Source organism: Schistocerca americana, unplaced genomic scaffold, assembly GCF_021461395.2.
Source record: "Schistocerca americana isolate TAMUIC-IGC-003095 unplaced genomic scaffold, iqSchAmer2.1 HiC_scaffold_912, whole genome shotgun sequence".
NCBI classification, from domain to species: Eukaryota; Metazoa; Arthropoda; class Insecta; order Orthoptera; family Acrididae; genus Schistocerca; species Schistocerca americana.
In genome coordinates, this window is record NW_025726689.1 from 1 (window position 1) to 51100 (window position 51100).

Genomic DNA, 51100 nt, shown 5'->3' on the forward strand with positions numbered 1-51100 from the left:
CTGCAAACCAACCAACCATCGCGTCCGTGCACATGAGAGTAGCAAAGAACGGAGAACAGCGCAGCTTGGTTGTGCTTGGGGGCGTAGCTCAGTTGGTAGAGCGTTCGCTTTGCATGTGAAAGGTCCCGGGTTCAAGCCCCGGCGCCTCCATGTTTTGTGGTCAGTGCGTGGTAAGTGTTGGTCGCGGCGAGCCTAAAGGCACGCAAGATGTTGCAAAGCCAGCGTCACAGACTCGTATACTGACGTAAGGAGAGCAAGACGTAAATGTGAGGACCGGCTGTTGTCGAGGTGTCATCGAGTGCAAATCTGCCTTAGGTATAACGGCCTAACCTCAATGAAGTCTAGAGAGTGGACAACACGTTCGTCTACCTCAGAGCGTTGGCCGAACGCTATTTTCGACGTCGTGCGTGCCACTTTGATTTTGGCCAACTACGATTCGATACAGAATGCAGGAAACCTGAAAGACACCCTCACGGACACATTGAGAGTAGTGTTTGTCAGCGGAATAATGGGAGTGCAAGGGTCTGTGTCATTGATATGGCTGTATGTAGCGCAGTTCGTCAGCAGGGGGCGTAGCTCAGATGGTAGAGCGCTCGCTTAGCATGCGAGAGGTACTGGGATCGATACCCAGCGCCTCCAGAATTTTTAACACACCAACATGCGCACACTGCCATGCAAGTGGAATATATCACAGCCAGAAAATGTGTCAAGGCAGATACGAGCCAACGATTAGCAGCCACAATTGGCAAGCGTGCTGTAATGCGCACGGAGCACCCTCCTCCCACCACTACACTTAATTTAGAAACAGTACAAGTGTTCCCATAAGATTCTCAAACCTATGTCGCAAAGATCAGCCTTGCGCCGAATTCACAAAAATCCCACTGCACATTCCAATTCTTGACGTGCAGTCGGCTGCTACTGGTGTTGCTAGTTGTGACTGCTGATGACAGATGCCGTAGCAATCAATTCATGGAGTGAGTTGTATGTTTTGCGATACTCTGTCTCTGACAAGCAAGCAGAGGTGACATAGGCGCGAACACAGGAAGCTTGCAGCCCCTCGCTGCCTGCAGACACCGAACAGCCACACTAGGAGGGCGGCCTAAGTCGTCGGCGAAATGTGCTCATTCGCTTGTGTGCGACGTCAAGCTCTAAATAAGGCTGTCACTAGCGTGAGCGTTGCGTGAGCGTCGTGTAAAGTCGGAAAAGTCGTCTGCGTGGGTGAGTGCCATGTTTGGGGAGCGTTTCGTAGTTTGCGCAGTGCAATGGAGACGCGGAAAGTTGTTGTGGCCCAGTCTTTTGCAGTTGGACGACAAGAGTGGTACACAGTAGTAAAGTGCGAGGCAGTGAGTTGGCATGAACAGTCGAGTGCACAATGGGTCTTCAGATGTGCTTGTTACCTCAGGTGCTGTGTGATTGTCGACATGGAGTGAAAACGGAGCAACTTGTGACTGTCCCTTCAATTTAAGACGTTAAAAACGGACGGAATTTGCAGTCGTAATACCAGAGCATCGAAACTACTTGGAACTCTTGCGTATGTGAACGTGTCCGCGCCTTTGTACTCTGGTCCCTTCACCCCTGCAAACCAACCAACCATCGCGTCCGTGCACATAAGAGTAGCAAAGAACGGAGAACAGCGCAGCTTGGTTGTGCTTGGGGGCGTAGCTCAGTTGGTAGAGCGTTCGCTTTGCATGTGAAAGGTCCCGGGTTCAAGCCCCGGCGCCTCCATGTTTTGTGGTCAGTGCGTGGTAAGTGTTGGTCGCGGCGAGCCTAAAGGCACGCAAGATGTTGCAAAGCCAGCGTCACAGACTCGTATACTGACGTAAGGAGAGCAAGACGTAAATGTGAGGACCGGCTGTTGTCGAGGTGTCATCGAGTGCAAATCTGCCTTAGGTATAACGGCCTAACCTCAATGAAGTCTAGAGAGTGGACAACACGTTCGTCTACCTCAGAGCGTTGGCCGAACGCTATTTTCGACGTCGTGCGTGCCACTTTGATTTTGGCCAACTACGATTCGATACAGAATGCAGGAAACCTGAAAGACACCCTCACGGACACATTGAGAGTAGTGTTTGTCAGCGGAATAATGGGAGTGCAAGGGTCTGTGTCATTGATATGGCTGTATGTAGCGCAGTTCGTCAGCAGGGGGCGTAGCTCAGATGGTAGAGCGCTCGCTTAGCATGCGAGAGGTACTGGGGTCGATACCCAGCGCCTCCAGAATTTTTAACACACCAACATGCGCACACTGCCATGCAAGTGGAATATATCACAGCCAGAAAATGTGTCAAGGCAGATACGAGCCAACGATTAGCAGCCACAATTGGCAAGCGTGCTGTAATGCGCACGAAGCACCCTCCTCCCACCACTACACTTAATTTAGAAACAGTACAAGTGTTCCCATAAGATTCTCAAACCTATGTCGCAAAGATCAGCCTTGCGCCGAATTCACAAAAATCCCACTGCACATTCCAATTCTTGACGTGCAGTCGGCTGCTACTGGTGTTGCTAGTTGTGACTGCTGATGACAGATGCCGTAGCAATCAATTCATGGAGTGAGTTGTATGTTTTGCGATACTCTGTCTCTGACAAGCAAGCAGAGGTGACATAGGCGCGAACACAGGAAGCTTGCAGCCCCTCGCTGCCTGCAGACACCGAACAGCCACACTAGGAGGGCGGCCTAAGTCGTCGGCGAAATGTGCTCATTCGCTTGTGTGCGACGTCAAGCTCTAAATAAGGCTGTCACTAGCGTGAGCGTTGCGTGAGCGTCGTGTAAAGTCGGAAAAGTCGTCTGCGTGGGTGAGTGCCATGTTTGGGGAGCGTTTCGTAGTTTGCGCAGTGCAATGGAGACGCGGAAAGTTGTTGTGGCCCAGTCTTTTGCAGTTGGACGACAAGAGTGGTACACAGTAGTAAAGTGCGAGGCAGTGAGTTGGCATGAACAGTCGAGTGCACAATGGGTCTTCAGATGTGCTTGTTACCTCAGGTGCTGTGTGATTGTCGACATGGAGTGAAAACGGAGCAACTTGTGACTGTCCCTTCAATTTAAGACGTTAAAAACGGACGGAATTTGCAGTCGTAATACCAGAGCATCGAAACTACTTGGAACTCTTGCGTATGTGAACGTGTCCGCGCCTTTGTACTCTGGTCCCTTCACCCCTGCAAACCAACCAACCATCGCGTCCGTGCACATGAGAGTAGCAAAGAACGGAGAACAGCGCAGCTTGGTTGTGCTTGGGGGCGTAGCTGAGTTGGTAGAGCGTTCGCTTTGCATGTGAAAGGTCCCGGGTTCAAGCCCCGGCGCCTCCATGTTTTGTGGTCAGTGCGTGGTAAGTGTTGGTCGCGGCGAGCCTAAAGGCACGCAAGATGTTGCAAAGCCAGCGTCACAGACTCGTATACTGACGTAAGGAGAGCAAGACGTAAATGTGAGGACCGGCTGTTGTCGAGGTGTCATCGAGTGCAAATCTGCCTTAGGTATAACGGCCTAACCTCAATGAAGTCTAGAGAGTGGACAACACGTTCGTCTACCTCAGAGCGTTGGCCGAACGCTATTTTCGACGTCGTGCGTGCCACTTTGATTTTGGCCAACTACGATTCGATACAGAATGCAGGAAACCTGAAAGACACCCTCACGGACACATTGAGAGTAGTGTTTGTCAGCGGAATAATGGGAGTGCAAGGGTCTGTGTCATTGATATGGCTGTATGTAGCGCAGTTCGTCAGCAGGGGGCGTAGCTCAGATGGTAGAGCGCTCGCTTAGCATGCGAGAGGTACTGGGATCGATACCCAGCGCCTCCAGAATTTTTAACACACCAACATGCGCACACTGCCATGCAAGTGGAATATATCACAGCCAGAAAATGTGTCAAGGCAGATACGAGCCAACGATTAGCAGCCACAATTGGCAAGCGTGCTGTAATGCGCACGGAGCACCCTCCTCCCACCACTACACTTAATTTAGAAACAGTACAAGTGTTCCCATAAGATTCTCAAACCTATGTCGCAAAGATCAGCCTTGCGCCGAATTCACAAAAATCCCACTGCACATTCCAATTCTTGACGTGCAGTCGGCTGCTACTGGTGTTGCTAGTTGTGACTGCTGATGACAGATGCCGTAGCAATCAATTCATGGAGTGAGTTGTATGTTTTGCGATACTCTGTCTCTGACAAGCAAGCAGAGGTGACATAGGCGCGAACACAGGAAGCTTGCAGCCCCTCGCTGCCTGCAGACACCGAACAGCCACACTAGGAGGGCGGCCTAAGTCGTCGGCGAAATGTGCTCATTCGCTTGTGTGCGACGTCAAGCTCTAAATAAGGCTGTCACTAGCGTGAGCGTTGCGTGAGCGTCGTGTAAAGTCGGAAAAGTCGTCTGCGTGGGTGAGTGCCATGTTTGGGGAGCGTTTCGTAGTTTGCGCAGTGCAATGGAGACGCGGAAAGTTGTTGTGGCCCAGTCTTTTGCAGTTGGACGACAAGAGTGGTACACAGTAGTAAAGTGCGAGGCAGTGAGTTGGCATGAACAGTCGAGTGCACAATGGGTCTTCAGATGTGCTTGTTACCTCAGGTGCTGTGTGATTGTCGACATGGAGTGAAAACGGAGCAACTTGTGACTGTCCCTTCAATTTAAGACGTTAAAAACGGACGGAATTTGCAGTCGTAATACCAGAGCATCGAAACTACTTGGAACTCTTGCGTATGTGAACGTGTCCGCGCCTTTGTACTCTGGTCCCTTCACCCCTGCAAACCAACCAACCATCGCGTCCGTGCACATAAGAGTCGCAAAGAACGGAGAACAGCGCAGCTTGGTTGTGCTTGGGGGCGTAGCTCAGGTGGTAGAGCGTTCGCTTTGCATGTGAAAGGTCCCGGGTTCAAGCCCCGGCGCCTCCATGTTTTGTGGTCAGTGCGTGGTAAGTGTTGGTCGCGGCGAGCCTAAAGGCACGCAAGATGTTGCAAAGCCAGCGTCACAGACTCGTATACTGACGTAAGGAGAGCAAGACGTAAATGTGAGGACCGGCTGTTGTCGAGGTGTCATCGAGTGCAAATCTGCCTTAGGTATAACGGCCTAACCTCAATGAAGTCTAGAGAGTGGACAACACGTTCGTCTACCTCAGAGCGTTGGCCGAACGCTATTTTCGACGTCGTGCGTGCCACTTTGATTTTGGCCAACTACGATTCGATACAGAATGCAGGAAACCTGAAAGACACCCTCACGGACACATTGAGAGTAGTGTTTGTCAGCGGAATAATGGGAGTGCAAGGGTCTGTGTCATTGATATGGCTGTATGTAGCGCAGTTCGTCAGCAGGGGGCGTAGCTCAGATGGTAGAGCGCTCGCTTAGCATGCGAGAGGTACTGGGATCGATACCCAGCGCCTCCAGAATTTTTAACACACCAACATGCGCACACTGCCATGCAAGTGGAATAATTCACAGCCAGAAAATGTGTCAAGGCAGATACGAGCCAACGATTAGCAGCCACAATTGGCAAGCGTGCTGTAATGCGCACGAAGCACCCTCCTCCCACCACTACACTTAATTTAGAAACAGTACAAGTGTTCCCATAAGATTCTCAAACCTATGTCGCAAAGATCAGCCTTGCGCCGAATTCACAAAAATCCCACTGCACATTCCAATTCTTGACGTGCAGTCGGCTGCTACTGGTGTTGCTAGTTGTGACTGCTGATGACAGATGCCGTAGCAATCAATTCATGGAGTGAGTTGTATGTTTTGCGATACTCTGTCTCTGACAAGCAAGCAGAGGTGACATAGGCGCGAACACAGGAAGCTTGCAGCCCCTCGCTGCCTGCAGACACCGAACAGCCACACTAGGAGGGCGGCCTAAGTCGTCGGCGAAATGTGCTCATTCGCTTGTGTGCGACGTCAAGCTCTAAATAAGGCTGTCACTAGCGTGAGCGTTGCGTGAGCGTCGTGTAAAGTCGGAAAAGTCGTCTGCGTGGGTGAGTGCCATGTTTGGGGAGCGTTTCGTAGTTTGCGCAGTGCAATGGAGACGCGGAAAGTTGTTGTGGCCCAGTCTTTTGCAGTTGGACGACAAGAGTGGTACACAGTAGTAAAGTGCGAGGCAGCGCCTCCAGAATTTTTAACACACCAACATGCGCACACTGCCATGCAAGTGGAATAATTCACAGCCAGAAAATGTGTCAAGGCAGATACGAGCCAACGATTAGCAGCCACAATTGGCAAGCGTGCTGTAATGCGCACGAAGCACCCTCCTCCCACCACTACACTTAATTTAGAAACAGTACAAGTGTTCCCATAAGATTCTCAAACCTATGTCGCAAAGATCAGCCTTGCGCCGAATTCACAAAAATCCCACTGCACATTCCAATTCTTGACGTGCAGTCGGCTGCTACTGGTGTTGCTAGTTGTGACTGCTGATGACAGATGCCGTAGCAATCAATTCATGGAGTGAGTTGTATGTTTTGCGATACTCTGTCTCTGACAAGCAAGCAGAGGTGACATAGGCGCGAACACAGGAAGCTTGCAGCCCCTCGCTGCCTGCAGACACCGAACAGCCACACTAGGAGGGCGGCCTAAGTCGTCGGCGAAATGTGCTCATTCGCTTGTGTGCGACGTCAAGCTCTAAATAAGGCTGTCACTAGCGTGAGCGTTGCGTGAGCGTCGTGTAAAGTCGGAAAAGTCGTCTGCGTGGGTGAGTGCCATGTTTGGGGAGCGTTTCGTAGTTTGCGCAGTGCAATGGAGACGCGGAAAGTTGTTGTGGCCCAGTCTTTTGCAGTTGGACGACAAGAGTGGTACACAGTAGTAAAGTGCGAGGCAGCGCCTCCAGAATTTTTAACACACCAACATGCGCACACTGCCATGCAAGTGGAATAATTCACAGCCAGAAAATGTGTCAAGGCAGATACGAGCCAACGATTAGCAGCCACAATTGGCAAGCGTGCTGTAATGCGCACGAAGCACCCTCCTCCCACCACTACACTTAATTTAGAAACAGTACAAGTGTTCCCATAAGATTCTCAAACCTATGTCGCAAAGATCAGCCTTGCGCCGAATTCACAAAAATCCCACTGCACATTCCAATTCTTGACGTGCAGTCGGCTGCTACTGGTGTTGCTAGTTGTGACTGCTGATGACAGATGCCGTAGCAATCAATTCATGGAGTGAGTTGTATGTTTTGCGATACTCTGTCTCTGACAAGCAAGCAGAGGTGACATAGGCGCGAACACAGGAAGCTTGCAGCCCCTCGCTGCCTGCAGACACCGAACAGCCACACTAGGAGGGCGGCCTAAGTCGTCGGCGAAATGTGCTCATTCGCTTGTGTGCGACGTCAAGCTCTAAATAAGGCTGTCACTAGCGTGAGCGTTGCGTGAGCGTCGTGTAAAGTCGGAAAAGTCGTCTGCGTGGGTGAGTGCCATGTTTGGGGAGCGTTTCGTAGTTTGCGCAGTGCAATGGAGACGCGGAAAGTTGTTGTGGCCCAGTCTTTTGCAGTTGGACGACAAGAGTGGTACACAGTAGTAAAGTGCGAGGCAGCGCCTCCAGAATTTTTAACACACCAACATGCGCACACTGCCATGCAAGTGGAATAATTCACAGCCAGAAAATGTGTCAAGGCAGATACGAGCCAACGATTAGCAGCCACAATTGGCAAGCGTGCTGTAATGCGCACGAAGCACCCTCCTCCCACCACTACACTTAATTTAGAAACAGTACAAGTGTTCCCATAAGATTCTCAAACCTATGTCGCAAAGATCAGCCTTGCGCCGAATTCACAAAAATCCCACTGCACATTCCAATTCTTGACGTGCAGTCGGCTGCTACTGGTGTTGCTAGTTGTGACTGCTGATGACAGATGCCGTAGCAATCAATTCATGGAGTGAGTTGTATGTTTTGCGATACTCTGTCTCTGACAAGCAAGCAGAGGTGACATAGGCGCGAACACAGGAAGCTTGCAGCCCCTCGCTGCCTGCAGACACCGAACAGCCACACTAGGAGGGCGGCCTAAGTCGTCGGCGAAATGTGCTCATTCGCTTGTGTGCGACGTCAAGCTCTAAATAAGGCTGTCACTAGCGTGAGCGTTGCGTGAGCGTCGTGTAAAGTCGGAAAAGTCGTCTGCGTGGGTGAGTGCCATGTTTGGGGAGCGTTTCGTAGTTTGCGCAGTGCAATGGAGACGCGGAAAGTTGTTGTGGCCCAGTCTTTTGCAGTTGGACGACAAGAGTGGTACACAGTAGTAAAGTGCGAGGCAGCGCCTCCAGAATTTTTAACACACCAACATGCGCACACTGCCATGCAAGTGGAATAATTCACAGCCAGAAAATGTGTCAAGGCAGATACGAGCCAACGATTAGCAGCCACAATTGGCAAGCGTGCTGTAATGCGCACGAAGCACCCTCCTCCCACCACTACACTTAATTTAGAAACAGTACAAGTGTTCCCATAAGATTCTCAAACCTATGTCGCAAAGATCAGCCTTGCGCCGAATTCACAAAAATCCCACTGCACATTCCAATTCTTGACGTGCAGTCGGCTGCTACTGGTGTTGCTAGTTGTGACTGCTGATGACAGATGCCGTAGCAATCAATTCATGGAGTGAGTTGTATGTTTTGCGATACTCTGTCTCTGACAAGCAAGCAGAGGTGACATAGGCGCGAACACAGGAAGCTTGCAGCCCCTCGCTGCCTGCAGACACCGAACAGCCACACTAGGAGGGCGGCCTAAGTCGTCGGCGAAATGTGCTCATTCGCTTGTGTGCGACGTCAAGCTCTAAATAAGGCTGTCACTAGCGTGAGCGTTGCGTGAGCGTCGTGTAAAGTCGGAAAAGTCGTCTGCGTGGGTGAGTGCCATGTTTGGGGAGCGTTTCGTAGTTTGCGCAGTGCAATGGAGACGCGGAAAGTTGTTGTGGCCCAGTCTTTTGCAGTTGGACGACAAGAGTGGTACACAGTAGTAAAGTGCGAGGCAGCGCCTCCAGAATTTTTAACACACCAACATGCGCACACTGCCATGCAAGTGGAATAATTCACAGCCAGAAAATGTGTCAAGGCAGATACGAGCCAACGATTAGCAGCCACAATTGGCAAGCGTGCTGTAATGCGCACGAAGCACCCTCCTCCCACCACTACACTTAATTTAGAAACAGTACAAGTGTTCCCATAAGATTCTCAAACCTATGTCGCAAAGATCAGCCTTGCGCCGAATTCACAAAAATCCCACTGCACATTCCAATTCTTGACGTGCAGTCGGCTGCTACTGGTGTTGCTAGTTGTGACTGCTGATGACAGATGCCGTAGCAATCAATTCATGGAGTGAGTTGTATGTTTTGCGATACTCTGTCTCTGACAAGCAAGCAGAGGTGACATAGGCGCGAACACAGGAAGCTTGCAGCCCCTCGCTGCCTGCAGACACCGAACAGCCACACTAGGAGGGCGGCCTAAGTCGTCGGCGAAATGTGCTCATTCGCTTGTGTGCGACGTCAAGCTCTAAATAAGGCTGTCACTAGCGTGAGCGTTGCGTGAGCGTCGTGTAAAGTCGGAAAAGTCGTCTGCGTGGGTGAGTGCCATGTTTGGGGAGCGTTTCGTAGTTTGCGCAGTGCAATGGAGACGCGGAAAGTTGTTGTGGCCCAGTCTTTTGCAGTTGGACGACAAGAGTGGTACACAGTAGTAAAGTGCGAGGCAGCGCCTCCAGAATTTTTAACACACCAACATGCGCACACTGCCATGCAAGTGGAATAATTCACAGCCAGAAAATGTGTCAAGGCAGATACGAGCCAACGATTAGCAGCCACAATTGGCAAGCGTGCTGTAATGCGCACGAAGCACCCTCCTCCCACCACTACACTTAATTTAGAAACAGTACAAGTGTTCCCATAAGATTCTCAAACCTATGTCGCAAAGATCAGCCTTGCGCCGAATTCACAAAAATCCCACTGCACATTCCAATTCTTGACGTGCAGTCGGCTGCTACTGGTGTTGCTAGTTGTGACTGCTGATGACAGATGCCGTAGCAATCAATTCATGGAGTGAGTTGTATGTTTTGCGATACTCTGTCTCTGACAAGCAAGCAGAGGTGACATAGGCGCGAACACAGGAAGCTTGCAGCCCCTCGCTGCCTGCAGACACCGAACAGCCACACTAGGAGGGCGGCCTAAGTCGTCGGCGAAATGTGCTCATTCGCTTGTGTGCGACGTCAAGCTCTAAATAAGGCTGTCACTAGCGTGAGCGTTGCGTGAGCGTCGTGTAAAGTCGGAAAAGTCGTCTGCGTGGGTGAGTGCCATGTTTGGGGAGCGTTTCGTAGTTTGCGCAGTGCAATGGAGACGCGGAAAGTTGTTGTGGCCCAGTCTTTTGCAGTTGGACGACAAGAGTGGTACACAGTAGTAAAGTGCGAGGCAGCGCCTCCAGAATTTTTAACACACCAACATGCGCACACTGCCATGCAAGTGGAATAATTCACAGCCAGAAAATGTGTCAAGGCAGATACGAGCCAACGATTAGCAGCCACAATTGGCAAGCGTGCTGTAATGCGCACGAAGCACCCTCCTCCCACCACTACACTTAATTTAGAAACAGTACAAGTGTTCCCATAAGATTCTCAAACCTATGTCGCAAAGATCAGCCTTGCGCCGAATTCACAAAAATCCCACTGCACATTCCAATTCTTGACGTGCAGTCGGCTGCTACTGGTGTTGCTAGTTGTGACTGCTGATGACAGATGCCGTAGCAATCAATTCATGGAGTGAGTTGTATGTTTTGCGATACTCTGTCTCTGACAAGCAAGCAGAGGTGACATAGGCGCGAACACAGGAAGCTTGCAGCCCCTCGCTGCCTGCAGACACCGAACAGCCACACTAGGAGGGCGGCCTAAGTCGTCGGCGAAATGTGCTCATTCGCTTGTGTGCGACGTCAAGCTCTAAATAAGGCTGTCACTAGCGTGAGCGTCGTGTAAAGTCGGAAAAGTCGTCTGCGTGGGTGAGTGCCATGTTTGGGGAGCGTTTCGTAGTTTGCGCAGTGCAATGGAGACGCGGAAAGTTGTTGTGGCCCAGTCTTTTGCAGTTGGACGACAAGAGTGGTACACAGTAGTAAAGTGCGAGGCAGCGCCTCCAGAATTTTTAACACACCAACATGCGCACACTGCCATGCAAGTGGAATAATTCACAGCCAGAAAATGTGTCAAGGCAGATACGAGCCAACGATTAGCAGCCACAATTGGCAAGCGTGCTGTAATGCGCACGAAGCACCCTCCTCCCACCACTACACTTAATTTAGAAACAGTACAAGTGTTCCCATAAGATTCTCAAACCTATGTCGCAAAGATCAGCCTTGCGCCGAATTCACAAAAATCCCACTGCACATTCCAATTCTTGACGTGCAGTCGGCTGCTACTGGTGTTGCTAGTTGTGACTGCTGATGACAGATGCCGTAGCAATCAATTCATGGAGTGAGTTGTATGTTTTGCGATACTCTGTCTCTGACAAGCAAGCAGAGGTGACATAGGCGCGAACACAGGAAGCTTGCAGCCCCTCGCTGCCTGCAGACACCGAACAGCCACACTAGGAGGGCGGCCTAAGTCGTCGGCGAAATGTGCTCATTCGCTTGTGTGCGACGTCAAGCTCTAAATAAGGCTGTCACTAGCGTGAGCGTTGCGTGAGCGTCGTGTAAAGTCGGAAAAGTCGTCTGCGTGGGTGAGTGCCATGTTTGGGGAGCGTTTCGTAGTTTGCGCAGTGCAATGGAGACGCGGAAAGTTGTTGTGGCCCAGTCTTTTGCAGTTGGACGACAAGAGTGGTACACAGTAGTAAAGTGCGAGGCAGTGAGTTGGCATGAACAGTCGAGTGCACAATGGGTCTTCAGATGTGCTTGTTACCTCAGGTGCTGTGTGATTGTCGACATGGAGTGAAAACGGAGCAACTTGTGACTGTCCCTTCAATTTAAGACGTTAAAAACGGACGGAATTTGCAGTCGTAATACCAGAGCATCGAAACTACTTGGAACTCTTGCGTATGTGAACGTGTCCGCGCCTTTGTACTCTGGTCCCTTCACCCCTGCAAACCAACCAACCATCGCGTCCGTGCACATGAGAGTAGCAAAGAACGGAGAACAGCGCAGCTTGGTTGTGCTTGGGGGCGTAGCTCAGTTGGTAGAGCGTTCGCTTTGCATGTGAAAGGTCCCGGGTTCAAGCCCCGGCGCCTCCATGTTTTGTGGTCAGTGCGTGGTAAGTGTTGGTCGCGGCGAGCCTAAAGGCACGCAAGATGTTGCAAAGCCAGCGTCACAGACTCGTATACTGACGTAAGGAGAGCAAGACGTAAATGTGAGGACCGGCTGTTGTCGAGGTGTCATCGAGTGCAAATCTGCCTTAGGTATAACGGCCTAACCTCAATGAAGTCTAGAGAGTGGACAACACGTTCGTCTACCTCAGAGCGTTGGCCGAACGCTATTTTCGACGTCGTGCGTGCCACTTTGATTTTGGCCAACTACGATTCGATACAGAATGCAGGAAACCTGAAAGACACCCTCACGGACACATTGAGAGTAGTGTTTGTCAGCGGAATAATGGGAGTGCAAGGGTCTGTGTCATTGATATGGCTGTATGTAGCGCAGTTCGTCAGCAGGGGGCGTAGCTCAGATGGTAGAGCGCTCGCTTAGCATGCGAGAGGTACTGGGATCGATACCCAGCGCCTCCAGAATTTTTAACACACCAACATGCGCACACTGCCATGCAAGTGGAATATATCACAGCCAGAAAATGTGTCAAGGCAGATACGAGCCAACGATTAGCAGCCACAATTGGCAAGCGTGCTGTAATGCGCACGGAGCACCCTCCTCCCACCACTACACTTAATTTAGAAACAGTACAAGTGTTCCCATAAGATTCTCAAACCTATGTCGCAAAGATCAGCCTTGCGCCGAATTCACAAAAATCCCACTGCACATTCCATTTCTTGACGTGCAGTCGGCTGCTACTGGTGTTGCTAGTTGTGACTGCTGATGACAGATGCCGTAGCAATCAATTCATGGAGTGAGTTGTATGTTTTGCGATACTCTGTCTCTGACAAGCAAGCAGAGGTGACATAGGCGCGAACACAGGAAGCTTGCAGCCCCTCGCTGCCTGCAGACACCGAACAGCCACACTAGGAGGGCGGCCTAAGTCGTCGGCGAAATGTGCTCATTCGCTTGTGTGCGACGTCAAGCTCTAAATAAGGCTGTCACTAGCGTGAGCGTCGTGTAAAGTCGGAAAAGTCGTCTGCGTGGGTGAGTGCCATGTTTGGGGAGCGTTTCGTAGTTTGCGCAGTGCAATGGAGACGCGGAAAGTTGTTGTGGCCCAGTCTTTTGCAGTTGGACGACAAGAGTGGTACACAGTAGTAAAGTGCGAGGCAGTGAGTTGGCATGAACAGTCGAGTGCACAATGGGTCTTCAGATGTGCTTGTTACCTCAGGTGCTGTGTGATTGTCGACATGGAGTGAAAACGGAGCAACTTGTGACTGTCCCTTCAATTTAAGACGTTAAAAACGGACGGAATTTGCAGTCGTAATACCAGAGCATCGAAACTACTTGGAACTCTTGCGTATGTGAACGTGTCCGCGCCTTTGTACTCTGGTCCCTTCACCCCTGCAAACCAACCAACCATCGCGTCCGTGCACATGAGAGTAGCAAAGAACGGAGAACAGCGCAGCTTGGTTGTGCTTGGGGGCGTAGCTCAGTTGGTAGAGCGTTCGCTTTGCATGTGAAAGGTCCCGGGTTCAAGCCCCGGCGCCTCCATGTTTTGTGGTCAGTGCGTGGTAAGTGTTGGTCGCGGCGAGCCTAAAGGCACGCAAGATGTTGCAAAGCCAGCGTCACAGACTCGTATACTGACGTAAGGAGAGCAAGACGTAAATGTGAGGACCGGCTGTTGTCGAGGTGTCATCGAGTGCAAATCTGCCTTAGGTATAACGGCCTAACCTCAATGAAGTCTAGAGAGTGGACAACACGTTCGTCTACCTCAGAGCGTTGGCCGAACGCTATTTTCGACGTCGTGCGTGCCACTTTGATTTTGGCCAACTACGATTCGATACAGAATGCAGGAAACCTGAAAGACACCCTCACGGACACATTGAGAGTAGTGTTTGTCAGCGGAATAATGGGAGTGCAAGGGTCTGTGTCATTGATATGGCTGTATGTAGCGCAGTTCGTCAGCAGGGGGCGTAGCTCAGATGGTAGAGCGCTCGCTTAGCATGCGAGAGGTACTGGGATCGATACCCAGCGCCTCCAGAATTTTTAACACACCAACATGCGCACACTGCCATGCAAGTGGAATATATCACAGCCAGAAAATGTGTCAAGGCAGATACGAGCCAACGATTAGCAGCCACAATTGGCAAGCGTGCTGTAATGCGCACGGAGCACCCTCCTCCCACCACTACACTTAATTTAGAAACAGTACAAGTGTTCCCATAAGATTCTCAAACCTATGTCGCAAAGATCAGCCTTGCGCCGAATTCACAAAAATCCCACTGCACATTCCAATTCTTGACGTGCAGTCGGCTGCTACTGGTGTTGCTAGTTGTGACTGCTGATGACAGATGCCGTAGCAATCAATTCATGGAGTGAGTTGTATGTTTTGCGATACTCTGTCTCTGACAAGCAAGCAGAGGTGACATAGGCGCGAACACAGGAAGCTTGCAGCCCCTCGCTGCCTGCAGACACCGAACAGCCACACTAGGAGGGCGGCCTAAGTCGTCGGCGAAATGTGCTCATTCGCTTGTGTGCGACGTCAAGCTCTAAATAAGGCTGTCACTAGCGTGAGCGTTGCGTGAGCGTCGTGTAAAGTCGGAAAAGTCGTCTGCGTGGGTGAGTGCCATGTTTGGGGAGCGTTTCGTAGTTTGCGCAGTGCAATGGAGACGCGGAAAGTTGTTGTGGCCCAGTCTTTTGCAGTTGGACGACAAGAGTGGTACACAGTAGTAAAGTGCGAGGCAGTGAGTTGGCATGAACAGTCGAGTGCACAATGGGTCTTCAGATGTGCTTGTTACCTCAGGTGCTGTGTGATTGTCGACATGGAGTGAAAACGGAGCAACTTGTGACTGTCCCTTCAATTTAAGACGTTAAAAACGGACGGAATTTGCAGTCGTAATACCAGAGCATCGAAACTACTTGGAACTCTTGCGTATGTGAACGTGTCCGCGCCTTTGTACTCTGGTCCCTTCACCCCTGCAAACCAACCAACCATCGCGTCCGTGCACATAAGAGTAGCAAAGAACGGAGAACAGCGCAGCTTGGTTGTGCTTGGGGGCGTAGCTCAGTTGGTAGAGCGTTCGCTTTGCATGTGAAAGGTCCCGGGTTCAAGCCCCGGCGCCTCCATGTTTTGTGGTCAGTGCGTGGTAAGTGTTGGTCGCGGCGAGCCTAAAGGCACGCAAGATGTTGCAAAGCCAGCGTCACAGACTCGTATACTGACGTAAGGAGAGCAAGACGTAAATGTGAGGACCGGCTGTTGTCGAGGTGTCATCGAGTGCAAATCTGCCTTAGGTATAACGGCCTAACCTCAATGAAGTCTAGAGAGTGGACAACACGTTCGTCTACCTCAGAGCGTTGGCCGAACGCTATTTTCGACGTCGTGCGTGCCACTTTGATTTTGGCCAACTACGATTCGATACAGAATGCAGGAAACCTGAAAGACACCCTCACGGACACATTGAGAGTAGTGTTTGTCAGCGGAATAATGGGAGTGCAAGGGTCTGTGTCATTGATATGGCTGTATGTAGCGCAGTTCGTCAGCAGGGGGCGTAGCTCAGATGGTAGAGCGCTCGCTTAGCATGCGAGAGGTACTGGGGTCGATACCCAGCGCCTCCAGAATTTTTAACACACCAACATGCGCACACTGCCATGCAAGTGGAATATATCACAGCCAGAAAATGTGTCAAGGCAGATACGAGCCAACGATTAGCAGCCACAATTGGCAAGCGTGCTGTAATGCGCACGAAGCACCCTCCTCCCACCACTACACTTAATTTAGAAACAGTACAAGTGTTCCCATAAGATTCTCAAACCTATGTCGCAAAGATCAGCCTTGCGCCGAATTCACAAAAATCCCACTGCACATTCCAATTCTTGACGTGCAGTCGGCTGCTACTGGTGTTGCTAGTTGTGACTGCTGATGACAGATGCCGTAGCAATCAATTCATGGAGTGAGTTGTATGTTTTGCGATACTCTGTCTCTGACAAGCAAGCAGAGGTGACATAGGCGCGAACACAGGAAGCTTGCAGCCCCTCGCTGCCTGCAGACACCGAACAGCCACACTAGGAGGGCGGCCTAAGTCGTCGGCGAAATGTGCTCATTCGCTTGTGTGCGACGTCAAGCTCTAAATAAGGCTGTCACTAGCGTGAGCGTTGCGTGAGCGTCGTGTAAAGTCGGAAAAGTCGTCTGCGTGGGTGAGTGCCATGTTTGGGGAGCGTTTCGTAGTTTGCGCAGTGCAATGGAGACGCGGAAAGTTGTTGTGGCCCAGTCTTTTGCAGTTGGACGACAAGAGTGGTACACAGTAGTAAAGTGCGAGGCAGTGAGTTGGCATGAACAGTCGAGTGCACAATGGGTCTTCAGATGTGCTTGTTACCTCAGGTGCTGTGTGATTGTCGACATGGAGTGAAAACGGAGCAACTTGTGACTGTCCCTTCAATTTAAGACGTTAAAAACGGACGGAATTTGCAGTCGTAATACCAGAGCATCGAAACTACTTGGAACTCTTGCGTATGTGAACGTGTCCGCGCCTTTGTACTCTGGTCCCTTCACCCCTGCAAACCAACCAACCATCGCGTCCGTGCACATGAGAGTAGCAAAGAACGGAGAACAGCGCAGCTTGGTTGTGCTTGGGGGCGTAGCTGAGTTGGTAGAGCGTTCGCTTTGCATGTGAAAGGTCCCGGGTTCAAGCCCCGGCGCCTCCATGTTTTGTGGTCAGTGCGTGGTAAGTGTTGGTCGCGGCGAGCCTAAAGGCACGCAAGATGTTGCAAAGCCAGCGTCACAGACTCGTATACTGACGTAAGGAGAGCAAGACGTAAATGTGAGGACCGGCTGTTGTCGAGGTGTCATCGAGTGCAAATCTGCCTTAGGTATAACGGCCTAACCTCAATGAAGTCTAGAGAGTGGACAACACGTTCGTCTACCTCAGAGCGTTGGCCGAACGCTATTTTCGACGTCGTGCGTGCCACTTTGATTTTGGCCAACTACGATTCGATACAGAATGCAGGAAACCTGAAAGACACCCTCACGGACACATTGAGAGTAGTGTTTGTCAGCGGAATAATGGGAGTGCAAGGGTCTGTGTCATTGATATGGCTGTATGTAGCGCAGTTCGTCAGCAGGGGGCGTAGCTCAGATGGTAGAGCGCTCGCTTAGCATGCGAGAGGTACTGGGATCGATACCCAGCGCCTCCAGAATTTTTAACACACCAACATGCGCACACTGCCATGCAAGTGGAATATATCACAGCCAGAAAATGTGTCAAGGCAGATACGAGCCAACGATTAGCAGCCACAATTGGCAAGCGTGCTGTAATGCGCACGGAGCACCCTCCTCCCACCACTACACTTAATTTAGAAACAGTACAAGTGTTCCCATAAGATTCTCAAACCTATGTCGCAAAGATCAGCCTTGCGCCGAATTCACAAAAATCCCACTGCACATTCCAATTCTTGACGTGCAGTCGGCTGCTACTGGTGTTGCTAGTTGTGACTGCTGATGACAGATGCCGTAGCAATCAATTCATGGAGTGAGTTGTATGTTTTGCGATACTCTGTCTCTGACAAGCAAGCAGAGGTGACATAGGCGCGAACACAGGAAGCTTGCAGCCCCTCGCTGCCTGCAGACACCGAACAGCCACACTAGGAGGGCGGCCTAAGTCGTCGGCGAAATGTGCTCATTCGCTTGTGTGCGACGTCAAGCTCTAAATAAGGCTGTCACTAGCGTGAGCGTTGCGTGAGCGTCGTGTAAAGTCGGAAAAGTCGTCTGCGTGGGTGAGTGCCATGTTTGGGGAGCGTTTCGTAGTTTGCGCAGTGCAATGGAGACGCGGAAAGTTGTTGTGGCCCAGTCTTTTGCAGTTGGACGACAAGAGTGGTACACAGTAGTAAAGTGCGAGGCAGTGAGTTGGCATGAACAGTCGAGTGCACAATGGGTCTTCAGATGTGCTTGTTACCTCAGGTGCTGTGTGATTGTCGACATGGAGTGAAAACGGAGCAACTTGTGACTGTCCCTTCAATTTAAGACGTTAAAAACGGACGGAATTTGCAGTCGTAATACCAGAGCATCGAAACTACTTGGAACTCTTGCGTATGTGAACGTGTCCGCGCCTTTGTACTCTGGTCCCTTCACCCCTGCAAACCAACCAACCATCGCGTCCGTGCACATAAGAGTCGCAAAGAACGGAGAACAGCGCAGCTTGGTTGTGCTTGGGGGCGTAGCTCAGGTGGTAGAGCGTTCGCTTTGCATGTGAAAGGTCCCGGGTTCAAGCCCCGGCGCCTCCATGTTTTGTGGTCAGTGCGTGGTAAGTGTTGGTCGCGGCGAGCCTAAAGGCACGCAAGATGTTGCAAAGCCAGCGTCACAGACTCGTATACTGACGTAAGGAGAGCAAGACGTAAATGTGAGGACCGGCTGTTGTCGAGGTGTCATCGAGTGCAAATCTGCCTTAGGTATAACGGCCTAACCTCAATGAAGTCTAGAGAGTGGACAACACGTTCGTCTACCTCAGAGCGTTGGCCGAACGCTATTTTCGACGTCGTGCGTGCCACTTTGATTTTGGCCAACTACGATTCGATACAGAATGCAGGAAACCTGAAAGACACCCTCACGGACACATTGAGAGTAGTGTTTGTCAGCGGAATAATGGGAGTGCAAGGGTCTGTGTCATTGATATGGCTGTATGTAGCGCAGTTCGTCAGCAGGGGGCGTAGCTCAGATGGTAGAGCGCTCGCTTAGCATGCGAGAGGTACTGGGATCGATACCCAGCGCCTCCAGAATTTTTAACACACCAACATGCGCACACTGCCATGCAAGTGGAATAATTCACAGCCAGAAAATGTGTCAAGGCAGATACGAGCCAACGATTAGCAGCCACAATTGGCAAGCGTGCTGTAATGCGCACGAAGCACCCTCCTCCCACCACTACACTTAATTTAGAAACAGTACAAGTGTTCCCATAAGATTCTCAAACCTATGTCGCAAAGATCAGCCTTGCGCCGAATTCACAAAAATCCCACTGCACATTCCAATTCTTGACGTGCAGTCGGCTGCTACTGGTGTTGCTAGTTGTGACTGCTGATGACAGATGCCGTAGCAATCAATTCATGGAGTGAGTTGTATGTTTTGCGATACTCTGTCTCTGACAAGCAAGCAGAGGTGACATAGGCGCGAACACAGGAAGCTTGCAGCCCCTCGCTGCCTGCAGACACCGAACAGCCACACTAGGAGGGCGGCCTAAGTCGTCGGCGAAATGTGCTCATTCGCTTGTGTGCGACGTCAAGCTCTAAATAAGGCTGTCACTAGCGTGAGCGTTGCGTGAGCGTCGTGTAAAGTCGGAAAAGTCGTCTGCGTGGGTGAGTGCCATGTTTGGGGAGCGTTTCGTAGTTTGCGCAGTGCAATGGAGACGCGGAAAGTTGTTGTGGCCCAGTCTTTTGCAGTTGGACGACAAGAGTGGTACACAGTAGTAAAGTGCGAGGCAGCGCCTCCAGAATTTTTAACACACCAACATGCGCACACTGCCATGCAAGTGGAATAATTCACAGCCAGAAAATGTGTCAAGGCAGATACGAGCCAACGATTAGCAGCCACAATTGGCAAGCGTGCTGTAATGCGCACGAAGCACCCTCCTCCCACCACTACACTTAATTTAGAAACAGTACAAGTGTTCCCATAAGATTCTCAAACCTATGTCGCAAAGATCAGCCTTGCGCCGAATTCACAAAAATCCCACTGCACATTCCAATTCTTGACGTGCAGTCGGCTGCTACTGGTGTTGCTAGTTGTGACTGCTGATGACAGATGCCGTAGCAATCAATTCATGGAGTGAGTTGTATGTTTTGCGATACTCTGTCTCTGACAAGCAAGCAGAGGTGACATAGGCGCGAACACAGGAAGCTTGCAGCCCCTCGCTGCCTGCAGACACCGAACAGCCACACTAGGAGGGCGGCCTAAGTCGTCGGCGAAATGTGCTCATTCGCTTGTGTGCGACGTCAAGCTCTAAATAAGGCTGTCACTAGCGTGAGCGTTGCGTGAGCGTCGTGTAAAGTCGGAAAAGTCGTCTGCGTGGGTGAGTGCCATGTTTGGGGAGCGTTTCGTAGTTTGCGCAGTGCAATGGAGACGCGGAAAGTTGTTGTGGCCCAGTCTTTTGCAGTTGGACGACAAGAGTGGTACACAGTAGTAAAGTGCGAGGCAGCGCCTCCAGAATTTTTAACACACCAACATGCGCACACTGCCATGCAAGTGGAATAATTCACAGCCAGAAAATGTGTCAAGGCAGATACGAGCCAACGATTAGCAGCCACAATTGGCAAGCGTGCTGTAATGCGCACGAAGCACCCTCCTCCCACCACTACACTTAATTTAGAAACAGTACAAGTGTTCCCATAAGATTCTCAAACCTATGTCGCAAAGATCAGCCTTGCGCCGAATTCACAAAAATCCCACTGCACATTCCAATTCTTGACGTGCAGTCGGCTGCTACTGGTGTTGCTAGTTGTGACTGCTGATGACAGATGCCGTAGCAATCAATTCATGGAGTGAGTTGTATGTTTTGCGATACTCTGTCTCTGACAAGCAAGCAGAGGTGACATAGGCGCGAACACAGGAAGCTTGCAGCCCCTCGCTGCCTGCAGACACCGAACAGCCACACTAGGAGGGCGGCCTAAGTCGTCGGCGAAATGTGCTCATTCGCTTGTGTGCGACGTCAAGCTCTAAATAAGGCTGTCACTAGCGTGAGCGTTGCGTGAGCGTCGTGTAAAGTCGGAAAAGTCGTCTGCGTGGGTGAGTGCCATGTTTGGGGAGCGTTTCGTAGTTTGCGCAGTGCAATGGAGACGCGGAAAGTTGTTGTGGCCCAGTCTTTTGCAGTTGGACGACAAGAGTGGTACACAGTAGTAAAGTGCGAGGCAGCGCCTCCAGAATTTTTAACACACCAACATGCGCACACTGCCATGCAAGTGGAATAATTCACAGCCAGAAAATGTGTCAAGGCAGATACGAGCCAACGATTAGCAGCCACAATTGGCAAGCGTGCTGTAATGCGCACGAAGCACCCTCCTCCCACCACTACACTTAATTTAGAAACAGTACAAGTGTTCCCATAAGATTCTCAAACCTATGTCGCAAAGATCAGCCTTGCGCCGAATTCACAAAAATCCCACTGCACATTCCAATTCTTGACGTGCAGTCGGCTGCTACTGGTGTTGCTAGTTGTGACTGCTGATGACAGATGCCGTAGCAATCAATTCATGGAGTGAGTTGTATGTTTTGCGATACTCTGTCTCTGACAAGCAAGCAGAGGTGACATAGGCGCGAACACAGGAAGCTTGCAGCCCCTCGCTGCCTGCAGACACCGAACAGCCACACTAGGAGGGCGGCCTAAGTCGTCGGCGAAATGTGCTCATTCGCTTGTGTGCGACGTCAAGCTCTAAATAAGGCTGTCACTAGCGTGAGCGTTGCGTGAGCGTCGTGTAAAGTCGGAAAAGTCGTCTGCGTGGGTGAGTGCCATGTTTGGGGAGCGTTTCGTAGTTTGCGCAGTGCAATGGAGACGCGGAAAGTTGTTGTGGCCCAGTCTTTTGCAGTTGGACGACAAGAGTGGTACACAGTAGTAAAGTGCGAGGCAGCGCCTCCAGAATTTTTAACACACCAACATGCGCACACTGCCATGCAAGTGGAATAATTCACAGCCAGAAAATGTGTCAAGGCAGATACGAGCCAACGATTAGCAGCCACAATTGGCAAGCGTGCTGTAATGCGCACGAAGCACCCTCCTCCCACCACTACACTTAATTTAGAAACAGTACAAGTGTTCCCATAAGATTCTCAAACCTATGTCGCAAAGATCAGCCTTGCGCCGAATTCACAAAAATCCCACTGCACATTCCAATTCTTGACGTGCAGTCGGCTGCTACTGGTGTTGCTAGTTGTGACTGCTGATGACAGATGCCGTAGCAATCAATTCATGGAGTGAGTTGTATGTTTTGCGATACTCTGTCTCTGACAAGCAAGCAGAGGTGACATAGGCGCGAACACAGGAAGCTTGCAGCCCCTCGCTGCCTGCAGACACCGAACAGCCACACTAGGAGGGCGGCCTAAGTCGTCGGCGAAATGTGCTCATTCGCTTGTGTGCGACGTCAAGCTCTAAATAAGGCTGTCACTAGCGTGAGCGTTGCGTGAGCGTCGTGTAAAGTCGGAAAAGTCGTCTGCGTGGGTGAGTGCCATGTTTGGGGAGCGTTTCGTAGTTTGCGCAGTGCAATGGAGACGCGGAAAGTTGTTGTGGCCCAGTCTTTTGCAGTTGGACGACAAGAGTGGTACACAGTAGTAAAGTGCGAGGCAGCGCCTCCAGAATTTTTAACACACCAACATGCGCACACTGCCATGCAAGTGGAATAATTCACAGCCAGAAAATGTGTCAAGGCAGATACGAGCCAACGATTAGCAGCCACAATTGGCAAGCGTGCTGTAATGCGCACGAAGCACCCTCCTCCCACCACTACACTTAATTTAGAAACAGTACAAGTGTTCCCATAAGATTCTCAAACCTATGTCGCAAAGATCAGCCTTGCGCCGAATTCACAAAAATCCCACTGCACATTCCAATTCTTGACGTGCAGTCGGCTGCTACTGGTGTTGCTAGTTGTGACTGCTGATGACAGATGCCGTAGCAATCAATTCATGGAGTGAGTTGTATGTTTTGCGATACTCTGTCTCTGACAAGCAAGCAGAGGTGACATAGGCGCGAACACAGGAAGCTTGCAGCCCCTCGCTGCCTGCAGACACCGAACAGCCACACTAGGAGGGCGGCCTAAGTCGTCGGCGAAATGTGCTCATTCGCTTGTGTGCGACGTCAAGCTCTAAATAAGGCTGTCACTAGCGTGAGCGTTGCGTGAGCGTCGTGTAAAGTCGGAAAAGTCGTCTGCGTGGGTGAGTGCCATGTTTGGGGAGCGTTTCGTAGTTTGCGCAGTGCAATGGAGACGCGGAAAGTTGTTGTGGCCCAGTCTTTTGCAGTTGGACGACAAGAGTGGTACACAGTAGTAAAGTGCGAGGCAGCGCCTCCAGAATTTTTAACACACCAACATGCGCACACTGCCATGCAAGTGGAATAATTCACAGCCAGAAAATGTGTCAAGGCAGATACGAGCCAACGATTAGCAGCCACAATTGGCAAGCGTGCTGTAATGCGCACGAAGCACCCTCCTCCCACCACTACACTTAATTTAGAAACAGTACAAGTGTTCCCATAAGATTCTCAAACCTATGTCGCAAAGATCAGCCTTGCGCCGAATTCACAAAAATCCCACTGCACATTCCAATTCTTGACGTGCAGTCGGCTGCTACTGGTGTTGCTAGTTGTGACTGCTGATGACAGATGCCGTAGCAATCAATTCATGGAGTGAGTTGTATGTTTTGCGATACTCTGTCTCTGACAAGCAAGCAGAGGTGACATAGGCGCGAACACAGGAAGCTTGCAGCCCCTCGCTGCCTGCAGACACCGAACAGCCACACTAGGAGGGCGGCCTAAGTCGTCGGCGAAATGTGCTCATTCGCTTGTGTGCGACGTCAAGCTCTAAATAAGGCTGTCACTAGCGTGAGCGTTGCGTGAGCGTCGTGTAAAGTCGGAAAAGTCGTCTGCGTGGGTGAGTGCCATGTTTGGGGAGCGTTTCGTAGTTTGCGCAGTGCAATGGAGACGCGGAAAGTTGTTGTGGCCCAGTCTTTTGCAGTTGGACGACAAGAGTGGTACACAGTAGTAAAGTGCGAGGCAGCGCCTCCAGAATTTTTAACACACCAACATGCGCACACTGCCATGCAAGTGGAATAATTCACAGCCAGAAAATGTGTCAAGGCAGATACGAGCCAACGATTAGCAGCCACAATTGGCAAGCGTGCTGTAATGCGCACGAAGCACCCTCCTCCCACCACTACACTTAATTTAGAAACAGTACAAGTGTTCCCATAAGATTCTCAAACCTATGTCGCAAAGATCAGCCTTGCGCCGAATTCACAAAAATCCCACTGCACATTCCAATTCTTGACGTGCAGTCGGCTGCTACTGGTGTTGCTAGTTGTGACTGCTGATGACAGATGCCGTAGCAATCAATTCATGGAGTGAGTTGTATGTTTTGCGATACTCTGTCTCTGACAAGCAAGCAGAGGTGACATAGGCGCGAACACAGGAAGCTTGCAGCCCCTCGCTGCCTGCAGACACCGAACAGCCACACTAGGAGGGCGGCCTAAGTCGTCGGCGAAATGTGCTCATTCGCTTGTGTGCGACGTCAAGCTCTAAATAAGGCTGTCACTAGCGTGAGCGTTGCGTGAGCGTCGTGTAAAGTCGGAAAAGTCGTCTGCGTGGGTGAGTGCCATGTTTGGGGAGCGTTTCGTAGTTTGCGCAGTGCAATGGAGACGCGGAAAGTTGTTGTGGCCCAGTCTTTTGCAGTTGGACGACAAGAGTGGTACACAGTAGTAAAGTGCGAGGCAGCGCCTCCAGAATTTTTAACACACCAACATGCGCACACTGCCATGCAAGTGGAATAATTCACAGCCAGAAAATGTGTCAAGGCAGATACGAGCCAACGATTAGCAGCCACAATTGGCAAGCGTGCTGTAATGCGCACGAAGCACCCTCCTCCCACCACTACACTTAATTTAGAAACAGTACAAGTGTTCCCATAAGATTCTCAAACCTATGTCGCAAAGATCAGCCTTGCGCCGAATTCACAAAAATCCCACTGCACATTCCAATTCTTGACGTGCAGTCGGCTGCTACTGGTGTTGCTAGTTGTGACTGCTGATGACAGATGCCGTAGCAATCAATTCATGGAGTGAGTTGTATGTTTTGCGATACTCTGTCTCTGACAAGCAAGCAGAGGTGACATAGGCGCGAACACAGGAAGCTTGCAGCCCCTCGCTGCCTGCAGACACCGAACAGCCACACTAGGAGGGCGGCCTAAGTCGTCGGCGAAATGTGCTCATTCGCTTGTGTGCGACGTCAAGCTCTAAATAAGGCTGTCACTAGCGTGAGCGTTGCGTGAGCGTCGTGTAAAGTCGGAAAAGTCGTCTGCGTGGGTGAGTGCCATGTTTGGGGAGCGTTTCGTAGTTTGCGCAGTGCAATGGAGACGCGGAAAGTTGTTGTGGCCCAGTCTTTTGCAGTTGGACGACAAGAGTGGTACACAGTAGTAAAGTGCGAGGCAGCGCCTCCAGAATTTTTAACACACCAACATGCGCACACTGCCATGCAAGTGGAATAATTCACAGCCAGAAAATGTGTCAAGGCAGATACGAGCCAACGATTAGCAGCCACAATTGGCAAGCGTGCTGTAATGCGCACGAAGCACCCTCCTCCCACCACTACACTTAATTTAGAAACAGTACAAGTGTTCCCATAAGATTCTCAAACCTATGTCGCAAAGATCAGCCTTGCGCCGAATTCACAAAAATCCCACTGCACATTCCAATTCTTGACGTGCAGTCGGCTGCTACTGGTGTTGCTAGTTGTGACTGCTGATGACAGATGCCGTAGCAATCAATTCATGGAGTGAGTTGTATGTTTTGCGATACTCTGTCTCTGACAAGCAAGCAGAGGTGACATAGGCGCGAACACAGGAAGCTTGCAGCCCCTCGCTGCCTGCAGACACCGAACAGCCACACTAGGAGGGCGGCCTAAGTCGTCGGCGAAATGTGCTCATTCGCTTGTGTGCGACGTCAAGCTCTAAATAAGGCTGTCACTAGCGTGAGCGTCGTGTAAAGTCGGAAAAGTCGTCTGCGTGGGTGAGTGCCATGTTTCGGGAGCGTTTCGTAGTTTGCGCAGTGCAATGGAGACGCGGAAAGTTGTTGTGGCCCAGTCTTTTGCAGTTGGACGACAAGAGTGGTACACAGTAGTAAAGTGCGAGGCAGCGCCTCCAGAATTTTTAACACACCAACATGCGCACACTGCCATGCAAGTGGAATAATTCACAGCCAGAAAATGTGTCAAGGCAGATACGAGCCAACGATTAGCAGCCACAATTGGCAAGCGTGCTGTAATGCGCACGAAGCACCCTCCTCCCACCACTACACTTAATTTAGAAACAGTACAAGTGTTCCCATAAGATTCTCAAACCTATGTCGCAAAGATCAGCCTTGCGCCGAATTCACAAAAATCCCACTGCACATTCCAATTCTTGACGTGCAGTCGGCTGCTACTGGTGTTGCTAGTTGTGACTGCTGATGACAGATGCCGTAGCAATCAATTCATGGAGTGAGTTGTATGTTTTGCGATACTCTGTCTCTGACAAGCAAGCAGAGGTGACATAGGCGCGAACACAGGAAGCTTGCAGCCCCTCGCTGCCTGCAGACACCGAACAGCCACACTAGGAGGGCGGCCTAAGTCGTCGGCGAAATGTGCTCATTCGCTTGTGTGCGACGTCAAGCTCTAAATAAGGCTGTCACTAGCGTGAGCGTTGCGTGAGCGTCGTGTAAAGTCGGAAAAGTCGTCTGCGTGGGTGAGTGCCATGTTTGGGGAGCGTTTCGTAGTTTGCGCAGTGCAATGGAGACGCGGAAAGTTGTTGTGGCCCAGTCTTTTGCAGTTGGACGACAAGAGTGGTACACAGTAGTAAAGTGCGAGGCAGCGCCTCCAGAATTTTTAACACACCAACATGCGCACACTGCCATGCAAGTGGAATAATTCACAGCCAGAAAATGTGTCAAGGCAGATACGAGCCAACGATTAGCAGCCACAATTGGCAAGCGTGCTGTAATGCGCACGAAGCACCCTCCTCCCACCACTACACTTAATTTAGAAACAGTACAAGTGTTCCCATAAGATTCTCAAACCTATGTCGCAAAGATCAGCCTTGCGCCGAATTCACAAAAATCCCACTGCACATTCCAATTCTTGACGTGCAGTCGGCTGCTACTGGTGTTGCTAGTTGTGACTGCTGATGACAGATGCCGTAGCAATCAATTCATGGAGTGAGTTGTATGTTTTGCGATACTCTGTCTCTGACAAGCAAGCAGAGGTGACATAGGCGCGAACACAGGAAGCTTGCAGCCCCTCGCTGCCTGCAGACACCGAACAGCCACACTAGGAGGGCGGCCTAAGTCGTCGGCGAAATGTGCTCATTCGCTTGTGTGCGACGTCAAGCTCTAAATAAGGCTGTCACTAGCGTGAGCGTTGCGTGAGCGTCGTGTAAAGTCGGAAAAGTCGTCTGCGTGGGTGAGTGCCATGTTTGGGGAGCGTTTCGTAGTTTGCGCAGTGCAATGGAGACGCGGAAAGTTGTTGTGGCCCAGTCTTTTGCAGTTGGACGACAAGAGTGGTACACAGTAGTAAAGTGCGAGGCAGCGCCTCCAGAATTTTTAACACACCAACATGCGCACACTGCCATGCAAGTGGAATAATTCACAGCCAGAAAATGTGTCAAGGCAGATACGAGCCAACGATTAGCAGCCACAATTGGCAAGCGTGCTGTAATGCGCACGAAGCACCCTCCTCCCACCACTACACTTAATTTAGAAACAGTACAAGTGTTCCCATAAGATTCTCAAACCTATGTCGCAAAGATCAGCCTTGCGCCGAATTCACAAAAATCCCACTGCACATTCCAATTCTTGACGTGCAGTCGGCTGCTACTGGTGTTGCTAGTTGTGACTGCTGATGACAGATGCCGTAGCAATCAATTCATGGAGTGAGTTGTATGTTTTGCGATACTCTGTCTCTGACAAGCAAGCAGAGGTGACATAGGCGCGAACACAGGAAGCTTGCAGCCCCTCGCTGCCTGCAGACACCGAACAGCCACACTAGGAGGGCGGCCTAAGTCGTCGGCGAAATGTGCTCATTCGCTTGTGTGCGACGTCAAGCTCTAAATAAGGCTGTCACTAGCGTGAGCGTTGCGTGAGCGTCGTGTAAAGTCGGAAAAGTCGTCTGCGTGGGTGAGTGCCATGTTTGGGGAGCGTTTCGTAGTTTGCGCAGTGCAATGGAGACGCGGAAAGTTGTTGTGGCCCAGTCTTTTGCAGTTGGACGACAAGAGTGGTACACAGTAGTAAAGTGCGAGGCAGCGCCTCCAGAATTTTTAACACACCAACATGCGCACACTGCCATGCAAGTGGAATAATTCACAGCCAGAAAATGTGTCAAGGCAGATACGAGCCAACGATTAGCAGCCACAATTGGCAAGCGTGCTGTAATGCGCACGAAGCACCCTCCTCCCACCACTACACTTAATTTAGAAACAGTACAAGTGTTCCCATAAGATTCTCAAACCTATGTCGCAAAGATCAGCCTTGCGCCGAATTCACAAAAATCCCACTGCACATTCCAATTCTTGACGTGCAGTCGGCTGCTACTGGTGTTGCTAGTTGTGACTGCTGATGACAGATGCCGTAGCAATCAATTCATGGAGTGAGTTGTATGTTTTGCGATACTCTGTCTCTGACAAGCAAGCAGAGGTGACATAGGCGCGAACACAGGAAGCTTGCAGCCCCTCGCTGCCTGCAGACACCGAACAGCCACACTAGGAGGGCGGCCTAAGTCGTCGGCGAAATGTGCTCATTCGCTTGTGTGCGACGTCAAGCTCTAAATAAGGCTGTCACTAGCGTGAGCGTTGCGTGAGCGTCGTGTAAAGTCGGAAAAGTCGTCTGCGTGGGTGAGTGCCATGTTTGGGGAGCGTTTCGTAGTTTGCGCAGTGCAATGGAGACGCGGAAAGTTGTTGTGGCCCAGTCTTTTGCAGTTGGACGACAAGAGTGGTACACAGTAGTAAAGTGCGAGGCAGCGCCTCCAGAATTTTTAACACACCAACATGCGCACACTGCCATGCAAGTGGAATAATTCACAGCCAGAAAATGTGTCAAGGCAGATACGAGCCAACGATTAGCAGCCACAATTGGCAAGCGTGCTGTAATGCGCACGAAGCACCCTCCTCCCACCACTACACTTAATTTAGAAACAGTACAAGTGTTCCCATAAGATTCTCAAACCTATGTCGCAAAGATCAGCCTTGCGCCGAATTCACAAAAATCCCACTGCACATTCCAATTCTTGACGTGCAGTCGGCTGCTACTGGTGTTGCTAGTTGTGACTGCTGATGACAGATGCCGTAGCAATCAATTCATGGAGTGAGTTGTATGTTTTGCGATACTCTGTCTCTGACAAGCAAGCAGAGGTGACATAGGCGCGAACACAGGAAGCTTGCAGCCCCTCGCTGCCTGCAGACACCGAACAGCCACACTAGGAGGGCGGCCTAAGTCGTCGGCGAAATGTGCTCATTCGCTTGTGTGCGACGTCAAGCTCTAAATAAGGCTGTCACTAGCGTGAGCGTTGCGTGAGCGTCGTGTAAAGTCGGAAAAGTCGTCTGCGTGGGTGAGTGCCATGTTTGGGGAGCGTTTCGTAGTTTGCGCAGTGCAATGGAGACGCGGAAAGTTGTTGTGGCCCAGTCTTTTGCAGTTGGACGACAAGAGTGGTACACAGTAGTAAAGTGCGAGGCAGCGCCTCCAGAATTTTTAACACACCAACATGCGCACACTGCCATGCAAGTGGAATAATTCACAGCCAGAAAATGTGTCAAGGCAGATACGAGCCAACGATTAGCAGCCACAATTGGCAAGCGTGCTGTAATGCGCACGAAGCACCCTCCTCCCACCACTACACTTAATTTAGAAACAGTACAAGTGTTCCCATAAGATTCTCAAACCTATGTCGCAAAGATCAGCCTTGCGCCGAATTCACAAAAATCCCACTGCACATTCCAATTCTTGACGTGCAGTCGGCTGCTACTGGTGTTGCTAGTTGTGACTGCTGATGACAGATGCCGTAGCAATCAATTCATGGAGTGAGTTGTATGTTTTGCGATACTCTGTCTCTGACAAGCAAGCAGAGGTGACATAGGCGCGAACACAGGAAGCTTGCAGCCCCTCGCTGCCTGCAGACACCGAACAGCCACACTAGGAGGGCGGCCTAAGTCGTCGGCGAAATGTGCTCATTCGCTTGTGTGCGACGTCAAGCTCTAAATAAGGCTGTCACTAGCGTGAGCGTTGCGTGAGCGTCGTGTAAAGTCGGAAAAGTCGTCTGCGTGGGTGAGTGCCATGTTTGGGGAGCGTTTCGTAGTTTGCGCAGTGCAATGGAGACGCGGAAAGTTGTTGTGGCCCAGTCTTTTGCAGTTGGACGACAAGAGTGGTACACAGTAGTAAAGTGCGAGGCAGCGCCTCCAGAATTTTTAACACACCAACATGCGCACACTGCCATGCAAGTGGAATAATTCACAGCCAGAAAATGTGTCAAGGCAGATACGAGCCAACGATTAGCAGCCACAATTGGCAAGCGTGCTGTAATGCGCACGAAGCACCCTCCTCCCACCACTACACTTAATTTAGAAACAGTACAAGTGTTCCCATAAGATTCTCAAACCTATGTCGCAAAGATCAGCCTTGCGCCGAATTCACAAAAATCCCACTGCACATTCCAATTCTTGACGTGCAGTCGGCTGCTACTGGTGTTGCTAGTTGTGACTGCTGATGACAGATGCCGTAGCAATCAATTCATGGAGTGAGTTGTATGTTTTGCGATACTCTGTCTCTGACAAGCAAGCAGAGGTGACATAGGCGCGAACACAGGAAGCTTGCAGCCCCTCGCTGCCTGCAGACACCGAACAGCCACACTAGGAGGGCGGCCTAAGTCGTCGGCGAAATGTGCTCATTCGCTTGTGTGCGACGTCAAGCTCTAAATAAGGCTGTCACTAGCGTGAGCGTTGCGTGAGCGTCGTGTAAAGTCGGAAAAGTCGTCTGCGTGGGTGAGTGCCATGTTTGGGGAGCGTTTCGTAGTTTGCGCAGTGCAATGGAGACGCGGAAAGTTGTTGTGGCCCAGTCTTTTGCAGTTGGACGACAAGAGTGGTACACAGTAGTAAAGTGCGAGGCAGCGCCTCCAGAATTTTTAACACACCAACATGCGCACACTGCCATGCAAGTGGAATAATTCACAGCCAGAAAATGTGTCAAGGCAGATACGAGCCAACGATTAGCAGCCACAATTGGCAAGCGTGCTGTAATGCGCACGAAGCACCCTCCTCCCACCACTACACTTAATTTAGAAACAGTACAAGTGTTCCCATAAGATTCTCAAACCTATGTCGCAAAGATCAGCCTTGCGCCGAATTCACAAAAATCCCACTGCACATTCCAATTCTTGACGTGCAGTCGGCTGCTACTGGTGTTGCTAGTTGTGACTGCTGATGACAGATGCCGTAGCAATCAATTCATGGAGTGAGTTGTATGTTTTGCGATACTCTGTCTCTGACAAGCAAGCAGAGGTGACATAGGCGCGAACACAGGAAGCTTGCAGCCCCTCGCTGCCTGCAGACACCGAACAGCCACACTAGGAGGGCGGCCTAAGTCGTCGGCGAAATGTGCTCATTCGCTTGTGTGCGACGTCAAGCTCTAAATAAGGCTGTCACTAGCGTGAGCGTTGCGTGAGCGTCGTGTAAAGTCGGAAAAGTCGTCTGCGTGGGTGAGTGCCATGTTTGGGGAGCGTTTCGTAGTTTGCGCAGTGCAATGGAGACGCGGAAAGTTGTTGTGGCCCAGTCTTTTGCAGTTGGACGACAAGAGTGGTACACAGTAGTAAAGTGCGAGGCAGCGCCTCCAGAATTTTTAACACACCAACATGCGCACACTGCCATGCAAGTGGAATAATTCACAGCCAGAAAATGTGTCAAGGCAGATACGAGCCAACGATTAGCAGCCACAATTGGCAAGCGTGCTGTAATGCGCACGAAGCACCCTCCTCCCACCACTACACTTAATTTAGAAACAGTACAAGTGTTCCCATAAGATTCTCAAACCTATGTCGCAAAGATCAGCCTTGCGCCGAATTCACAAAAATCCCACTGCACATTCCAATTCTTGACGTGCAGTCGGCTGCTACTGGTGTTGCTAGTTGTGACTGCTGATGACAGATGCCGTAGCAATCAATTCATGGAGTGAGTTGTATGTTTTGCGATACTCTGTCTCTGACAAGCAAGCAGAGGTGACATAGGCGCGAACACAGGAAGCTTGCAGCCCCTCGCTGCCTGCAGACACCGAACAGCCACACTAGGAGGGCGGCCTAAGTCGTCGGCGAAATGTGCTCATTCGCTTGTGTGCGACGTCAAGCTCTAAATAAGGCTGTCACTAGCGTGAGCGTTGCGTGAGCGTCGTGTAAAGTCGGAAAAGTCGTCTGCGTGGGTGAGTGCCATGTTTGGGGAGCGTTTCGTAGTTTGCGCAGTGCAATGGAGACGCGGAAAGTTGTTGTGGCCCAGTCTTTTGCAGTTGGACGACAAGAGTGGTACACAGTAGTAAAGTGCGAGGCAGCGCCTCCAGAATTTTTAACACACCAACATGCGCACACTGCCATGCAAGTGGAATAATTCACAGCCAGAAAATGTGTCAAGGCAGATACGAGCCAACGATTAGCAGCCACAATTGGCAAGCGTGCTGTAATGCGCACGAAGCACCCTCCTCCCACCACTACACTTAATTTAGAAACAGTACAAGTGTTCCCATAAGATTCTCAAACCTATGTCGCAAAGATCAGCCTTGCGCCGAATTCACAAAAATCCCACTGCACATTCCAATTCTTGACGTGCAGTCGGCTGCTACTGGTGTTGCTAGTTGTGACTGCTGATGACAGATGCCGTAGCAATCAATTCATGGAGTGAGTTGTATGTTTTGCGATACTCTGTCTCTGACAAGCAAGCAGAGGTGACATAGGCGCGAACACAGGAAGCTTGCAGCCCCTCGCTGCCTGCAGACACCGAACAGCCACACTAGGAGGGCGGCCTAAGTCGTCGGCGAAATGTGCTCATTCGCTTGTGTGCGACGTCAAGCTCTAAATAAGGCTGTCACTAGCGTGAGCGTTGCGTGAGCGTCGTGTAAAGTCGGAAAAGTCGTCTGCGTGGGTGAGTGCCATGTTTGGGGAGCGTTTCGTAGTTTGCGCAGTGCAATGGAGACGCGGAAAGTTGTTGTGGCCCAGTCTTTTGCAGTTGGACGACAAGAGTGGTACACAGTAGTAAAGTGCGAGGCAGCGCCTCCAGAATTTCTAACACACCAACATGCGCACACTGCCATGCAAGTGGAATAATTCACAGCCAGAAAATGTGTCAAGGCAGATACGAGCCAACGATTAGCAGCCACAATTGGCAAGCGTGCTGTAATGCGCACGAAGCACCCTCCTCCCACCACTACACTTAATTTAGAAACAGTACAAGTGTTCCCATAAGATTCTCAAACCTATGTCGCAAAGATCAGCCTTGCGCCGAATTCACAAAAATCCCACTGCACATTCCAATTCTTGACGTGCAGTCGGCTGCTACTGGTGTTGCTAGTTGTGACTGCTGATGACAGATGCCGTAGCAATCAATTCATGGAGTGAGTTGTATGTTTTGCGATACTCTGTCTCTGACAAGCAAGCAGAGGTGACATAGGCGCGAACACAGGAAGCTTGCAGCCCCTCGCTGCCTGCAGACACCGAACAGCCACACTAGGAGGGCGGCCTAAGTCGTCGGCGAAATGTGCTCATTCGCTTGTGTGCGACGTCAAGCTCTAAATAAGGCTGTCACTAGCGTGAGCGTTGCGTGAGCGTCGTGTAAAGTCGGAAAAGTCGTCTGCGTGGGTGAGTGCCATGTTTGGGGAGCGTTTCGTAGTTTGCGCAGTGCAATGGAGACGCGGAAAGTTGTTGTGGCCCAGTCTTTTGCAGTTGGACGACAAGAGTGGTACACAGTAGTAAAGTGCGAGGCAGCGCCTCCAGAATTTTTAACACACCAACATGCGCACACTGCCATGCAAGTGGAATAATTCACAGCCAGAAAATGTGTCAAGGCAGATACGAGCCAACGATTAGCAGCCACAATTGGCAAGCGTGCTGTAATGCGCACGAAGCACCCTCCTCCCACCACTACACTTAATTTAGAAACAGTACAAGTGTTCCCATAAGATTCTCAAACCTATGTCGCAAAGATCAGCCTTGCGCCGAATTCACAAAAATCCCACTGCACATTCCAATTCTTGACGTGCAGTCGGCTGCTACTGGTGTTGCTAGTTGTGACTGCTGATGACAGATGCCGTAGCAATCAATTCATGGAGTGAGTTGTATGTTTTGCGATACTCTGTCTCTGACAAGCAAGCAGAGGTGACATAGGCGCGAACACAGGAAGCTTGCAGCCCCTCGCTGCCTGCAGACACCGAACAGCCACACTAGGAGGGCGGCCTAAGTCGTCGGCGAAATGTGCTCATTCGCTTGTGTGCGACGTCAAGCTCTAAATAAGGCTGTCACTAGCGTGAGCGTTGCGTGAGCGTCGTGTAAAGTCGGAAAAGTCGTCTGCGTGGGTGAGTGCCATGTTTGGGGAGCGTTTCGTAGTTTGCGCAGTGCAATGGAGACGCGGAAAGTTGTTGTGGCCCAGTCTTTTGCAGTTGGACGACAAGAGTGGTACACAGTAGTAAAGTGCGAGGCAGCGCCTCCAGAATTTTTAACACACCAACATGCGCACACTGCCATGCAAGTGGAATAATTCACAGCCAGAAAATGTGTCAAGGCAGATACGAGCCAACGATTAGCAGCCACAATTGGCAAGCGTGCTGTAATGCGCACGAAGCACCCTCCTCCCACCACTACACTTAATTTAGAAACAGTACAAGTGTTCCCATAAGATTCTCAAACCTATGTCGCAAAGATCAGCCTTGCGCCGAATTCACAAAAATCCCACTGCACATTCCAATTCTTGACGTGCAGTCGGCTGCTACTGGTGTTGCTAGTTGTGACTGCTGATGACAGATGCCGTAGCAATCAATTCATGGAGTGAGTTGTATGTTTTGCGATACTCTGTCTCTGACAAGCAAGCAGAGGTGACATAGGCGCGAACACAGGAAGCTTGCAGCCCCTCGCTGCCTGCAGACACCGAACAGCCACACTAGGAGGGCGGCCTAAGTCGTCGGCGAAATGTGCTCATTCGCTTGTGTGCGACGTCAAGCTCTAAATAAGGCTGTCACTAGCGTGAGCGTTGCGTGAGCGTCGTGTAAAGTCGGAAAAGTCGTCTGCGTGGGTGAGTGCCATGTTTGGGGAGCGTTTCGTAGTTTGCGCAGTGCAATGGAGACGCGGAAAGTTGTTGTGGCCCAGTCTTTTGCAGTTGGACGACAAGAGTGGTACACAGTAGTAAAGTGCGAGGCAGCGCCTCCAGAATTTTTAACACACCAACATGCGCACACTGCCATGCAAGTGGAATAATTCACAGCCAGAAAATGTGTCAAGGCAGATACGAGCCAACGATTAGCAGCCACAATTGGCAAGCGTGCTGTAATGCGCACGAAGCACCCTCCTCCCACCACTACACTTAATTTAGAAACAGTACAAGTGTTCCCATAAGATTCTCAAACCTATGTCGCAAAGATCAGCCTTGCGCCGAATTCACAAAAATCCCACTGCACATTCCAATTCTTGACGTGCAGTCGGCTGCTACTGGTGTTGCTAGTTGTGACTGCTGATGACAGATGCCGTAGCAATCAATTCATGGAGTGAGTTGTATGTTTTGCGATACTCTGTCTCTGACAAGCAAGCAGAGGTGACATAGGCGCGAACACAGGAAGCTTGCAGCCCCTCGCTGCCTGCAGACACCGAACAGCCACACTAGGAGGGCGGCCTAAGTCGTCGGCGAAATGTGCTCATTCGCTTGTGTGCGACGTCAAGCTCTAAATAAGGCTGTCACTAGCGTGAGCGTTGCGTGAGCGTCGTGTAAAGTCGGAAAAGTCGTCTGCGTGGGTGAGTGCCATGTTTGGGGAGCGTTTCGTAGTTTGCGCAGTGCAATGGAGACGCGGAAAGTTGTTGTGGCCCAGTCTTTTGCAGTTGGACGACAAGAGTGGTACACAGTAGTAAAGTGCGAGGCAGCGCCTCCAGAATTTTTAACACACCAACATGCGCACACTGCCATGCAAGTGGAATAATTCACAGCCAGAAAATGTGTCAAGGCAGATACGAGCCAACGATTAGCAGCCACAATTGGCAAGCGTGCTGTAATGCGCACGAAGCACCCTCCTCCCACCACTACACTTAATTTAGAAACAGTACAAGTGTTCCCATAAGATTCTCAAACCTATGTCGCAAAGATCAGCCTTGCGCCGAATTCACAAAAATCCCACTGCACATTCCAATTCTTGACGTGCAGTCGGCTGCTACTGGTGTTGCTAGTTGTGACTGCTGATGACAGATGCCGTAGCAATCAATTCATGGAGTGAGTTGTATGTTTTGCGATACTCTGTCTCTGACAAGCAAGCAGAGGTGACATAGGCGCGAACACAGGAAGCTTGCAGCCCCTCGCTGCCTGCAGACACCGAACAGCCACACTAGGAGGGCGGCCTAAGTCGTCGGCGAAATGTGCTCATTCGCTTGTGTGCGACGTCAAGCTCTAAATAAGGCTGTCACTAGCGTGAGCGTTGCGTGAGCGTCGTGTAAAGTCGGAAAAGTCGTCTGCGTGGGTGAGTGCCATGTTTGGGGAGCGTTTCGTAGTTTGCGCAGTGCAATGGAGACGCGGAAAGTTGTTGTGGCCCAGTCTTTTGCAGTTGGACGACAAGAGTGGTACACAGTAGTAAAGTGCGAGGCAGCGCCTCCAGAATTTTTAACACACCAACATGCGCACACTGCCATGCAAGTGGAATAATTCACAGCCAGAAAATGTGTCAAGGCAGATACGAGCCAACGATTAGCAGCCACAATTGGCAAGCGTGCTGTAATGCGCACGAAGCACCCTCCTCCCACCACTACACTTAATTTAGAAACAGTACAAGTGTTCCCATAAGATTCTCAAACCTATGTCGCAAAGATCAGCCTTGCGCCGAATTCACAAAAATCCCACTGCACATTCCAATTCTTGACGTGCAGTCGGCTGCTACTGGTGTTGCTAGTTGTGACTGCTGATGACAGATGCCGTAGCAATCAATTCATGGAGTGAGTTGTATGTTTTGCGATACTCTGTCTCTGACAAGCAAGCAGAGGTGACATAGGCGCGAACACAGGAAGCTTGCAGCCCCTCGCTGCCTGCAGACACCGAACAGCCACACTAGGAGGGCGGCCTAAGTCGTCGGCGAAATGTGCTCATTCGCTTGTGTGCGACGTCAAGCTCTAAATAAGGCTGTCACTAGCGTGAGCGTTGCGTGAGCGTCGTGTAAAGTCGGAAAAGTCGTCTGCGTGGGTGAGTGCCATGTTTGGGGAGCGTTTCGTAGTTTGCGCAGTGCAATGGAGACGCGGAAAGTTGTTGTGGCCCAGTCTTTTGCAGTTGGACGACAAGAGTGGTACACAGTAGTAAAGTGCGAGGCAGCGCCTCCAGAATTTTTAACACACCAACATGCGCACACTGCCATGCAAGTGGAATAATTCACAGCCAGAAAATGTGTCAAGGCAGATACGAGCCAACGATTAGCAGCCACAATTGGCAAGCGTGCTGTAATGCGCACGAAGCACCCTCCTCCCACCACTACACTTAATTTAGAAACAGTACAAGTGTTCCCATAAGATTCTCAAACCTATGTCGCAAAGATCAGCCTTGCGCCGAATTCACAAAAATCCCACTGCACATTCCAATTCTTGACGTGCAGTCGGCTGCTACTGGTGTTGCTAGTTGTGACTGCTGATGACAGATGCCGTAGCAATCAATTCATGGAGTGAGTTGTATGTTTTGCGATACTCTGTCTCTGACAAGCAAGCAGAGGTGACATAGGCGCGAACACAGGAAGCTTGCAGCCCCTCGCTGCCTGCAGACACCGAACAGCCACACTAGGAGGGCGGCCTAAGTCGTCGGCGAAATGTGCTCATTCGCTTGTGTGCGACGTCAAGCTCTAAATAAGGCTGTCACTAGCGTGAGCGTTGCGTGAGCGTCGTGTAAAGTCGGAAAAGTCGTCTGCGTGGGTGAGTGCCATGTTTGGGGAGCGTTTCGTAGTTTGCGCAGTGCAATGGAGACGCGGAAAGTTGTTGTGGCCCAGTCTTTTGCAGTTGGACGACAAGAGTGGTACACAGTAGTAAAGTGCGAGGCAGCGCCTCCAGAATTTTTAACACACCAACATGCGCACACTGCCATGCAAGTGGAATAATTCACAGCCAGAAAATGTGTCAAGGCAGATACGAGCCAACGATTAGCAGCCACAATTGGCAAGCGTGCTGTAATGCGCACGAAGCACCCTCCTCCCACCACTACACTTAATTTAGAAACAGTACAAGTGTTCCCATAAGATTCTCAAACCTATGTCGCAAAGATCAGCCTTGCGCCGAATTCACAAAAATCCCACTGCACATTCCAATTCTTGACGTGCAGTCGGCTGCTACTGGTGTTGCTAGTTGTGACTGCTGATGACAGATGCCGTAGCAATCAATTCATGGAGTGAGTTGTATGTTTTGCGATACTCTGTCTCTGACAAGCAAGCAGAGGTGACATAGGCGCGAACACAGGAAGCTTGCAGCCCCTCGCTGCCTGCAGACACCGAACAGCCACACTAGGAGGGCGGCCTAAGTCGTCGGCGAAATGTGCTCATTCGCTTGTGTGCGACGTCAAGCTCTAAATAAGGCTGTCACTAGCGTGAGCGTTGCGTGAGCGTCGTGTAAAGTCGGAAAAGTCGTCTGCGTGGGTGAGTGCCATGTTTGGGGAGCGTTTCGTAGTTTGCGCAGTGCAATGGAGACGCGGAAAGTTGTTGTGGCCCAGTCTTTTGCAGTTGGACGACAAGAGTGGTACACAGTAGTAAAGTGCGAGGCAGCGCCTCCAGAATTTTTAACACACCAACATGCGCACACTGCCATGCAAGTGGAATAATTCACAGCCAGAAAATGTGTCAAGGCAGATACGAGCCAACGATTAGCAGCCACAATTGGCAAGCGTGCTGTAATGCGCACGAAGCACCCTCCTCCCACCACTACACTTAATTTAGAAACAGTACAAGTGTTCCCATAAGATTCTCAAACCTATGTCGCAAAGATCAGCCTTGCGCCGAATTCACAAAAATCCCACTGCACATTCCAATTCTTGACGTGCAGTCGGCTGCTACTGGTGTTGCTAGTTGTGACTGCTGATGACAGATGCCGTAGCAATCAATTCATGGAGTGAGTTGTATGTTTTGCGATACTCTGTCTCTGACAAGCAAGCAGAGGTGACATAGGCGCGAACACAGGAAGCTTGCAGCCCCTCGCTGCCTGCAGACACCGAACAGCCACACTAGGAGGGCGGCCTAAGTCGTCGGCGAAATGTGCTCATTCGCTTGTGTGCGACGTCAAGCTCTAAATAAGGCTGTCACTAGCGTGAGCGTTGCGTGAGCGTCGTGTAAAGTCGGAAAAGTCGTCTGCGTGGGTGAGTGCCATGTTTGGGGAGCGTTTCGTAGTTTGCGCAGTGCAATGGAGACGCGGAAAGTTGTTGTGGCCCAGTCTTTTGCAGTTGGACGACAAGAGTGGTACACAGTAGTAAAGTGCGAGGCAGCGCCTCCAGAATTTTTAACACACCAACATGCGCACACTGCCATGCAAGTGGAATAATTCACAGCCAGAAAATGTGTCAAGGCAGATACGAGCCAACGATTAGCAGCCACAATTGGCAAGCGTGCTGTAATGCGCACGAAGCACCCTCCTCCCACCACTACACTTAATTTAGAAACAGTACAAGTGTTCCCATAAGATTCTCAAACCTATGTCGCAAAGATCAGCCTTGCGCCGAATTCACAAAAATCCCACTGCACATTCCAATTCTTGACGTGCAGTCGGCTGCTACTGGTGTTGCTAGTTGTGACTGCTGATGACAGATGCCGTAGCAATCAATTCATGGAGTGAGTTGTATGTTTTGCGATACTCTGTCTCTGACAAGCAAGCAGAGGTGACATAGGCGCGAACACAGGAAGCTTGCAGCCCCTCGCTGCCTGCAGACACCGAACAGCCACACTAGGAGGGCGGCCTAAGTCGTCGGCGAAATGTGCTCATTCGCTTGTGTGCGACGTCAAGCTCTAAATAAGGCTGTCACTAGCGTGAGCGTTGCGTGAGCGTCGTGTAAAGTCGGAAAAATCGTCTGCGTGGGTGAGTGCCATGTTTGGGGAGCGTTTCGTAGTTTGCGCAGTGCAATGGAGACGCGGAAAGTTGTTGTGGCCCAGTCTTTTGCAGTTGGACGACAAGAGTGGTACACAGTAGTAAAGTGCGAGGCAGCGCCTCCAGAATTTTTAACACACCAACATGCGCACACTGCCATGCAAGTGGAATAATTCACAGCCAGAAAATGTGTCAAGGCAGATACGAGCCAACGATTAGCAGCCACAATTGGCAAGCGTGCTGTAATGCGCACGAAGCACCCTCCTCCCACCACTACACTTAATTTAGAAACAGTACAAGTGTTCCCATAAGATTCTCAAACCTATGTCGCAAAGATCAGCCTTGCGCCGAATTCACAAAAATCCCACTGCACATTCCAATTCTTGACGTGCAGTCGGCTGCTACTGGTGTTGCTAGTTGTGACTGCTGATGACAGATGCCGTAGCAATCAATTCATGGAGTGAGTTGTATGTTTTGCGATACTCTGTCTCTGACAAGCAAGCAGAGGTGACATAGGCGCGAACACAGGAAGCTTGCAGCCCCTCGCTGCCTGCAGACACCGAACAGCCACACTAGGAGGGCGGCCTAAGTCGTCGGCGAAATGTGCTCATTCGCTTGTGTGCGACGTCAAGCTCTAAATAAGGCTGTCACTAGCGTGAGCGTTGCGTGAGCGTCGTGTAAAGTCGGAAAAGTCGTCTGCGTGGGTGAGTGCCATGTTTGGGGAGCGTTTCGTAGTTTGCGCAGTGCAATGGAGACGCGGAAAGTTGTTGTGGCCCAGTCTTTTGCAGTTGGACGACAAGAGTGGTACACAGTAGTAAAGTGCGAGGCAGCGCCTCCAGAATTTTTAACACACCAACATGCGCACACTGCCATGCAAGTGGAATAATTCACAGCCAGAAAATGTGTCAAGGCAGATACGAGCCAACGATTAGCAGCCACAATTGGCAAGCGTGCTGTAATGCGCACGAAGCACCCTCCTCCCACCACTACACTTAATTTAGAAACAGTACAAGTGTTCCCATAAGATTCTCAAACCTATGTCGCAAAGATCAGCCTTGCGCCGAATTCACAAAAATCCCACTGCACATTCCAATTCTTGACGTGCAGTCGGCTGCTACTGGTGTTGCTAGTTGTGACTGCTGATGACAGATGCCGTAGCAATCAATTCATGGAGTGAGTTGTATGTTTTGCGATACTCTGTCTCTGACAAGCAAGCAGAGGTGACATAGGCGCGAACACAGGAAGCTTGCAGCCCCTCGCTGCCTGCAGACACCGAACAGCCACACTAGGAGGGCGGCCTAAGTCGTCGGCGAAATGTGCTCATTCGCTTGTGTGCGACGTCAAGCTCTAAATAAGGCTGTCACTAGCGTGAGCGTTGCGTGAGCGTCGTGTAAAGTCGGAAAAGTCGTCTGCGTGGGTGAGTGCCATGTTTGGGGAGCGTTTCGTAGTTTGCGCAGTGCAATGGAGACGCGGAAAGTTGTTGTGGCCCAGTCTTTTGCAGTTGGACGACAAGAGTGGTACACAGTAGTAAAGTGCGAGGCAGCGCCTCCAGAATTTTTAACACACCAACATGCGCACACTGCCATGCAAGTGGAATAATTCACAGCCAGAAAATGTGTCAAGGCAGATACGAGCCAACGATTAGCAGCCACAATTGGCAAGCGTGCTGTAATGCGCACGAAGCACCCTCCTCCCACCACTACACTTAATTTAGAAACAGTACAAGTGTTCCCATAAGATTCTCAAACCTATGTCGCAAAGATCAGCCTTGCGCCGAATTCACAAAAATCCCACTGCACATTCCAATTCTTGACGTGCAGTCGGCTGCTACTGGTGTTGCTAGTTGTGACTGCTGATGACAGATGCCGTAGCAATCAATTCATGGAGTGAGTTGTATGTTTTGCGATACTCTGTCTCTGACAAGCAAGCAGAGGTGACATAGGCGCGAACACAGGAAGCTTGCAGCCCCTCGCTGCCTGCAGACACCGAACAGCCACACTAGGAGGGCGGCCTAAGTCGTCGGCGAAATGTGCTCATTCGCTTGTGTGCGACGTCAAGCTCTAAATAAGGCTGTCACTAGCGTGAGCGTTGCGTGAGCGTCGTGTAAAGTCGGAAAAGTCGTCTGCGTGGGTGAGTGCCATGTTTGGGGAGCGTTTCGTAGTTTGCGCAGTGCAATGGAGACGCGGAAAGTTGTTGTGGCCCAGTCTTTTGCAGTTGGACGACAAGAGTGGTACACAGTAGTAAAGTGCGAGGCAGCGCCTCCAGAATTTTTAACACACCAACATGCGCACACTGCCATGCAAGTGGAATAATTCACAGCCAGAAAATGTGTCAAGGCAGATACGAGCCAACGATTAGCAGCCACAATTGGCAAGCGTGCTGTAATGCGCACGAAGCACCCTCCTCCCACCACTACACTTAATTTAGAAACAGTACAAGTGTTCCCATAAGATTCTCAAACCTATGTCGCAAAGATCAGCCTTGCGCCGAATTCACAAAAATCCCACTGCACATTCCAATTCTTGACGTGCAGTCGGCTGCTACTGGTGTTGCTAGTTGTGACTGCTGATGACAGATGCCGTAGCAATCAATTCATGGAGTGAGTTGTATGTTTTGCGATACTCTGTCTCTGACAAGCAAGCAGAGGTGACATAGGCGCGAACACAGGAAGCTTGCAGCCCCTCGCTGCCTGCAGACACCGAACAGCCACACTAGGAGGGCGGCCTAAGTCGTCGGCGAAATGTGCTCATTCGCTTGTGTGCGACGTCAAGCTCTAAATAAGGCTGTCACTAGCGTGAGCGTTGCGTGAGCGTCGTGTAAAGTCGGAAAAGTCGTCTGCGTGGGTGAGTGCCATGTTTGGGGAGCGTTTCGTAGTTTGCGCAGTGCAATGGAGACGCGGAAAGTTGTTGTGGCCCAGTCTTTTGCAGTTGGACGACAAGAGTGGTACACAGTAGTAAAGTGCGAGGCAGCGCCTCCAGAATTTTTAACACACCAACATGCGCACACTGCCATGCAAGTGGAATAATTCACAGCCAGAAAATGTGTCAAGGCAGATACGAGCCAACGATTAGCAGCCACAATTGGCAAGCGTGCTGTAATGCGCACGAAGCACCCTCCTCCCACCACTACACTTAATTTAGAAACAGTACAAGTGTTCCCATAAGATTCTCAAACCTATGTCGCAAAGATCAGCCTTGCGCCGAATTCACAAAAATCCCACTGCACATTCCAATTCTTGACGTGCAGTCGGCTGCTACTGGTGTTGCTAGTTGTGACTGCTGATGACAGATGCCGTAGCAATCAATTCATGGAGTGAGTTGTATGTTTTGCGATACTCTGTCTCTGACAAGCAAGCAGAGGTGACATAGGCGCGAACACAGGAAGCTTGCAGCCCCTCGCTGCCTGCAGACACCGAACAGCCACACTAGGAGGGCGGCCTAAGTCGTCGGCGAAATGTGCTCATTCGCTTGTGTGCGACGTCAAGCTCTAAATAAGGCTGTCACTAGCGTGAGCGTTGCGTGAGCGTCGTGTAAAGTCGGAAAAGTCGTCTGCGTGGGTGAGTGCCATGTTTGGGGAGCGTTTCGTAGTTTGCGCAGTGCAATGGAGACGCGGAAAGTTGTTGTGGCCCAGTCTTTTGCAGTTGGACGACAAGAGTGGTACACAGTAGTAAAGTGCGAGGCAGCGCCTCCAGAATTTTTAACACACCAACATGCGCACACTGCCATGCAAGTGGAATAATTCACAGCCAGAAAATGTGTCAAGGCAGATACGAGCCAACGATTAGCAGCCACAATTGGCAAGCGTGCTGTAATGCGCACGAAGCACCCTCCTCCCACCACTACACTTAATTTAGAAACAGTACAAGTGTTCCCATAAGATTCTCAAACCTATGTCGCAAAGATCAGCCTTGCGCCGAATTCACAAAAATCCCACTGCACATTCCAATTCTTGACGTGCAGTCGGCTGCTACTGGTGTTGCTAGTTGTGACTGCTGATGACAGATGCCGTAGCAATCAATTCATGGAGTGAGTTGTATGTTTTGCGATACTCTGTCTCTGACAAGCAAGCAGAGGTGACATAGGCGCGAACACAGGAAGCTTGCAGCCCCTCGCTGCCTGCAGACACCGAACAGCCACACTAGGAGGGCGGCCTAAGTCGTCGGCGAAATGTGCTCATTCGCTTGTGTGCGACGTCAAGCTCTAAATAAGGCTGTCACTAGCGTGAGCGTTGCGTGAGCGTCGTGTAAAGTCGGAAAAGTCGTCTGCGTGGGTGAGTGCCATGTTTGGGGAGCGTTTCGTAGTTTGCGCAGTGCAATGGAGACGCGGAAAGTTGTTGTGGCCCAGTCTTTTGCAGTTGGACGACAAGAGTGGTACACAGTAGTAAAGTGCGAGGCAGCGCCTCCAGAATTTTTAACACACCAACATGCGCACACTGCCATGCAAGTGGAATAATTCACAGCCAGAAAATGTGTCAAGGCAGATACGAGCCAACGATTAGCAGCCACAATTGGCAAGCGTGCTGTAATGCGCACGAAGCACCCTCCTCCCACCACTACACTTAATTTAGAAACAGTACAAGTGTTCCCATAAGATTCTCAAACCTATGTCGCAAAGATCAGCCTTGCGCCGAATTCACAAAAATCCCACTGCACATTCCAATTCTTGACGTGCAGTCGGCTGCTACTGGTGTTGCTAGTTGTGACTGCTGATGACAGATGCCGTAGCAATCAATTCATGGAGTGAGTTGTATGTTTTGCGATACTCTGTCTCTGACAAGCAAGCAGAGGTGACATAGGCGCGAACACAGGAAGCTTGCAGCCCCTCGCTGCCTGCAGACACCGAACAGCCACACTAGGAGGGCGGCCTAAGTCGTCGGCGAAATGTGCTCATTCGCTTGTGTGCGACGTCAAGCTCTAAATAAGGCTGTCACTAGCGTGAGCGTTGCGTGAGCGTCGTGTAAAGTCGGAAAAGTCGTCTGCGTGGGTGAGTGCCATGTTTGGGGAGCGTTTCGTAGTTTGCGCAGTGCAATGGAGACGCGGAAAGTTGTTGTGGCCCAGTCTTTTGCAGTTGGACGACAAGAGTGGTACACAGTAGTAAAGTGCGAGGCAGCGCCTCCAGAATTTTTAACACACCAACATGCGCACACTGCCATGCAAGTGGAATAATTCACAGCCAGAAAATGTGTCAAGGCAGATACGAGCCAACGATTAGCAGCCACAATTGGCAAGCGTGCTGTAATGCGCACGAAGCACCCTCCTCCCACCACTACACTTAATTTAGAAACAGTACAAGTGTTCCCATAAGATTCTCAAACCTATGTCGCAAAGATCAGCCTTGCGCCGAATTCACAAAAATCCCACTGCACATTCCAATTCTTGACGTGCAGTCGGCTGCTACTGGTGTTGCTAGTTGTGACTGCTGATGACAGATGCCGTAGCAATCAATTCATGGAGTGAGTTGTATGTTTTGCGATACTCTGTCTCTGACAAGCAAGCAGAGGTGACATAGGCGCGAACACAGGAAGCTTGCAGCCCCTCGCTGCCTGCAGACACCGAACAGCCACACTAGGAGGGCGGCCTAAGTCGTCGGCGAAATGTGCTCATTCGCTTGTGTGCGACGTCAAGCTCTAAATAAGGCTGTCACTAGCGTGAGCGTTGCGTGAGCGTCGTGTAAAGTCGGAAAAGTCGTCTGCGTGGGTGAGTGCCATGTTTGGGGAGCGTTTCGTAGTTTGCGCAGTGCAATGGAGACGCGGAAAGTTGTTGTGGCCCAGTCTTTTGCAGTTGGACGACAAGAGTGGTACACAGTAGTAAAGTGCGAGGCAGCGCCTCCAGAATTTTTAACACACCAACATGCGCACACTGCCATGCAAGTGGAATAATTCACAGCCAGAAAATGTGTCAAGGCAGATACGAGCCAACGATTAGCAGCCACAATTGGCAAGCGTGCTGTAATGCGCACGAAGCACCCTCCTCCCACCACTACACTTAATTTAGAAACAGTACAAGTGTTCCCATAAGATTCTCAAACCTATGTCGCAAAGATCAGCCTTGCGCCGAATTCACAAAAATCCCACTGCACATTCCAATTCTTGACGTGCAGTCGGCTGCTACTGGTGTTGCTAGTTGTGACTGCTGATGACAGATGCCGTAGCAATCAATTCATGGAGTGAGTTGTATGTTTTGCGATACTCTGTCTCTGACAAGCAAGCAGAGGTGACATAGGCGCGAACACAGGAAGCTTGCAGCCCCTCGCTGCCTGCAGACACCGAACAGCCACACTAGGAGGGCGGCCTAAGTCGTCGGCGAAATGTGCTCATTCGCTTGTGTGCGACGTCAAGCTCTAAATAAGGCTGTCACTAGCGTGAGCGTTGCGTGAGCGTCGTGTAAAGTCGGAAAAGTCGTCTGCGTGGGTGAGTGCCATGTTTGGGGAGCGTTTCGTAGTTTGCGCAGTGCAATGGAGACGCGGAAAGTTGTTGTGGCCCAGTCTTTTGCAGTTGGACGACAAGAGTGGTACACAGTAGTAAAGTGCGAGGCAGCGCCTCCAGAATTTTTAACACACCAACATGCGCACACTGCCATGCAAGTGGAATAATTCACAGCCAGAAAATGTGTCAAGGCAGATACGAGCCAACGATTAGCAGCCACAATTGGCAAGCGTGCTGTAATGCGCACGAAGCACCCTCCTCCCACCACTACACTTAATTTAGAAACAGTACAAGTGTTCCCATAAGATTCTCAAACCTATGTCGCAAAGATCAGCCTTGCGCCGAATTCACAAAAATCCCACTGCACATTCCAATTCTTGACGTGCAGTCGGCTGCTACTGGTGTTGCTAGTTGTGACTGCTGATGACAGATGCCGTAGCAATCAATTCATGGAGTGAGTTGTATGTTTTGCGATACTCTGTCTCTGACAAGCAAGCAGAGGTGACATAGGCGCGAACACAGGAAGCTTGCAGCCCCTCGCTGCCTGCAGACACCGAACAGCCACACTAGGAGGGCGGCCTAAGTCGTCGGCGAAATGTGCTCATTCGCTTGTGTGCGACGTCAAGCTCTAAATAAGGCTGTCACTAGCGTGAGCGTTGCGTGAGCGTCGTGTAAAGTCGGAAAAGTCGTCTGCGTGGGTGAGTGCCATGTTTGGGGAGCGTTTCGTAGTTTGCGCAGTGCAATGGAGACGCGGAAAGTTGTTGTGGCCCAGTCTTTTGCAGTTGGACGACAAGAGTGGTACACAGTAGTAAAGTGCGAGGCAGCGCCTCCAGAATTTTTAACACACCAACATGCGCACACTGCCATGCAAGTGGAATAATTCACAGCCAGAAAATGTGTCAAGGCAGATACGAGCCAACGATTAGCAGCCACAATTGGCAAGCGTGCTGTAATGCGCACGAAGCACCCTCCTCCCACCACTACACTTAATTTAGAAACAGTACAAGTGTTCCCATAAGATTCTCAAACCTATGTCGCAAAGATCAGCCTTGCGCCGAATTCACAAAAATCCCACTGCACATTCCAATTCTTGACGTGCAGTCGGCTGCTACTGGTGTTGCTAGTTGTGACTGCTGATGACAGATGCCGTAGCAATCAATTCATGGAGTGAGTTGTATGTTTTGCGATACTCTGTCTCTGACAAGCAAGCAGAGGTGACATAGGCGCGAACACAGGAAGCTTGCAGCCCCTCGCTGCCTGCAGACACCGAACAGCCACACTAGGAGGGCGGCCTAAGTCGTCGGCGAAATGTGCTCATTCGCTTGTGTGCGACGTCAAGCTCTAAATAAGGCTGTCACTAGCGTGAGCGTTGCGTGAGCGTCGTGTAAAGTCGGAAAAGTCGTCTGCGTGGGTGAGTGCCATGTTTGGGGAGCGTTTCGTAGTTTGCGCAGTGCAATGGAGACGCGGAAAGTTGTTGTGGCCCAGTCTTTTGCAGTTGGACGACAAGAGTGGTACACAGTAGTAAAGTGCGAGGCAGCGCCTCCAGAATTTTTAACACACCAACATGCGCACACTGCCATGCAAGTGGAATAATTCACAGCCAGAAAATGTGTCAAGGCAGATACGAGCCAACGATTAGCAGCCACAATTGGCAAGCGTGCTGTAATGCGCACGAAGCACCCTCCTCCCACCACTACACTTAATTTAGAAACAGTACAAGTGTTCCCATAAGATTCTCAAACCTATGTCGCAAAGATCAGCCTTGCGCCGAATTCACAAAAATCCCACTGCACATTCCAATTCTTGACGTGCAGTCGGCTGCTACTGGTGTTGCTAGTTGTGACTGCTGATGACAGATGCCGTAGCAATCAATTCATGGAGTGAGTTGTATGTTTTGCGATACTCTGTCTCTGACAAGCAAGCAGAGGTGACATAGGCGCGAACACAGGAAGCTTGCAGCCCCTCGCTGCCTGCAGACACCGAACAGCCACACTAGGAGGGCGGCCTAAGTCGTCGGCGAAATGTGCTCATTCGCTTGTGTGCGACGTCAAGCTCTAAATAAGGCTGTCACTAGCGTGAGCGTTGCGTGAGCGTCGTGTAAAGTCGGAAAAGTCGTCTGCGTGGGTGAGTGCCATGTTTGGGGAGCGTTTCGTAGTTTGCGCAGTGCAATGGAGACGCGGAAAGTTGTTGTGGCCCAGTCTTTTGCAGTTGGACGACAAGAGTGGTACACAGTAGTAAAGTGCGAGGCAGCGCCTCCAGAATTTTTAACACACCAACATGCGCACACTGCCATGCAAGTGGAATAATTCACAGCCAGAAAATGTGTCAAGGCAGATACGAGCCAACGATTAGCAGCCACAATTGGCAAGCGTGCTGTAATGCGCACGAAGCACCCTCCTCCCACCACTACACTTAATTTAGAAACAGTACAAGTGTTCCCATAAGATTCTCAAACCTATGTCGCAAAGATCAGCCTTGCGCCGAATTCACAAAAATCCCACTGCACATTCCAATTCTTGACGTGCAGTCGGCTGCTACTGGTGTTGCTAGTTGTGACTGCTGATGACAGATGCCGTAGCAATCAATTCATGGAGTGAGTTGTATGTTTTGCGATACTCTGTCTCTGACAAGCAAGCAGAGGTGACATAGGCGCGAACACAGGAAGCTTGCAGCCCCTCGCTGCCTGCAGACACCGAACAGCCACACTAGGAGGGCGGCCTAAGTCGTCGGCGAAATGTGCTCATTCGCTTGTGTGCGACGTCAAGCTCTAAATAAGGCTGTCACTAGCGTGAGCGTTGCGTGAGCGTCGTGTAAAGTCGGAAAAGTCGTCTGCGTGGGTGAGTGCCATGTTTGGGGAGCGTTTCGTAGTTTGCGCAGTGCAATGGAGACGCGGAAAGTTGTTGTGGCCCAGTCTTTTGCAGTTGGACGACAAGAGTGGTACACAGTAGTAAAGTGCGAGGCAGCGCCTCCAGAATTTTTAACACACCAACATGCGCACACTGCCATGCAAGTGGAATAATTCACAGCCAGAAAATGTGTCAAGGCAGATACGAGCCAACGATTAGCAGCCACAATTGGCAAGCGTGCTGTAATGCGCACGAAGCACCCTCCTCCCACCACTACACTTAATTTAGAAACAGTACAAGTGTTCCCATAAGATTCTCAAACCTATGTCGCAAAGATCAGCCTTGCGCCGAATTCACAAAAATCCCACTGCACATTCCAATTCTTGACGTGCAGTCGGCTGCTACTGGTGTTGCTAGTTGTGACTGCTGATGACAGATGCCGTAGCAATCAATTCATGGAGTGAGTTGTATGTTTTGCGATACTCTGTCTCTGACAAGCAAGCAGAGGTGACATAGGCGCGAACACAGGAAGCTTGCAGCCCCTCGCTGCCTGCAGACACCGAACAGCCACACTAGGAGGGCGGCCTAAGTCGTCGGCGAAATGTGCTCATTCGCTTGTGTGCGACGTCAAGCTCTAAATAAGGCTGTCACTAGCGTGAGCGTTGCGTGAGCGTCGTGTAAAGTCGGAAAAGTCGTCTGCGTGGGTGAGTGCCATGTTTGGGGAGCGTTTCGTAGTTTGCGCAGTGCAATGGAGACGCGGAAAGTTGTTGTGGCCCAGTCTTTTGCAGTTGGACGACAAGAGTGGTACACAGTAGTAAAGTGCGAGGCAGCGCCTCCAGAATTTTTAACACACCAACATGCGCACACTGCCATGCAAGTGGAATAATTCACAGCCAGAAAATGTGTCAAGGCAGATACGAGCCAACGATTAGCAGCCACAATTGGCAAGCGTGCTGTAATGCGCACGAAGCACCCTCCTCCCACCACTACACTTAATTTAGAAACAGTACAAGTGTTCCCATAAGATTCTCAAACCTATGTCGCAAAGATCAGCCTTGCGCCGAATTCACAAAAATCCCACTGCACATTCCAATTCTTGACGTGCAGTCGGCTGCTACTGGTGTTGCTAGTTGTGACTGCTGATGACAGATGCCGTAGCAATCAATTCATGGAGTGAGTTGTATGTTTTGCGATACTCTGTCTCTGACAAGCAAGCAGAGGTGACATAGGCGCGAACACAGGAAGCTTGCAGCCCCTCGCTGCCTGCAGACACCGAACAGCCACACTAGGAGGGCGGCCTAAGTCGTCGGCGAAATGTGCTCATTCGCTTGTGTGCGACGTCAAGCTCTAAATAAGGCTGTCACTAGCGTGAGCGTTGCGTGAGCGTCGTGTAAAGTCGGAAAAGTCGTCTGCGTGGGTGAGTGCCATGTTTGGGGAGCGTTTCGTAGTTTGCGCAGTGCAATGGAGACGCGGAAAGTTGTTGTGGCCCAGTCTTTTGCAGTTGGACGACAAGAGTGGTACACAGTAGTAAAGTGCGAGGCAGCGCCTCCAGAATTTTTAACACACCAACATGCGCACACTGCCATGCAAGTGGAATAATTCACAGCCAGAAAATGTGTCAAGGCAGATACGAGCCAACGATTAGCAGCCACAATT

At 50.8% G+C, this 51100-nt stretch overlaps 18 non-coding genes across 18 annotated transcripts; all 18 read left to right on the top strand.

Moving 5' to 3' along the window:
- The first annotated feature begins 77 nt into the window (after positions 1–77).
- On the top strand, positions 78–150 carry Trnaa-ugc. The gene has a single exon. It is a non-coding gene; the product is annotated as a tRNA-Ala (tRNA).
- Positions 151–566: 416 nt separating this feature from the next.
- On the top strand, positions 567–639 carry Trnaa-agc. Its single transcript has one exon. It is a non-coding gene; the product is annotated as a tRNA-Ala (tRNA).
- Positions 640–1652: 1013 nt separating this feature from the next.
- Trnaa-ugc lies at positions 1653–1725 on the top strand. The gene has a single exon. It is a non-coding gene; the product is annotated as a tRNA-Ala (tRNA).
- A 416-nt stretch (positions 1726–2141) lies between these two features.
- Positions 2142–2214, top strand: Trnaa-agc. Its single transcript has one exon. It is a non-coding gene; the product is annotated as a tRNA-Ala (tRNA).
- Positions 2215–3227: 1013 nt separating this feature from the next.
- On the top strand, positions 3228–3300 carry Trnaa-ugc. The gene has a single exon. It is a non-coding gene; the product is annotated as a tRNA-Ala (tRNA).
- A 416-nt stretch (positions 3301–3716) lies between these two features.
- Trnaa-agc lies at positions 3717–3789 on the top strand. Its single transcript has one exon. It is a non-coding gene; the product is annotated as a tRNA-Ala (tRNA).
- A 1013-nt stretch (positions 3790–4802) lies between these two features.
- Positions 4803–4875, top strand: Trnaa-ugc. The gene has a single exon. It is a non-coding gene; the product is annotated as a tRNA-Ala (tRNA).
- Positions 4876–5291: 416 nt separating this feature from the next.
- On the top strand, positions 5292–5364 carry Trnaa-agc. Its single transcript has one exon. It is a non-coding gene; the product is annotated as a tRNA-Ala (tRNA).
- Positions 5365–12070: 6706 nt separating this feature from the next.
- Positions 12071–12143, top strand: Trnaa-ugc. Its single transcript has one exon. It is a non-coding gene; the product is annotated as a tRNA-Ala (tRNA).
- Positions 12144–12559: 416 nt separating this feature from the next.
- Trnaa-agc lies at positions 12560–12632 on the top strand. Its single transcript has one exon. It is a non-coding gene; the product is annotated as a tRNA-Ala (tRNA).
- A 1002-nt stretch (positions 12633–13634) lies between these two features.
- On the top strand, positions 13635–13707 carry Trnaa-ugc. Its single transcript has one exon. It is a non-coding gene; the product is annotated as a tRNA-Ala (tRNA).
- Positions 13708–14123: 416 nt separating this feature from the next.
- Trnaa-agc lies at positions 14124–14196 on the top strand. Its single transcript has one exon. It is a non-coding gene; the product is annotated as a tRNA-Ala (tRNA).
- Positions 14197–15209: 1013 nt separating this feature from the next.
- Positions 15210–15282, top strand: Trnaa-ugc. The gene has a single exon. It is a non-coding gene; the product is annotated as a tRNA-Ala (tRNA).
- A 416-nt stretch (positions 15283–15698) lies between these two features.
- Trnaa-agc lies at positions 15699–15771 on the top strand. Its single transcript has one exon. It is a non-coding gene; the product is annotated as a tRNA-Ala (tRNA).
- A 1013-nt stretch (positions 15772–16784) lies between these two features.
- Positions 16785–16857, top strand: Trnaa-ugc. Its single transcript has one exon. It is a non-coding gene; the product is annotated as a tRNA-Ala (tRNA).
- Positions 16858–17273: 416 nt separating this feature from the next.
- Trnaa-agc lies at positions 17274–17346 on the top strand. The gene has a single exon. It is a non-coding gene; the product is annotated as a tRNA-Ala (tRNA).
- A 1013-nt stretch (positions 17347–18359) lies between these two features.
- Trnaa-ugc lies at positions 18360–18432 on the top strand. The gene has a single exon. It is a non-coding gene; the product is annotated as a tRNA-Ala (tRNA).
- Positions 18433–18848: 416 nt separating this feature from the next.
- Positions 18849–18921, top strand: Trnaa-agc. The gene has a single exon. It is a non-coding gene; the product is annotated as a tRNA-Ala (tRNA).
- Positions 18922–51100: the final 32179 nt, after the last annotated feature.